At 44.7% G+C, this 71312-nt stretch overlaps 1 protein-coding gene across 3 annotated transcripts; it reads left to right on the top strand.

Moving 5' to 3' along the window:
• The first annotated feature begins 26424 nt into the window (after positions 1–26424).
• On the top strand, positions 26425–66264 carry ZNF217 (zinc finger protein 217). 3 transcript variants are annotated; one of them, XM_045574248.1, is made up of 8 exons: positions 26425–26580; positions 27959–28113; positions 38842–38930; positions 52491–54226; positions 58624–58740; positions 59775–61322; positions 62709–62840; positions 64180–66264. In XM_045574248.1, exons 4-7 carry the CDS (start codon positions 52813–52815, stop codon positions 62816–62818), a joined length of 3189 nt encoding a protein of 1062 aa, XP_045430204.1. In that variant the 5' UTR covers positions 26425–26580; positions 27959–28113; positions 38842–38930; positions 52491–52812; the 3' UTR covers positions 62819–62840; positions 64180–66264. The 3 variants fall into 3 exon arrangements, with proteins under 3 accessions (XP_045430204.1, XP_036274375.1, XP_036274374.1); XM_036418482.2 differs by lacking the exons at positions 26425–26580; positions 27959–28113; positions 38842–38930 and adding an exon at positions 42147–42339; XM_036418481.2 differs by lacking the exons at positions 26425–26580; positions 27959–28113; positions 38842–38930 and adding an exon at positions 42406–42703.
• Positions 66265–71312: the final 5048 nt, after the last annotated feature.

The following is a 71312-nucleotide window of genomic DNA, read 5'->3' as shown; positions in this document are numbered from 1 at the left end:
TTTGTAAGGTGTGATAATGATATTGTCGTTGTGTGCGTGTGTGTGTCTGTGTGTGTGTGTGTTAACTATTTGAGAGACAGAGAGAGAGAGAGAGAGAGACCGATTTGCGGCTCCACTGGTTGATTCTTGTGTGAGCCCTGACCTTGGTGTTCAAACTACGGCCCGCGGGCCACATGCGGCCCGCAGAGGAGTCTGATCCGGCCCGCCAGGTTTTTTGGGCAGTGAGCGCAGCCGAGGTGTTACAGTAGGAATTAGTAGTTCATATAGTCCGGCCCTCCAGCTCTCTGAGGGACCGTGATCTGGCCCCCACTTTAAAAAGTTTGAGGACGCCTGGAAGAGGACGGTGCTCTAACAACCAAGCTACGCAGCCAGGGCTGCACTTCTGCTTCTGAAGGAAGTCCTTACTTTTTATTTATTTTTCATTCTTCATTGTTTTTTAAAAAAATATTCTTTTACTGAATTTGTTGGGAGTCCTTATCTTTTAAAATAGCAATTCATTAGCCTGAGGCCTCCCTTCCCACAGTGTCAGTTACCCATGCTCGGCAGCAGTCTGACAACATTAACCGGGAAATTCCAGGAAGAAACGGTTTGTAAGTTTTAAATGGGGAGCTGCTCTGGGCGGTGAGAGGAAATCTCCCACCGGCCCCCTCTGTCCGCCTCCGTACGCCCGGGACACGAATCACCCCTTTGCCCAGCGTCTCCCCGCTGTGTGCTCTCTGTCCCTTGGTCACCTGGTAGCTGTCTCTGCTCTCAGTGACTGTCAGGTTCCACAGCACCGGTGTTCCATCACCCTCCTAGCCTAACCCTACGTCACGGCGCCTCACCTCACCTCATTTCCTCTCATCACCGGGGCAGGGTGTCACCGCACGGTATCCCAGGAGGAAGGGTGAGCACCAGACAATAAAATGGAGAGAGAGAGAGAGAGGAGAGAGAGAGAGAGAGAGAGAGAGAGCACATTCACATAGCTTTTATTATAGTAGATTGTTCTGCTTATGCTATTTTATTATGTTACTAATCTCTTATTGTGCCTAATTTAGAAAGTCAACTTGTTCATAAATATGTTTCCTGTGTGGTGTTACATACAGGAAACACCACATGTATGTAAGGCTTGGTACTACCCACGGCTTCAGGCGTCTACTGGGGGCCGTGGAACGTACCCCCCCAATGATAAAGGGGGCTGCTCTGATAAAATTACATGACAGCTAGGGTTTGCCTTAGGATACCATAGTGCTCCCATAGTTGGGGTGGTGAACACAATCCAATATACAGAGAATGAATGATGGAGTTGAAAACCTGAGCCCTGGCTAGTGTGCTCAGTGGTTAGAGTGTTGGCCAGGACACCAAAGGGTCCAGGGCTCTATGCCTGGCCAAGGACACTCACCTGGGTTTCAGGTTCGCTCCCTGCCACTGTCAGAGTGTGAGCGGAAGGCAACCAGATCTCACATCGATGCCTCTCTCTCTCTCTCTCTCTCTCTCTCCCTCTCTCTCTCTCTCTCTCTCTCGCCTCCTACCCTCTCCCTTCTACTCTCTAAAAAGAAATGGGGGAAATATCCTGAGGTTAGGACTAAAAGAAAGAATTGGAAACCTGAAACCTATGTAATTTTATTAACCAATGTCACCCCAATAAATTCAATTAAAAATAATAACGTATTTGAGTGTGTGGATATTTAGCATCTGTATTAATTAGGCCGAAGCCAGTTTGGCTCAGTGGATAGAGCTTCTGCCTGCGGACTGAATGGTCCCAGGTTCGATTCTGGTCAGGGACATGTACCTTGGTTTCGGGCACATCCCTGGTGGGGGTTGTGCAGGAGGCGGCTGGTCGATGATTCTCTCTCATCGATGTTTCTAACTCTCTATCTCTCTCCCTTCCTCTCTGTAAAAAATCAGTAAAATATATTTTAAAAAAATTAATAATAAAAAAATATTAGGATAAGAGGTTGCTGGGCTGTAGTTGTTGAAGCTGTCTAATGGGTCGGTGGAGATTCATTGCGCTCTCCTTTCTGTTGTGGCATTTGTTTGAAATTGACCCTAATATGAAAACTTTTGTAAAAATTCCTTAATCAGCCAGTTTTATGTATATGCCTTTCTTCCTTAGGGAGTTCCCTTATAAGTGAACACTGATTTTTTTTTTTTAATATATTTTTATTGATTTCAGAAAGGAAGAGAGAGAGATAGAAACATCAATGATGAGAGAGAATCATTGACAAGCTGCCTCCTGCACGTCCCCTACTGGGGATCGAGCCTGCAACCCGAGCATGTGCCCTTGACTGAAATCGAACCCAGGACCTTCCAGTCCGCAATCCCATGAGCCAAAGCAGCTAGGGCGAACACTGACTTTTATAAATGAAAAGCTTTCATTCTTGAGTGTTATGAGACTTTTAAACTGGAAGGTGACGCAGAGCTTTTAGAAAAACCACAGCCAGGCCGGGCTACCAGCTTCCTTCGAGAGGCCTGGGCCATTCCCATTCTCCGTGGCCGTCACGCATCACCTCCACTGCCAGGGCAGAGACCACTGGTGGCCCAGGATGTGTCTCTCCTCCCTCAGCGCTTAGCTGGCACTTGGCCACCAGATGGAAGAGGATGTGTGCCAGCCTCCTTTGGACCTGGGGGCAGCTCCATTCCAACCTCTGGTTGATAAGTTGATAAGGGGAAGTGGGGCGTGGACTTCCTGGCAGGGTCTTCCCAGAGGCGTCTCCCCTCCCGGCTCCCCCGCTCTTGCTCGTGGAGTGTGGCCTGATGGCTGGAGCTTGAGCCGCTCTGTTGGGCTCAGGTGTCAGAGCAACAGGACAGGACGGAGAACGATCAGATTGAAAGAGCCCGTTCCTGACATTACGGAGTGCGAGGAAGGAGAAATAAACTCTGATCTTGTTTCTCTGATATGTACAACTGATTCTCCTCCTAATGGATGTAGATGCTAAAAGTTATCTTTACTCCCTCATATTTACTGAGTACTTACTCTGTAGGTAGTTGATCATGCTAATTTCTGTGTGAGAAACAAGATAAAAATCATAAAATCAGACATAAGGATTTTTCAATGGATTAAGAGAAACACAAAGTATATGTACTGAATTGTTCTAGGTACTTTACACACATTAATTAATTCTCACAACAAGATTAAGTTACCATTCCTATTATATTTACAGGTGAGAAAACAAGCACAGCGAGGTTAAGGAACTTGCCCAAGGTCACACAGCTTATATTATAAAGTGTGGAGATAAGGCAGATAAGTAGATGCAATAATTAGGAAGATTTCAGTAGGAGAGAAAGAGCTAGGATCAGTTGGCACATCTTTGTGAAGAGCCGTGACCGGCTTAGCTCAGTGGATGGAGCATTGGCCTGCGGACCCAAGGGTCCTGGGTTCAGTTATGGTCAAGGGCATTTGCCTGGGTTGCGGGTGCATTCCCTGTGGAGAGTGTGCAGGAGGCAGCTGATGGATGTTTTTCTCTCATTGATGTTTCTAACTCTCTATCCCTCTCCCTTCCTCTCTGTAAAAAAAAAAAATCAATAAAATATATATTTTTAAAATCTTTGTGAAGTACACCAGATCTTGATTCATCCCTCAAATAATTAGTGAGTACTCGCTGAGGGTCAGGCACCATTCAGGCCGAGAATGGAACAAGCATGGCCTAAAGTCTGGTGGGGATTAAGGAGGAGTGGGAGAGAAAAAGGGAAAAGAAGCAAGGAGTAAGCTGTGGGTGTCTGAGATCTTGTTTCCTTGTTTGGCTCAAATAAACATAAAAATTCAAACCAGAGCCAAGATCGGTTTGGTTCAATGGATAGAGCGTCGGCTTGGGGACTGAAGGGTCCCGGGTTCGATTCCGGTCAAGGGCATGTGCCTTGGTTGCGGGCATATCCCCAGTAGGGGGTGTGCAAGAGGCAGCTGGTCGATGACTCTCTCTCATCGATGTTTCTAACTCTGTATCTCTCTCCCTTCCTCTCTGTACAAAAATCAATAAAATATATTTAAAAAAAAAAATTCAAACAAGAAAAGGGTAAGAAGAATGAGTAGGTTGTAATTCAGGGACTCGGCTGCCATGCTGCATTGCTCTGAGAAGGGTGCCCCCTGGAGTTGTACAAAACCACAGCAGTGACCCTGCATTTGAGGCTCACAGACTGACTGTGGCCACAAATGCATTTTAAAAATATGTATGTTTTTATTGATTTTTAGAGAGAGAGAAACATTGATCGGCTGCCTCCTGCACACTCCCCACTGGGGATTGAGCCCAAATCCAGGCATGTGCCCTAACCAGGAATTAAACCAGAACCTCCTGGTGCGTCGGGTCGATGTTCAACCACTGAGCCACACCGGCCAGGCACCACAGATGCATTTTGGCTGGTTTGTGACATTGAGAAAGTTGAGAGATTTCATATAAAAGCCCAGATTTTTGGTTTCTTTCAGAGAAGTGCAAGATGCATCCATAGTGCACCGGTGTTTCCACATCTGGCTGAAGCTGAATATGGTTGCCCCTTTGGGCTGTGTTTCCTCCACAGTCACAATTTCCAGCCCTCCCCAGTGTCATAAGTGGGGACAGTAACAGGAGCTCCTGTGGTCAGTCAGTTTCATCTTGTGTTGCAGATACCAGGTGTGATGACGCATGAAAATCACAGTATTTTATCTCCCCTCTCACCTCCCAGAGGAAAGGATAGTGAAACTAAAATCTTCTCAGATTCAGAGGAGCAAGAACACTTTTGGAAGACAAAGAAGTTGGTTCATTCTATATGCAGAAACATGGAATGAATGTTTTCTTCTTTTTTCAGAAGAACACCCCAAATAAAAATAAATTTTAAAAAAAGCAAAAAGAACCCGAAAACCTCGATGGTGATTAGCCTGAAAAAGATCACTAAAAATAGATAGTCATGCACACTTTGCAAATCAATAAGACAAAATCAATCCTTCTGAAAGGTTTATCTCCTCTTGAAAGCAAACCGGGAATCAGGCAAAGGAGAGAACAAAAAAAAAACAAAAACACACCCATATTTTTCTCGTCTGGAAGCTCAGCATTGACTGGCCCTGCCTGCATTCACACTATTCGTCCCCATGCTAGTTCCTCTGACCTTACTGTTATCTTTTAGTTCCTCATATTTTCATGCTGCTTCCTACCCCGGGGCCTTTGCACATGCAATTCCCTCTGCTTAGAAATCTCTTCCTTTTTCTAACTTCTCCCTCCCTGCTTATTTCTTACAATCCTGCCTTTAGCATAGCTGATTTCTGTGTTGTTTTTAAAAATTAAATGTATTGGGGTGACCTTGATTAATAAAGCGTGGTTGATTTCTATTCTCCCTACAGATCTCAATTCAACTGCGCCTTCTGCCTGGAAGCCTTACCCAACTAGCACCAACCCGAGGGCCAGGTGCCTGGCAGATATACGGTCATAGCTCCAGGGCTGATGTGCTCTCAAGGTATTTTTGCCTTCAGGAGCCCCTTCCTCCATAAAAGGATATTGAAAACTGTATTTTGCAACTGCATTGGCATAAAGGTAAATGTAATCCAGCCTGGATTTATTATTCTATGTTCATTATTATTATGTTTATTTTCTTCTTCTGGCTTTAAAACACACTAACATGGAAACATAGCATCGTGGGCCCCAGATGCTGTACCTCATCCCTGCTGGAGGCGCTGGTCCTCACAGCCGCTGCACACTTTCTCCCCAGCACTGATTCCAATGGCGGCTAAATACTTCCTGCCAATAACACCTGTGAATAAATCCCCTGGGGTGACACTCAGAGGGTGAGAGACCACTAGATTCCAAGAAGACCTGCCAACCTGCATTTTTAACCAAGCCTTGTTAATTCTGATGCTCACAAATGGTTGAGAGCCACTACACAGAGCTATTAATGCCTGTTCGCCTCGCTGGAACTTTGCCTACAGTTAAGGCCATGCTTCCTTATGCAGTTCTGCATTTCTGCACCGATGCAGATTCTCAGTAAAAAAGCAAAGAAAAGGAGCTGCTTGGCCATGTTTTACTGGGCTCCCATTTGGTCCTGGCTGCAAGGAGTGAGTACATTATATGTTATTCTATGGACATTATATATTACTAATATAATGTAGATATTCTATGGACCTTATATATTATTAATATAATGTAGATATATTATACTGACATTACATATCAATGTACCCTGTCTACTAATACATTGCCTGGTAGAGTAGGTCTGCCATCAGTGTATGTTGTTGAATGGCTGTCCATGGGTATAAGATTTTCATATATATCACTCTGCCATGACCTTATCAGATTACAGATTAACCATTTCATAAATATCATCCCATATCTGTTTTTTAAAAATCTTATTTATTGATTTATTTTAGAGAGATAGAGACTGATTTTTTTTCAGATATGCCTCAAATTTAATAAGATGCCTTATACACATTTGCTATGAAAATTTTATTTTTATTTTATTTTATTGATTTTTTACAGAGAGGAAGAGAGAGGGATAGAGAGTTAGAAAGTTAGAAACATCGATGAGAGAATCATCGATCAGCTGCCTCTTGCACACCCCCTACTGGGGATGTGCCCGCAACCAAGGTACATGCCCTTGCCCGGAATCGAACCTGGGACCTTTCAGTCTGCAGGCCAATGCTCTATCCACTGAGCCAAACCGGTCCCAGCTGCTATGAAAATTTTAAATAGCACATTAAAAAAATTTACTATAATTCAAGTAAGTATAAGAATAAAGTTTATAGCTAAACCAACTCCATGTGCTAATTTTCCATGATAATTTAAAACAAAATTTTATTGAATGTATTGGGGTGACACTGGTTAACAAATTTATACAGGTTTCAGATGCACAATTCTACAACTTATCACCTGTACTTGCTATTATATATTCACCACCCCAACTCAAGCCTCTGCCATCACCATTTATCTTCCCATTATCCTCCTCTTCTTCCCCCAAAATCACCACACTGTTGTCTATGTCAATGAGTTCTCTTGCTTTTTGCTCAATCCCTTCACCCCCAGCCCTGCTCCATGATAATATTATCAGAAGGATATCTAGCCCGGCTGGCATGGCTCAGTGGTTGAGTTTCAACCTTTGAACCAAGAGTTCATGGTTTGATTCCCAGTCAGGGCACATGCCCAGATTGCAGGCTCGATCCCCAGTGTGGGGTGTGCCGAAGGCAGTCGATCAATGATTCTCATCATTAATGTTTCTTTCTTGCTCCCTCTCCTTTCCTGTTTCTGAAATCAACAAAAATATATTAGAAGAAGAAGGAGGAGAAGAGGAAGGAAAAAGGGAAGGGGAAGGGGAAGGGGAAGGGGAAGGGGAAGAAGGAGGACGAGGAGGAGGAGGAGGAGGAGGAGGAGGAGGAGGAGGAGGAGGAGGAGAAGGAGGAGAAGGAGAAGGAGAAGGAGAAGGAGAAGGAGAAGGAGAAGGAGAAGGAGAAGGAAGAAGAAGAAGAAGAAGAAGAAGAAGAAGAAGAAGAAGAAGAAGAAGAAGAAGAAGAAGAAGAAAAAGAAGGAGGAGAAGAAGGAGGAGAAGAAGAAAAGGAAGAGGAGGAAGGAGAGGAATAATCTCTATATGGGCAATGAGGACAACTACATCTAAATCTTCTGAATCTTGATTCAATCTCAAGTTTCCTCTCCCGTGGATCTTTTCTAAGCAGAAATCTAATAACTTGCAACATCCTTTGTATCCTTTCTTTCCGAACAGTCCTCACTCCATGTCTCCTCCTATGGAGCACACCTTGCCTCAGCCCCGGTCCAGATGTCTGTAAGTGTTTTTCTCCATCCTGATGTTGGAGTGAACATTTTGGAGGAAGGGAAGGGAATTTGGTCCTAAGGTTGAGAACTAAGGTTCTTTGCTAGTGCTTGAGTGCCAGCTGAATCTCCTTCGCGGGCACCTGAGAGGACTCCAGGGTCGAGGCTGGGTTAAGCTTCGTTGGTGAGTCCATTGGAGGTCTAGTCACAGTCTGAAGTTCCTCCTGGATTCCATCCCCAAAGATTCCATTCCCAAGCAGAAGGTGGTGCTCAGAACTCTCAAACTGGAACAAAGTAGCCCAGAAAGAATCCTGTAGCCCAGAAACAGCGAGAAAATCCCAAATTCAGACTGAGACATTGATTTTAGTTGTTCCACTCATTGCTTCATTCTCATAGGTGCCCTGACTAGGGATCAAACCCACAACCTCTCAAACTCAGTGTACAGGGATTGAAGCATCCATCTTATATAAAAATTGCGTTTGAAATTTTAACCCTGCTATTTTGGCTTCTGTAAATGCTTGCTTGCTTAAATAATAAGGAAAATAAGACTACTCCCATTCCAGAGAAGCCGGCATAAACCTTCCTCAGTTATCAGTGCTGGCACTAGGCCAGGCCTTTGGTTGAGGTCTCAAAGCCCCAGCACATAGGGCTCTTTAAGAACTTGCAAAGGTGGCCAGAAACACCCTTATTTGGGAGACAAAGAGCTGGAAAAGTATTAATAGAGAAGCTTCCTCCATGTTTTTTGCCCAGAATTCGAAAGACATTTTTCTCTGGGTCCATGCGTCGTCGTCGTCGTCGTCGTCGTCGTCGTCGTAATAATAATAATAATAATAATAATAATAAGGGAGATCCAACATGGCTGCGCCCAGGTGAACACCTAGCCGCAGCCGCACACAACAATTTCAATAAAAAACAACTAAAATATAAAACGGACATTGCCCAGAACTACAGGAAGGTTGACTGACTGGAAATTCTACAGCAAGAAGCAAGGAGAAAACCAGAAGGAGGCGTGGAGGAGCTGGAAAAGCCCAAGGTACGGAGACGCGGCCCGCGGAGAGGACGGAGCCAGAGAGGAGGGGGAGGCGGAGTGCCTGGCAGTTGTTCCCTAGCGGAAAGGAGATAAAACTTTGACTGTGCTGGGCCCCCGACTGCTCTGAACCCCAGTTCTAGGCCAGACCCCGGGGACCCAGGCTCAGCCATAGGGAGCCGGGCTGTAAGGCGGAACCCCGGGGAGAGGCGAAAGGAGGTCCTGGAGGCGCGCACATTGCGCGCAGAGAAGGGACGGTCGGCTGTGCCGCGGGATTGCCCTGACGGGAAGGAGACTGGGGCTCCAGACTGCTCTGAACGCCACCTCCAACTCCACTTCCAACTGAACTGAACCCCAATACCGGACTCATTGTGGGAGAGCATAGACTGTTCGGCAGCAGGCGAAAATCAAGGGCACCTTTCTCTCAGAGGAGCCAGCAGCGAGCACTGAAGGACCCGCATAGGGCGGGGCTGACAGAAGCCAAAGCTGCAGGCTCCACCCTGAAACCCCGTCCCATCTGTAACTGTGAAATGCGACAATGAAATAGATTACAAACGAAAGAAATGGAGGACAAAAAGCGTCTGGATATAGAGTTCAAATCTACACTTATAAGGTTTTTCAAGAATTTCCTAGAAAAGATGGATAAGACCTATGAGGATATGAAAAGAGATCAACTAAAATTAATAAGGAGTCAACAAGAAATGATAAGGGATCAACAAGAAATAAAGAAGACATTGTCTGAAATAAAAAATATTTTACAGAGTCCTAAAAACAGAAGGGAAGATCACAAGAATCAAGTCAAAGATTTGGAACATAAAGAGCCAGAAGACACTCCTCCACAGAAGCTAGAAGGCAAGAGAATCCAGAAAATTGAAGATAATGTAAGAAACCTCTGGGACAACTTCAAGCGAACCAACATCAGAATTATGGGGGTCCCAGAAGATGAGAGAGAGCAAGATATCGAAAACATACTGAAAGAAATAGTGACAGAAAACTTCCCCCACCTGGTGAAAGAATTAGACTTACAAGTCCAGGAAGCTCACAGAACTCCAAACAAAAGGAATCCAAAAAAGGCCACACCAAAACACATCATACTTAAAATTCCAAGAGCAAAAGACAAAGAGAGATTATTAAAAGAAGCAAGAGCAAAGCAGGTAGTTACCTATAAAGGAGCAACTATACTTCTCAACAGAAACCATGCAGGCCAGAAGGGAATGGCAAGAAATATTCAAGGTGATGAATAGTAAGAACCTACAGCCAAAGATAATCTACCCAGCAAAGCTATCACTCAGAATCGAAGGTCAGATAAAGAGCTTCACTAATAAAAAAAAGCTAAAGGAGTTCATCAACACCAAACCAGAATTATATGAATTGCTGAAGGGGGTTCTTTCAGAAGAGAAAGTAAACAAAGATAAAAATTATGAACAACAAATACGTAACTATCAACAAGTGAATCTAAAAACCAAGGAAATTAAAAACAAAAATCTGATGAACAATATTAACTGTTGAATATAATAGAATCAGAGGTATGGAAGGGGAGTGAACTGACGATTCTTGGGGAAAAGGGGAGAGGGGGGCGTGCGAAGAGACTGAACATAAACTGTGCACCTATGGATGAGGACAATGGGGAGTGGAGAAAGGGCAAAGGGTGGGGTGGAAACCTGGTGGAGGAGAGCAATGGTGGGGGGAAAAAAAGGAACATTTATAATAATATGAACAATAAAAACATTAAAAAATAATAATAATAATAATAAAATGTAACTCCATTTTTCTAAGCGTTGCTTGGTTTCCTCCAGTCTTCTGCAACAAGATGACGCTCTAACCAACTGACCTACCCAGCCAGGGCTTCCTATATCTATTTGAATCTGAGATTCCTAAGGCCAAAGATATAAGAAATCCATGGGTTTTATGGAGATGATGCATCTGCTGCCTTTCCTTTCACTAAGGTTTGGGTGAGTGTTGGGCCCTTGTTGTGCATGCTATCCGTTTCCGCGCCTCTTTGCTTTGGTGTGGGCAGATTTCCTTCTGCAGGTTTTCTTACAAATGAAAACATTGTGGGAATCCCAAAGGAGGCAAAGCCTGCATTAGTGACTTATAAATAGCAGCAGGGTATCAACACCGTTCCTAAAAGCCAGCTAATGAGAACTAAGACTCCTGAAGTATACCTAGTAATGTAGGTCTCACTTTGGAGTCACTGGGAAGTTGCAGAAAGCGTGGGTTTTCTTGTTTCTGGTCAGGTTCCCACTTCTTCCGGCTGTGAGTCAGGCGCCATTCAGACTGCAGATGGAACAAGCGTGGGCCCAAGTCTAGTGGGGATGAAGAAGGAGTAAATTGTGGGACTGATGTTTCCCGCTTTGGGCTCCATTACACCTGAAAGAAATTGAACAAAACTACTGAAATATTTGCTGCTTCTTATACTCATATTTGTAAATATTTATCTTGCTACGTTCCTGAGTTTCTTTGTCTTCTGATCTTAAAATGTGGTGCACTTCTTAGGGTGGCATTGCATATTGTGGAAATCCTTCATTGAATTAAAATAAATTTAATTTACTGATTAGAGAGAGAGAGAGACAGATTGTGAGAGAGAAACGTCAATTTGTTGTTCCGCTTATTTATGCACTCATTGGTGGATTCTTGTATGTGCCCTGACTGGGGATTGATCCCGAAACCTTAACATATCGGGAGAATGTTCTAACCACTGAGCAACCTGGCCAGGGCCTCTATTGCTCTCAACACTTATTATGGTATGTAACCCTGTAACTGAATCTGTTAAAGGTGTACAAGGACCCTGGCTGGTTTGGCTCAGTGGATAGAGCATTGGCCTGGGGACTGAAAGGTCCCGGGTTCGATTCCGGTCAAGGGCATGTACCTTGATTATGGGCACATCCCCAGTAGGAGGGTGTGCAGGAGGCAGCTGATTGATGATTCTTTCTCATCAATGTTTCTAACTGTCTATCCCTCTCCCTTCCTCTCTGTAAAAAAATCAATTATATATATATATATATATATATATATATATATATATTTAAAAAGGTGTAGAAGGGCTGGATAATGGAGTCACTATAATTTGTTAAACAGCTTTTCAAAAAAAATATTACCTTTACTAAAAAATATTTTTTTAAAAGGTATAGGTGAATGGAAAACACCCCAATTGTGAGCCCTGACTGGTGTGCTCAGTGGATAGAGTGTCAGCTCTCACACCGAAGGGTGGCGGGTTCGACTCCCATTCAAGGGCACTTTCCAAGGTCTCAGGTTTGTTTTCTTTTTAATATATTTTTATCGATTTCAGAGAGGAAGGGAGAGGGCCAGAGAGATAGAAACATCAACGATGAGAGAGATTCATTGATCTGCTGCCTCCAGCACACCCCACACTGGGGTCGAGCCAGCAACCTGGGCATGTGCCCTATCCAGGAATCAAACCGTGGCCTCTCAGTTCATAGGTTGACGCTTAACTACTGAGCCACGCTGGCCAGGCTCAGGGTTTCAGGTTTGATCCTCAGTTCCAGTCCGGGCCTGTTGGGGAGGCAACCAATTGATGTCTCTCAATATCCTCAGTTTAGTATTAATAAAACAAAACAAAAAACACACACACACACACACAAAACTCCCCAGTTGTGCTAGGGAAGAGGCTACTTCATGGAGAAAGTTCTGGCAGGTAGCCTGAGCTGGTGGTGTGCGGCTTTGTCACTATAAATCTATTTTGCTCAACAAGCATTAAAAAGTTCACCAAAACCCTTTAATACAATGAAATCATTTTGACTTTCTCTTGTGGGATTTCCATGGCGTTCACTTTAAGACGAGAGCCTTCACACACAGAACTAGAAGCTGGATTACATGATGCTCGCCATGGCCTCTGCATGCGCTCGCGGTGTCCGGCACAGCCTGGTGTTAACACACACCAGTGTTAGTGGCCGTCCACGTTCCGCACACACCTGTGGTGTCTGAGCGATACCTTTCCTTACTTAAAACTGCGCTGTGACATCCACTTGGCATGTGCCGCATTTAAAAATATGTGTTTGTATGAAAACTTATTTTTTTTCACTTCCCCTTTCAGAGAAGGAAGAGATAAATCATGAGCACAGAACTGATATGAGGAATTTGGCTCCAAAACACAGAAGCTTCCAGGGAATGTGATGAAGTCCACGTAGGTACAACTGAAAAGGGTTCTTTTATTCCATCACGAATGATTATTCGGTTCAGAATGAGGACACGGAAAATTGTGCATTATCCAAGAAAAATATTATTTTTTTTCTTTCCGTGGTTCAGTTTATTGATACCCAACCTTGTTTTATAAAAGATGATGACGTTTTTGCCGGCTGGTGTCGCTCTGTGGTTGGAGGCTGACCTGTGGGCTGGGGGGAGGGCGGGTCGAGGTTCAGTTTGCGGGCGCATCCCAGGTTTTGGCTCCGACACCAGTGAGAGGCATGGGGGTGGGGGGAGCGGATCAGGGGTTCTCTCTCATCATTGATGTTTCTCTCTCTTGTCTTTCCTCTCTGAAATCAATTAAAAATATATACATTAAAAAAAGAAGAAAAAGATGACCCTTTCACCCTGGCCAGTGGCTCAGTTGGTTGGAACATAGTTGGAAACACCAAAAAGGTTGCAGGTTCAATTCCCATTAGGGAACCCATAAGAAGCAACCAGTGAATGAATAAGTAAGAGGCACAACAAATCGATGCTTCTCTCTCTCTCTCTCTCTCTCTCTCTCTCTCTCTCTCTCTCTCTCTCTCTCTCTCTCTCTCTCTCTTTCTCTCTCTCTAAAGTCAATAAACAGCCGAAACCAGTTTGGCTCAATGGATAGAGCGTCGGCTTGGGGACTGTAGGGTCCTGAGTTCGATTCCGGTAAATGGCATGTACCTTGGTTGCGGGCATATCCCCAGTAGGGGGTGTGCAAGAGGCAGCTGATCGATGATTCTCTCTCATCGATGTTTCTAACTCTGTATCTCTCTACCTTCCTCTCTGTACAAAATCAATTAAAAAATAAATAAATAAATAAAGTCAATAAACATATCCTCAGGTGAGGATAAAGGAGGGGAAAAAGATGATGTTTCCCATCTTGCACATGTTTAATGATTGAATAAACGTTCTTGTATATTTCAAAATGTACAAGAGTCTAGTCAGTTTGCTCAGTGGTTAGAGTGTTGGCCTGCAGTCTGAAGGGCCCTGGTCAGGGACACGTCCTTTGGTTGCAGGCTTGATCCCCAGCCCCGGTCTGGGCATGTGCGGAGGCAACCAATCAATGTGTTGCTCTCACATCAATATTTTTCTTTGTCTCTACCCCTCCTTTCCACTCTTTCTAAAAATCAATGAAAAAGATATCCTAAGATGAGGACTAACAACAACAACAAAATACAAGAAAAACTTATATAGACATATACGTAAACTTTAAAAGATGTGTTTAAAATATATTAAAGATTAAACTAAACTTTTGTTTGTGGACACTAGTAACTATAAAATAAAATATAATTAAGTCAAATATATGTTTTTCTCAAGCATTATAGCTAGATCTAATTTGTTGCTTGCTTGGTTGTATTTCTTTTCTCTTTTTTTATGTTTTGCTTTAAAAAATATGTGTGTGTGTATATATATATATATATATATATATATATATATATATATATATATATTATTGATTTCAGAGGGAAAGAGAGAAAGAGATAGAAACATCAATGATGGGGCATTAAGCCTGCAACCTGGGCATGTGCTTTTGACCGGAATCAAACCCGGAACCCTTCAGTCAGCAAGCTGATGCTGTATCCACTGAGCCAAACTGGCTAGGGTTGTGCTTTCCTTTGTAAAACTTTTATTTATTTATTTTAGAGAGAGGAAGGGAGAGAGAAGCATCAATTTGTTGTCACACTTATTTAGGCAATCACTGATTGCTTCTTGTATGGGCCCTGACCAGGGATTGAACCCACAACCTTGGCATATTGGGAGGATGCTCTAACCAACTGAGCTACTTGGCGAGGTTCTTTTTGTCTTTTTGATTTTTGTTTGTTTCTAGTTTGCTTGTTGGTTATTTTTTCTATCGCCGTTTTTTTTTTTTTGTTTTTTTAAGATAGTAACAATGCATACTTTAGCTAGTGAATAAAATCCTTCAAGTTTTAACATTTTATGGCTTAAATTTATAAGCATTTAAGATGAACTGAAATGAATGTGTTCCAAGCTATTGCGCATAGACCTGACTCTTAAGCAGACATAATATTCTCTCTCTGAGCTGACCTACCTAGGGATCCCCAATGTGTTTGCATTGCAGCAACTGAGTTGGCTCAGAGATTCAAAGGAAGCTTCAAATGAGTAGAAAGAAAGTGTTGACCCCAATCAATGTCACACACCTTTCTCAGTGGCTTCCTGGCAGCCTGTCTCTGCACTGAGACTCCCCACTCTCCCCTGCACTCCTGGCGCAGGTGAAAAACCCTGCCCCTGGGACAGAGGTCAGGAGCCCCTCCATGGGGAGGGCTGCAGGCTGGCTGGACGCCTGGAGGCAGCAGCGAAGGATGAGTCAGCAGCCACTGAGCGGTGTGGTCCCGGGCAGGTGGTTAACATGGCCGGGCCTCCGTTTACCCCTCTGTACAATGGGCTCTGTCCCTTAGGGCGGCGGTGAGGACCCACGGGAAAATGCCTGTCAAACACCCGGAGTAGCGGGATATGAACCTGGTACCAGGAGACAAGTTCCCCTCCCCCGGAGGCTCCTGCTCTGAAATAAGAGTCCTGCAGGAGGGAGGGCTCTGGGGCCGGGGAGGAGGTGGGGAGGGGAGAGGCGGTTTCTAAAAGAACAATGCTTTCTTTTACTCGTGTCGAAAGTGGAATCGTGCGCGGAAGACAGCTCTTCTGCAGGGAGGAGTGCCAGCGAGGGGCAGAAAGGCTGACTTCTCCGGCCGCAGGGAGGAGGGACCAGGTGCCCCAGGGCCTGTTAGCTGAGCAATAAAGCCATATTCCTCCTGCAGCTGTAAACGCCGCCGAAACAGAGTGTTCCAGGTCTCCGAGGTGTTCTGCAAAAATCCCTGGAGAAAGACGGCACCAGAGCCATCCACTGGCAACCAGTGCTTAGGGGGCACAGATAGGAGAGCCCTCGGCACCTGTCGGGCTGCTCATGAAGCTGCAGTATTTTTTTTCTGTTGGTGCCAGTGTTACCCATTGTGTGACTTACTCGGTGTGAGTTACCAAAGAAAAATAAATAAAATAATAAGATATTAATAATATAATGTAAATAAAATAATATAATAATAAAATAAAAATATAATGATAAAATAAAACAATAACAACAATAGTAAAAATAGTGTTTTGTCCTAAATGGCAAAAGAAAAGATCATTGTATGAAAAATTGTGAAAAATGTACACCCAGAGAGGAAATTAAAAATCATTGGGAATTGTTAGTAACATCTCAGCGGAAGAGAAAGGGTTTGAAAAAGTCCCTCCTCCGTGGTGCAGAATCTGGGATTTCTTTGGTTTTTTAAAAGATGTTGGGATAAAATGATACCAAAATATTATTGTAATAAACGCCAGGAGAAAAAGAGGAAGTCATTCTGCACAGATACTAGCATTGAGACCACTTCCTTCTCAAATGGGTACGTTCTCCATTGTGACACAGGACGGGATCTTTAAGGTAGGAAGCAGAAGCAAGAGGAATAGTCCTTGGGAATTCTGGGCTGGCTTCCACAGCAGCAGGCCCAGGAGCTGCCAGGGCCGGATCCTCAGCAGAGAGCACCCACGCCCAGGGGACAGGGGACAGGACTGGGGGCGGGGGCCCAGCTCTGCCCGGACCCTGGACTGAGTCTGGGCTCTGCCATTGATTAACTCTGTGACCTTGGGAAGGTGACGGTCTCTCTGAGGTCCCCTCCCTAAAACTCTCAGGGTGATAGTAAGACAACGTGTCTGTGAAATCCTTTTAACAGAACCAGGCAGGAGGCGCAATTCCAAGCTTTTCTGCATTGTCTGGATCAAAACATTATTTATCTCCATGGCTTTCCAGCTGTTTGTGAAGGAGATATTAGCTGCTGCCAACTGGGCCTATTCAGAAATGTGGATGGATTCACCTCGTGCATTTCTCCAAAGCCGTGTTTTGAAAAATAGGGTCCCCAGAAATACGCTCCCTCAGCCAGATCGCTATCCTGAGGCGAAAGCTGCCTCTCTTGCAGGAATGTGTGGGGTTTTTTTTAATCTTATTTTTCTTTCTTTTTTTTATTTTTTATATCCTTTTTTAATTTTTTCAATTTCAGTTGATATTTTTATCTTATTTACAGTTTACTTACCATACTCACTTCGCTCACAGTTTATTCCTGACCCAAGCATGTGTGGACTGCCTTTGGACACAGATACATGTGTCCTCATCGCAAATACTTAAGTGCTCCTGATAAACGGATCAAGAAGGTGGTACTTCCTCGCCAAATACATCCTCATCCGTGCCCCATCTCTGGCCAAATTCTGCCTGGCTCCGGCCCTGAATGTGCAACATCTCCCAAAAACACGCCTGCCTATCTGGGAGCCCACACCCTTCTGCTGTCCCACATGAAACCTGGCGGCGGGCCAGGGGTAAGGCCAGAGAGTGGCTGTGCCAGAGCTGGTTAATCACTGCCCCCTCCCCCAGGCAGGCACAGAGCCCCCCTCCCCAGGCCCCCCACCCCCACCCCGCTGGACACCCCTCCGGGCATCGGGAGCCTGTTAAATTCCTCCGGCTACTGGTTGGCTCCAAGGAGCCTGCTTTTGGCACAGGTAGGAGAGGAGGAGGAAAAAAAAATGGTGTAAGCAAGTTTCGAAATCTTAGATCATTTCATGAATGACTCAGTGTTTCCTTCTGGAAAAGTGCAATAATGGGCTTTCATTAACAACTGAGCTCTGAACGGGGTTCCAAACATGGAGGAGCCGTGGTGCCCTCAGAACCCGGCGCCCTCCCTCCGGCCTTCGTTTTTATGGCTTCCCCAGGAATTTTATTCACTCGGTAGCGGGGGCTTGCTGAAAAATAACCTGTCATGGACTTCCTCCTTCAGGCTTCCTGTTCTTTCTGAGAAAAGCACCGAGGTTGTCTCTTTCTCTTTTCTTTCTTTTTTTTTTTTTTTTCTATTTAAAAATATCCAAAATATAATGTATCAAATTGACACAACCTTAAACTCACACAATGTGGACCAGTTACGTTTTGGGAAGAGATTAGAAGAGAATAGCCTGGTATTTATTTATTTCTAAAATGAGGATAGCATAGTGTATTGCTTTAGTGTGTGAAACACCTAACTATGTTTCAAATATCATCTTTAATTTGGGTACACTTCCACATTAGAATTAAAAGGAAAAACAACAACAACAAGGAAAACAAATGAAAGCTCTGTGCCTTCCTGGCTTGGCCCATGGGCAGCCCCAAGTTTTGATACAGAAGGAGACATCCAGGCTTCCGGCCGGGGCTCCAGCTCCGAGCCATAACCCAGAGGACGTCTCCACTGACTCATTACGGAATAAATGTTGCTAATGTGAAAGGTATGCAAATAGAGCTTAAACGGCGAAGGAAGACGCTGCAATCCGATAAGTAACGTGGAGAAGGTTACTGTGGTTACGGGCGGACTCTATTTGCATACAGGCTTATCTTGCTTTTAAAGCAGGAGGGGGGTGTGGAAGGAGGAGGAAGAGAAAAATCCCAACTTTCACCGCTTGTGAAAAAGTACAATCTCTGGAGAAGGCCTGGCTTTCCGAGCCACGCTAGCTGGCAAAAAGTGCTTTGTGCGGCAGAATCCAAAACACAGCCGACACGTTTGCTAGGATGCAGAATGCAAACACCGGGCTCGCCTCAGGTCATCTTACTGGAGGATTGCACAATCAAACTTTTTGTCATCCAGGGTGGCGTGCTGGGTCAGGACTGACCTGTCACTGCTCGGGTTTCAGGAGTGGCCCTGCCTGGGCGGCTGGACTCATGGCGAGTGGGTCCCTGGCTCCTCTTGCAAGTCAGACCCACAGTCAGACAGAGAGAGAGAGAGAGAGAGAGAGAGAGAGAGAGAGAGAGAGAGAGAGAGAGAGAGAGAGAGAGAGAGGCGCCCCACAGTAGATCCTGAGCGCTATCTCAAATTACAGATCTTGCAGCCTGAGTCCGGTGAATGAAGCCAGAATGACTCGCCATTTGGGAAGGAGGGCTCTGTGTCTCCTTCATGCCTGTGCAGGCGTGTTTGCCCATGCTGTGCTCTGGCTAAAGCTGTGCCTCGTTACCATCGCTCAGCTATGTAAAAGTGGACATAGTTCTAGGAAACAGGTGAGCAAAGTCCATACCGACTCAGAAAGAGAGTGGATTTGAATAAATGCTTCAGAAAATGTCTAAATTAGTCACACACACACATAAGTCAGCAGGCTCATGGAGGCAGGGGCCCTGCAGAGCGCCCTGTGGCATCCAATTAAAATCAATTTTAAAAAACAGATCCATGTGGGAAGTGTCCAGAGGATTTGTGAAGTACACTCAAAACCGTTCAGATGCTATAAAAGACTCATTTCATAAGTATCTCCAGTGTTTTCTTTTATATGGGCATTTAATCTAGTTTGGGGACCATTTGTCAAGATGAAGCAGGTTTCCTGTTTAGAGCTCTCTGCACCCCCTGCCCCCCACGCTGGCTCCCCAAATAAAGTTGGATTTTGAAATGGAAAATGAAACAAGGGAGGAGTGATAAGGACTGGATGTACTGACAGAGACGTGGCTTATTTTAATGAGCTGGTTCCGTAAGATGATCATACATACACATGCATGACTACTTAAAAAACACAGCTTCATATGTGTTTTTTAAAAGAAGTTTATATCTGCTTCAGGTATCCAATTCAAGAGACACAAAGGGGACACAGAAAAAGCTAGTCCTCCCCCCTTCCCCTGGTCCCCAGCCTCTCAGGCCCCTTTCCTAGAGGTCACCACTAAGGCAGAGTGAAGATGTTTTTAAAGGAGATAATTACCCTGTCGATTTGTTTTCCTTTATAACGTGAATATATTTTTGTAGTCTTTATTCCTGGCTAATTCCCTCTGAAATACCCTAAGATACAGAAGGATGAAAGCAAAACAAAACAGAGGTATGACAGTCGTTACCTGTGAGGGTTTTAAATCCACTGTCAGTGAAATCTTTTTAGTTCTTTCTGCCCCATCCTACTTGACCAGAGGCGTTTTGAGAGAAGGGCAATTTGTTTAAGAGAAAGAAAACAAGACATGATCTAAGAAGTAAATATTTTGAACCCCTGAGGAAAATCATCATTGGAAAAGATCAGGTGAAAAAGCAGGAAGCAACCGACTACTAAACCATCTTTCAAGAGGCACAAGCAGCACTGGCTGGGTAGCTCAGTTGTTTGGAGCATTGATCGGCTACCTCAATTGTGGGTTCAATCCCTGTCAGGGCACATGTGGGGATCAATCAACGGAAACATAAATAAATGGAACAACAAATTGATGTTTCTCTCCCCTTGCCTTTCTTTCTAAAAACGAATAAATAAAAATAAAGATGCAAGCAAACACCATCATGGCAATGGCAGTTGTTTGGAGTGTTGTATGTTGGCCCTATGGGTAATTTCTGTGGGTTTCAAACTTTGCATAGTAAACAATAAGGATTTCTAGTAATAAAAGCAAGGAAGTACTTTTAAAGTTCATACATTGCACACTAGACTTCATTCTCTGGCCTTTTCTAAGGATATTGCCAACTTTAAGAATTCTTATACTTAATACCCTGTTTCTCTGAAAATAAGACAGTGTCTTGTATTAATTTTTGCTTCCAAAGATGCATTAGATCTTATTTTCAGACGATGTCTTATTTTCGGGGAAACACGGTATATGGCAGGTACATAGGCCTAATAACAACACTCTTCTGCTTTTTGCTCAGTTATCCCAAGTAACTGTGGCATCTACTACATTCTACCTAAATTTGTTCAACACACATTTAAGTAGAGTTAAACCAGTAACACCTATATAATTTCCACACCTATCCCCACAGTTTGGGAAATGGTACTTTTATTTTTATGCAGGAAATTCTGTACCAGTTCAATACATTCAAATTAAACTTGAATATTAAGGATCTGATTGGCTTATATTTACTTACTTATTTTAAATATATTTTTATTGATTTCAGAGAGGAAGGGAGGGAGAGAGAGAGAGAGTATGATGCGGGAGAATCATTGATCACCCGTCTCCTGTACGTCCCACACTAGGGATTAAGCCCAGGCTTGTGCCCTCAACCTTCAGTCCGCAGGCCAATGTTCTAACCACTGAGCTAAACCAGCCAGGACTGGTTGGCTTTTTTAGTGGGTGCATTTTGACACCTACAAAAAGCCTGAGAATGGACCGCAGACACTATCAATATGTATTCTACAAACTCCCCTGGCAGCAGCCACTGGCTTGATCAGCTTAATAATTCATTAACACTCGTAATGTTACTTTTCAGTTGTATGCTATGTGTACTTGAAAGTAAAGAGGACAAAAATAAGTTTGAGGGGGGAAAAACATTTTAATTGCTTTCAAATGTTCCAATAAAACTGAAATGCATACACTCTTGCTCAAGAATGTCCTTGCCAGATTATTACATACTTGCTTGCCAAATCTCTCTAGCTTTCTCCTATTTTCTTAATCTTAGGAACTGCAGACAATATTGAGGGTTGCTGGCTGTTCAGAACACATAAATGCTTGCAAAAGGCTTTTAAATGTTCAAATGTTGTAGGAAGGAATGAAAAAAAAAAATCAGGTCTCCACTCTTAAAAACAATTAAAAGTTTATGAGTCAGAAAATAGCAAAATAATCTTAAACTCCCAAGAACAAAGTTTTTTTTTTTTTTTTTTTTTTTTGCAATCATGTTTAAATAACCATTTTGTTATCTTCAACTGTAGTTCCTGCTGAGAACATCCCAATAAACGGCCAGGCCAGTCTCTGTGACTAAGGAAATACTCTAACTTCTGATCCGCTGATAGGAGAAGAAATATCACTGGGGCCAGGAGGTCTCCAGGTCACTATCTAACAGACGTGGCTGTGGCGCAGGCCCAGCTCTGTGATGAGGGAGCGGTGGTGGTGCCTCAGCCATGACACATCTGCTGAGATGATTTCAGGCCATTGAATGACACCAGGTGGGCATCCTGCATGCGGGGTTCTGTGTAAAAACGCACCGTGGACGGCGGGTGTCCCCTGATTACGGGGTAAAAATGCCAGCTTTCTCTGATGAATTTGCAATATTTCGCCACATACTTGGAAACTAATATAGACACAACATCTTTAATAAGTTGGAAAAGTAAATCGAAGAGCAGACATTGGTTTCCAATATATAGAAATTGAAGGAAATCAAATGTTAGAGTAAATTTAAATATCATTTTTGTCTCAAGCGAAACTCTGTTTGATATGCAAGCCATCCCCCAGGTAGTCATAAGTACAATTTTATTTCAATCTTGATTTCTTTGAAGGTAAAAGAAAACTTAGCGTCTTGGGTTCAGGATCAGACCTTACAATGTACTGTTTTTATTTTTAATTTTGAAACAGCATAGATTTTATTATTAACTAATTAATGAATTTTCCCCATCACCATTTATCTAGATCTCTATGTCCTCTTCCATTTCCACCGCCCTCCTCCTCCTGTACCGTGTTTATAAACAATATTTTAAAGAAAAACAACTATGACATCCATAAAGACAACATCCTAGCCCTAGCTATTTGGCTCCGTGGATAGAGTGCCCGTCCAGGCCCAGGGACTGAAGGATCTTGGGTACGATTCTGGTCAAAAGGTCAAAAGGTTAGCTGTAGGCTCCATCCCCACCCCAATCAGGGAGCATGTGGGAGGCAACCAGTTCCTGTGCTGCTTTCACATTGATGTCTCCTCCATTCCTCTCTCTCTAAAAAATAGCCTTGGGTGAGGATTAGCAACAACAAAAAGAATAAATCTCATTTTTTTAAAAAGACAATATCATAGTCATAGAGCACCTTTCATGCACCCTCATAGTATCTTATGATATAAGGTGGGAGTGGGAAAACTGAGTCAGGGTTAGAATTAAATTGTTGCTTTTACATGATCCATGAACATCAAAAGCCCAAGATCTATTTAAGATGTACCCTTTGCTCTGGACTCAACTTGATATAATTGTTATTTTAAGTTAATGTACTTTCTTTTTCTCCTCCTCCTCCTCCTCCTCCTCCTCCTCCTCCTCCTTTCTTCTTTCTTCTTCTCCTTTTCCCACAGTAAATGTATTTTAAAATATATTTTTCATCATAATTCTCTCTTAGTGGTAGAAGTAATTCATTTATCTCAGGGATCAGAAAGAAAAGCTTTCATTCCCAAGAGATCCAATGCAGGGGTGGTCTATCCCACTAAACAGCTTTAGATATTCACAAATGCCAGGAGATGTCATCAGAAGAAATAAAATTCCTAAGTAGACCTTCTTTGCTCCTTCTGAGACATCTGAGAAAGCAGGTTTGCCACTAAGGCGAACACACGTGCTTTCTGTTCGGGCTTAAGATTGTGGGCTTTTTTTATCTTCTAATTTACAGCTGAAGTAATTAATTAAAAACAAAACATCAGGCTATCAACCTGGTGGTCAAAGAAGAGAAGAATTCTTTGAGGAGATATAGCTTAAGAAAGAAATAACTGTCCTGGTTGGTTGACTCGGTTGTTAAGAGTGTCGTCAAATATGCCAATTTTCAGATTTGATCCCAGGTCAAGGTACATACAAAAACCAACCAATGAATGCATAACTAAGTGGAACAACAATTTTTTCTCTCTTCTTCGCCTCTTTCAAATCAATAAATAAACATTAAAAAAAAAGGAGGAGGCACCCTCCGGGCATGGCTCAGTGGTTGAGCGTTGACCTATGAACCAGGAGGTTATGGTTTGACTCCCTATCAGGGCATCTTCCCAGGTTTCCAGCTGGATCCCCAGTAGGAGGCATGCAGAAGGTGATTAATGATTCTTTCTCATTGATGTTTCTCTCTCCCTCTCCCTTGCTCTGAAATCAATTAAAATACATATATATTTTTAAAATTATTGTTTTTTATATTTCAAAAAAATTTAGATCCTAGGAAGAAATAAAGGGAAAAATGGAATAATGCATTGTAGCACCGACTGAGTGAGGAACCCTCAAAGTGCAAAAATAATATTTCCCAAAGAATTTTTTTTGTTTGTCAAATCAACTGCTTGGAGTTATTTTACATTCCTTTAAAACCTCCAAGTTCAAAGTAAATAATTGTTAATAAGCGTTAAATACAATCTCTTTAAAATCTAATCTTTTAAAAATCCAATCTTTACTCGGAGAACGTTTCCTGAGAATCTGACATTTCAGTTAAGGTTGCAATCTTGACAGAGATGCTCAAAGACATCACATTGGAATATTGTGATCCTGTTTAGAAGCCTTGCATCCTGCATAAATTCTGCTAGAGAATTTGAGTACAAATTAATTAACTTAATTTAAGTTAATTCATACTAAAAAAGAACTTCTGGCCTGGTATGTTACTTGACTCTCTGGTCTATTAATAATGAAGAGAACTATTTTACTGTGTTTGTTTTTTAATTTTTAAAAAATATTTTTATTGCTTTTTAGAGAGGAAGGAAAAGGGATAGAAATATCAGTGAGAGAAACATTGATTGGCTGCCTCCTGAACGCCCCTTACTGGGGATTAGGCCCGAAAACTGGGCATGGACCAGGAATTGAACCAGGGACCCTTGGTTGATGGGTCGATGCCCAACCACTGAGCCACACTGGCTGGGAGAGAACTGTATTTTTAAGTTGGGGAAGTGTTCATTTTTGCTACTCCCAACTGTGACCCCAGTATACCCTGTGCCCACGAAGTCCTGAAACAAGGAATATGCATCAGGTCACCCCGGCATCTTCAATCTGCAAAAATGAGGTTACCGTGGAACAGAGTCTCATAGAATAAAAGAGGGTGAAATAAAAACAAACTAAAGGCGTTTAATAAAACAAATTAAGTAACACTATGCAGATTTCCAGACGTTATGGAAATCCTCTACCGTGGGGTGTGCGGGGCCAGCTGAGTAGCTGGATGAAATGGGAAACTCCACGCAGGAAGTGCTGCTGCTGCTAATTAAGGAATGTGGAACCCTTCCTTCTGAGTCAGCTGGGCGGTATGTGGGACTCTGTGCTGCTCACATGAGGCTTGCATGAGACTTCAGAAAGAAAACCAGAATATCTTGCCACTTAACATGTAAGAGGCAAGATGTGATGTGTGTGTGTGTGTGTTTAAATGTTTCCTAATCTTTAAAATGGCTCCTTGCCGCTGGCCTTTTATCAGCTGATCGTACTCCAGCATCATCTCCTCCTCTGATGGCACAGTGTTATCCCCTAGCCTAGATGTGGGCCGTTTCCTAGCTCACGTTTTCAGGTACACAACCTTATCATAGCATTCTGACGATTCACTGCTATTACTCAGCAATAAAAACCTCTCTGTCAACCTTGTTTTTAATTTCTGTTTGGAAAGAGAAGTCAAGTGGATCTCATTCATTTCAAGTGTAATTCAGGCATCGTGTAAAGACATAATTCAAGAAAAAGAGGAGGTAGGAAAAGGTGGTGCAGATTTCATAATCAAAAGACAGCCATTTACAATTTTGTATGTTTGGCCATTAGCCATATATGGCTATTAAAAAAAAAAACTACATACAATTAAAAATATTAAATCTTTATTGTTAAAAGTATTAGATATGTCCCCCCACAGTGACCTCTTCTAGTCCACCCCTGCCCACCTAAAATTTTTGAAAAGTACACAAAATTAGAAAAATAATAAAATGAGCCCTCATCCCAACACCCAGCTCTGTAGTTTCAACTTGTTAAGCACATTTGCTTCAATTCCTGTTTTTTAAAGTTCGTTGAAGTATTACAAATTCCAAATATTATGTCATTCTCCTAAATGCTTCAGTACATGTCTCTAAAAATATGTATACTTTTTATAATAACCCACAGTGCCACTATCACAGCTAATGATTGTTCTCAGCATGTCCATGCCAAAATTTCCCTGATAAGAAAACAAGTTAAAATTTTAATGTATAACTACATGCTCCCTTTTTGCTTACTACTATATATATATATATATATATATATATATATCCCTCGTGTGAGCAGCAGTCCCACAAACTAATATATATCTATATCTATATCTATCTATCTATCTATCTATCTATACACACACACACACACACACACACACACACATATATATGTTAAAAATGATTTTGAAAAAAATACGATTTTGCATCTTGATTTGTTTTGTTTGATATAACTATTTCCCAATAGCAAATTTTTCAAAACTCTCTAATTGCGAAATAGCTGTGTGCAAGTGTGTGAGTGTGTGTGTGGGTAAGCTGGGTGATTAGTGATTCCTCTGTCGGTCTGTTTCCACGTATATACGGAGCGAGTTTGTGTGTGTTTTCCTTCCTCTCGCAGTCAGTTTGTTGCCATGCATATCTTTGTTCACAACACCTCTCCCTGGCCGGTGCTATTTCCCTAGGACTCGGTCCAGGAGTGTTATGAACAAATGTATGAGCACGGCAGGGCCCTGGACTCGCTCCGCAGTTGTTTACAGAAGGACCGTTCCAGTTTACACTTCCACTCACAGAGGCAGGGGCCTCTGTCTCAATGTCTCAGGGCAGCGCTTTGCAGGGAGGGCGCCTCTACCATCCTTGGCTGGGGCTGGCTGATGTTTGTAACCATCTCAGAATACATAAAGACACATTTCTCTTCTCCCCCTCCCCCCAGGCCTGCACACCCGGCATGCGCAGACTGCCAAACAACCGCAAAGTAACTTTGATTAGAAGAAAAGCCGGCCCATCTGAAAACGTGGTAATGAGATAGTTTCCACCCCCCGGGAAGCCGGCCTGCGGGGGCGGGGCGCCGGGTCCTGCTGGCCTCTTCCATCCTCAAGGAGGTAGAAATGCACAGGTCAGCGTTCTCTTCCTTTGCTTTGCGGGGTTTTCTCTCTCCTTTTTCTACTTAAAGCTGGGTCTTCTTATTTGTTGCCCTCTGGCTGGGTGGAGGATGCAGAAATACGGCTGGGAAGTAGAAAAGTTTGGTGGCAGGCGCTTCCTGTGAGCGCAGCCCCACGGCAGGCAGGCACCGGGGAGCAGAGGATTAAGGCAGAGCCATTTTAGCTTCGAGTCCAAATTCGACTTTGTTTCCTTGGGGACACGTTGTGCTCGTTTGTTGACTTCCAATACAATTGCCTCGGTGGCTGCCGATTGCGGCGCAGGAAATGCTTACGTTCTTTTTAAGGAACATAGCATTATCAGTTACAAATCCTGATAGTCAGGAAAGTCAGTGGTGTGGGGCTTGAGAAGTTTATGTGACAGATTTGTGAGTGTGTTTGGAGTCAGGGAGAAAGAAACACTCTCAGGACTGCCGTGTTTATGGGGGAGGAAAAATAAAAATAAAAAGGAGGAACTTGATAAGGACATATGCAGCAGGATGGTCTTTAAAAGCCCAACATCTGAATCTTTATTTTCTTTTTGTTTATCTCTTTTTTTGTGTGTGTGTGGGGGAGGGGAGAGTGGGGTGGGAGAGAAGCTCAGGAAAGATGGTCCTGTTATTCTCACTCGCTTTGCACTGTTTTCACCCCATTCAGAGGCTCAGGTCCTTCTTCAAAGCAAAGTGGGGACAAAACATAATCTCTTAAAATATTTTTAAAGAGGGCATGCAGGCGTGGTAGGGTAAATGCATATATACTATATATCACATATATATATCAATATACATCAATATATATCTATCTATATATAAATGATTCTGTATAATATGTTTGTATATATGTCAACAAAATGTGCTAACCACATTTTAAAGAGTCCAGGATTCCAGAGGGATTTAGTTAAGCTGAGGCTGTTTTGGAATGGGGACAGACACTGCAGGAAGAGAAATGGCTAATGCCATTTTGACCGACGTTTCCTGAGTGATCACCACGCAGTTACCAGGCAGTTTTAAGATTTCATGGAAATGGGTTTATTTAATGCTTCTAAGTGCCCGATGTGCTGGGCGGCACTGTTATTCCCACTTTGCAGGCGAGACCCAGAAGCTGGGTCAGTGGCCTGAGGCCCCCCAGGAGCAGAGAGCGCATGGACTCAGCCAGTTCTGGGGCTGCTGTATCCAGTTCTGGTTTCTGGGGAAACCTGCTGCGCCCCAAAACCCCTCAGCTCGTGGCGGGTGGTGAGGCGGGGTAGCTTTGGGCCAACTGTTGACATCAGGGCAGCTGAGCTTGGGCCTAGACTCAGGATTTTGGGATCACTTTATCCTATCCAGGTTGTGACTCAGACTTTAATCTCTTCCCCAGCGTTTCCCCCCAATCCCAGCATCCTCTCTGAGGGCGTGGCTGCGGAGACTTGGAGCTCATCCAGCTTGCTCACCCCTGCCTCCTGCCTGGAGAAGGTGCCCATCGGACTCCGGAAGCCGGCGGCCTCCCAGCGCCTGCGGGTCCCCCAGAGCCTGGTAAGTGCCGTGCATTGCCTACGTGGGTTGGTCGTGTTATTCAAGTTCTGGAGCAGACGAGTCCGGGTCCAAATACGACTGTCTCTCTCGCCCGCTATGAACACACTCGCTTCCCTTTCCCGCCGGGAGTAAGGGCCGCGCTGGGGGCTGCGGTGGGAAAAGCAGAGCTGGCTGTACTGGCCTGCGAGCTGTGCCTGCGGGCAGTGCCTGCGGGCAGGGTGTCTTCCTTGCGGGCTTGCTAAGTGCCTAATCCCCCTGGAGAGTTTTACGAGTGAGGACTTGTTTATTCCACCCAAAGGGGAATGCATTACCTCCATCTGTAAAATGGGGGCACAGAGGCAAAGGGAGCTCAAGGGAGGTGCCAGAGGCTGCGAGCCCAGCGTCTTGGTTTGAACCCAGAAAGCTCACTCCCTGTACCACCGCTCAGGCACAGCTTTCCCACCTGGGGGATTAATATACATAACTAATTCATATATCTCAATATATAAAAGGCTCTGCCTAGGTATCCAGAAATGGTGCCTCTGGTAAGTAGGTAATCAATGTTAGCTGTTACTATTCCCTCCTCTCCCAAAGCCAAGGTCAACCACTTAGTGTAGATAAGAATGGCATGAGTCAGCATGGGCTATTGGATCAGGCTAGAATTCCACTTTATTCTTGTTAGAGAACCTCAAGGAAGTTGGAGAAGTTGGAAAGTCAGAAAGCGGGTTAACCTCTGATGGCTCCAGTTTCCTCACCTGCCCAATGCATGAATATACAGGTTATTAGGAGAAGTAAATTAACGCTATCCCTGGATCAATCACCTGTGGAGTTAAGACTGGCGTCCGGCAAAGGCTCAACAAATTGTATCACTTCCGCCTCTCCTTATCCTTATCTCTTCTTACTTTTACTATTATTGTTGCTGTAAAAGTAAACCAAAAATATGAACACACTTAAATATCCGAATGAGTTCAGCAGAGGGGATTATCAGCATTACTATTTTAGGCGTGTTCTTGGTTTTATCAGTCTGTTTAATAAGCCTCTTAATATTTGAGCCATTCCTCTGCTCAGACCATTCCTATCTCTGACTTTTAGGCTCATTCATAGTAAAATGATGTGGTCGGTTTTTTTTTTCTTTTTTCTTTTCTGTCCTTTTATTTTTATATTATTATTATTTTAAATGGGCATAATTATAATTTTTTTCCTTTTATTAAGGTATTATATATGTACATATCTTACCATTGCTATTATTTTTTTTAAATTGAATTTATCAGGGTGACATTGGTTAATCAGACTCTACAGGCTTCAGGTGTACAGTTCTGTAGCGCATCCTCTGTACATTGTATGGTGTTTACCGCCCCAAGTCAAGTCTCCTTCCGTCACCATTTATCCCCCCTCTGTCCTCTTCTACCTCCCCCAACCGCTCTTAAAACCTGGTCTTTGCAATGACCCAACAACCCCATCGCAATTTTCGGACTTGTCTCATCTTCTTCCTCCACACAAGCCACCATCACGTGCTGGCTTCCTTCTGTTCCGGAGCCGCTGGGCACCTTGCCTCCAGGTCTTTGCGTGTCAGTGCCTCAGCCTGGAATGCCCTTTGCCGGGAACTCGGCATGGCTCTCTGTTCCCCTTCAGATCTTCACTGTCTTCACCTGTGCAGTCTTCCTGGCCTAGCCTATTTAACATCACCTCCTGCTCCTTCTACTCCCCTCACTCAGGCGAGTAACAGCACTTCCCCTCAGCCTATAGCCCCAGGCACCTAAGGCAATAATAGGTCCTTAGTTTTCTCCACAGCATTAGCATTTGATACACCAGAATCTTATTTAATGCACCATGTTAGCTCCACCAGGATGGGGTTGCTTTCCTGCTGCATCCCAGGATCCTAGAACAGTGGCTGGTACGTGCAAGGTGCTTAGGAAATATGGGATGAGTGAGAAAGTAAGGGAATGAGTGGATGACAGAATCCAGGGGGCAGGTTTATTTAATTAAACAGAACAGCTGTGTATTGGGACACTTCCTGTGTGTGGCCATATTCCACAATGTGGAGGAAATGGGCCCTCCCTGTGAGGGGCCTGCGATCTAGTCTCAGCTGGTAGGTCCAGCACACATCCAGGTCGAGGCATAACCCAGCAAATGTCATAAAGGAGACACTGGACTAAGGGTGACTCACCAAAGAGACGGTGCGGGCCCTGGGGATGGGCCTTGGGGGCTGGCAGGATGGGTGCAGACTGGTTTTGGCACATACATGGCACGGGTTTGGGGAGAGTCAGTGTAGGGTGGGGTGGGAGGGTGGTTAGGCATCAGGCACAGAGCAAGGAGGTGGGTAAGCAGAAAGGTTTCTCGAGTGTTTATCTGAAGCTAGTATATGGAAATCCTAAACATTTAAAAAAATATATATATTTTATTGGTTTTTTTTTTTTTTTTTTTTTTTTTTTTTTTACAGAGAGGAAGGGAGAGAGATAGAGAGCTAGAAAAGTTGATGAGAGAGAAACATCGACCAGCTGCCTCTTGCACAACCCCTACCGGGGATATGCCCGCAACCAACGTACATGCCCTTGACTGGAATCGAACCTGGGACCTTTCAGTCCGCAGGCGGACGCTCTATCCACTGAACCAAACCGGCTTTGGCAATCCTAAACATTTTAGTCACCATTTTTTATTCCCCAGGGCATTGAACAGTTTGGGATTCTGTTAATTTAGGAAAAAACTTATTTCTTGATTTTAATGAGAGGAAGGGAAAGAGAATCATCAATTTGTTGCTCCATTCATTCATGCATTCATTGGTTGGTTTTTGTATGTGCTCTGACCCAATGGCACCAGCAATCTTGTATTGGGACAGGCTTCAACCACCTCTATCCCACAGGGCCTCTTTTAAACCCCACCCCCTCCTGCCACACGGCCCAGGCCCCGCCTCTTCCTGTCCTGGAGGCCCGCCCTCAGTGGAATTCTTTGTTAATAGAAAATCTGTGTAACAGTTTTAATTATACAGGTAAAAAGATAAAAATATTTAGCCACCACCAAACGGTCCTGGGCCTTGCCCACAACTGATAATCACTTTTGGTAAGGATCTTCCCAATTTTCATATATTTCCATATTTCTTTCCTTTTTTCCTTTTTAAAAAGTGTGTTTTCATTAATTTTAAACAGGAGGGAAGAGGGAGAGAGAAAATTGATGAAAGCCCTAGTTGGTTTGGCTTAGTGGATAGAGAGTCTGCCTGCGGACTGAAGGGTCCTGGGTTCGATTCCAAGTCAAGGACATATGCTTGGATTGCCAACTTGATCCCCAATAAGGGCCCCACAGGAGACAGCTGATCAATGATTCTCATCATTGATGCATTTATCTCTCCCTCTCCATTCCTCTCTGAAATCAATAAAAATACATTAAAAAAAGAAAATGGGTGAGAGACACTGATTGGCTGCCTCCTATATGCCCCCTACGGGGGATCGAGCCCACAACATTGGCATGTGCCCTGCCTGGGAATTGAACCAGTGACCTCTTGGTGCAGGGGACGATGCCTTTCTATTTATTTGCTTATTTAGGTACAGTTGTCATACATTATATTAATGTCGGGTATATAACAATTATTTGATATTTATATATTATGAAATGATCATATATATTTGTGTGCATGTAAACATAGGTATGTATTTGTGCATAGTATATGTATATATACATATGTACATATATATTATGTATACATATACATATTTTTCTATTAGAAACTATATTATGGTATTATGCTATGTGTCTTTAAACAAAAAATGACATACTTTTTTGCAGCTTGATTCCTTTAAAAAAATTTTTTATTTAACAATGTCTTGGTGATTTAGGTTCATGTGGCTCTACTTGATTCTTCCCAGGGCTGTCTATTAAGTTTGGGGAGAGAGTGGTTTATGTGGCCATTTTCTTGGGATGGGTGTGTAGGTGGCTTCTAATTTTTCACTATTACAAACAAAGTGCCGAAGTGAGCATTCTTGCGTACCTGAGGGGTTATTTATTACCATAGAGTAGGCATTATAATTATATGTTTCCCCATTTATTTATGCTTTAATTTGTTTAGTGCCTATTTCTCCTATTAAAACGTAAGTTCCACAAGGACAGAAATAGAATTTGTTTTGTACTTCACTCTTCAATTACACCGCAGTCCAGTGCTTGGGACAGAGGGGTCTTCGGTGAATATTTATGGAGGGAATGGGTGAACACGTTGGCTGGGGGCACAGGGTGGTCTTGCATCCTGAGAGGAGGGAGCGGTGACTTCAGTTGGCACAGGGGAGATCTGAGCCCAGGGCAGCGGCAGGTGGCTGTCACGGGGGCTAGAAGTGCTGCGGGCTGGGAGGAAGACAGGTTCAGCGGCCTGACGGTGAGATTCCCGTACTGATCAGGAAACCGGAAACAAGGAACAGGAAGGAAAGGGTGCAGTTGAGAACTATGGGGATGGCGGGACCTGTAAGGTGTGCTAATTGATTAGCGGAAAGGCAGGCGTGGAGGGAGGGTTAAAACCTAGTTTAGGACACTTACTTTTTAAACATTTATTGCCTTCCACTTTTTTGCAAAAAAACACTGCTAATGGCTTTCGGGACATGAGTGTGCACAACCTTTCTCCCCTCCCCTCCAGGAGGAGTGGCACCCATTGGGGAAGGTGGGTAACCCACAGGGACAGCAAGAATGCGAGGGAGTGGCTGGTGGGAGGGGACCAGACCCGGGCCACACCAGGTGGACTTGTGCTGTTCCAGAACAGGGCCGAGGGGAGGATGGTCTCCCTGGCCCCAGACCACACACGCCGGCTGGTTCAGGAAATGGGTGTCCAGAACTGTGTGTCTGTGTGCATGTTTAGAAATGAAGGACGTTCCGGGTTGGTGACAGCGGAGGGCTGGCCTCAGTGTGGTCTGGAAGATGGACACACACTGAGGCCTGGGACCCCAGGCAGGCTCCTCCACCGGTGGGGCAGCAGTGTCACCTTTTAAAGAAAGGCAGGAACATCGAAAAGGGCGGAGACTGGTAAGACTGCAGGAGCCCAGAGGCAGGTGTCCTTATTGGCGGTGTCAGGAAGACCTCCTTGGAGGTGAAGGACTGTGGGTCTCAGTCTCACGCCTCTTTGTGTGGCCAGGAGGATCACTGAGGAAGTAATCTGCCGAGGAAGAAACACCTGAGGTTGAATAGTTCTCTTGGCTTTACTTCCATTTCCTTCCAGTGGCTTCCCCGTGCCCTTGGAGTAAAATCCAGTCTTCCCAGGCCCAGGGCTCAGGGACATTGGAGTTTCAGGCAGCCCCTTCTGTACTCAGGGTTGCCTTCCGAAAAGGTCAGTGTGACAGGTCTGTGATTTCTGCTGGAAAGGTAGTTCTTTGAATGTGGAGTTCACGTCCTTCCAGCTGAATCCCTGGTATTGGGGAAAATGCCAGGCACATCACGGAGTCGGTGTGTGTCCCATTGATTGAATGCATGCTTCACCTCTCTGCCTTTAAAGCAAGATTAAAACTAGCCACTTGGGCCTGGCCAGGGTGGCTCAGTGGTTGAGCATTGACCTATGAACCAGGAGGTCACGGTTCGATTCCTGGGCAGGGCACATGGCCGGGTTTTGGGCCCAGTAAGGGTGTGTGCAGGAGGCAGCCAGTCAATTATTCTTTCTCATCATTGATGCTTCTCTCTCTTTCTCCATCTCTGAAATCAATAAAAATATTTAAAAAAACAAAACCAAAAAAAAATAACTGGCCATTGGGTTGATTAGTAGGAGGATGTAATGAGATAATGGAGATTATCTCATGCCTGGCACATGGTAACCATTTACTCATTTTTCATCCAGTATTTAATGAACATCTATTATGTGCCCCTCATGGTTCAAGGTCCTGGGGCCACAGGATGGGGTGTGGGGTGAGGCCTGGTTAGTGTCTGCACAGGAAAGGAAACGCTGTGGTGAAGGGTGGTGAGGGGGAGGAAGGAGATAGGCGCTGAGGTTGGAGACCCCAGTGATGGGGGAGGAATGGGCCGTGAGAGAGGCCCCATATCTGTGGATAAGGACAAGGCCCTGGGGGCAGGTACTGGGTCTAACTCTTAGCTCTGCTGCCTCTGACCAGTGGGCTTTGAGAGAGCCACTTCGTCCCTCTGCCCAGGTTCATCTATAAAGACAGGGCTCTTCCTCCGAGGGCCCCCAGGAGTTAGAGCGAATGAGTTACAGAGTAGAGAGCCATACCCTGAGGACATAATGAACGGGAATGAACGGTTAGCGCTGATCAGCCAGCCTCTGGGCACTGCACCTGCTTTTGGCAGAGCACTTTTGGAAGCATCAGTGCTCCATCCCAAGGCAGAGAAATGCAGAAGGCACTCCTGGGTGTGGGTTTGCACAAGACCCTGCTCTCAATGGCGTTAAACAGGCTGACTCAGACCTGAAAGTAAGAGAATAAAAATCCTAACCGGTCAACTGTACAGACAACTTACTGGGCCATTTATGTCACCTAATTGAGAGAGCTGGGGGAAAAAGAGGAAAGGGAGGTCAAAGACTCAGTGTTCTTCCCTGGGCTCCAGGTCCAATGTCAACAGCATCAGGAGAGCTCACCCTTGGGTGCCAGGTATATTCAAAGGCGAGTGAGTCCTACACAGCCCTTTGTGGAGTTGATGCTCTGTGTAATTGGACCGTTGATCAACACAGGAGTTGGGGGTGCTTACCCGGGTGCAGTTGAAAATCCAAGTATAACTGCTGATGGCCCCCCTCCCCCAAACCTAACTACTGATAGCTTACAGTTGTCTCAAAGCTTTTCTAATAATGTATACAGTCAGTTAACACATTTTGTGTATTATATGTATTACGGACTGTATTCTTACAATAAAGAAAGCTTGAGAAAAACATACTATTAAGGAAATCATAAGGAAGAGAAAATAGATTTCCAGTATTGTTCCAATAGGGGAAAAAAATCCGTGATGTGGATCTGTGCCTGTGGCTGGTGTGCGGCACGGAGCTTCCTGTGGTATGACTTGGGGCAACACAGCTATCCCGTGAGGCAGCTGATTAGAGACTATCGTTCCATTTTACAGATGAGGACACCGAGGTCTAACCAGACCCCAGTGACCCACATTTTAATTCCCTTCCCATTGGGATGCGTTTTGAACACATTGATTGATCACTGCTACAGGCAGGCACCATGGAGATACAGCAGAGAACAAAACACAGTGGCTTCTATTTTCATGGAGTTTAGTAGGAGGACCAGCAGGAACGAATAGATTACTGAGGTATAATGTGTAGTGAGTACGAATGCATGGGTTTGAGATCTGGGGGTACCTGGCAGGGGTGCGTGATCTAACGTGAGTGGCTAGCCCATCTCTCTACACTCTTGCCCATTCTTTCTTCGTCAGCATCCATGATATTAAATGTCTATTAATGTGGGGAGTTGTGGGTGAAGGTCTGAGAGTGAGATCTAGAATTCATTACTGGACATCTAAGTGGACATAGATAGAGTAGGGAGTTAGAAATATGTTTTGGGGGTTAAGGTAAAGGCCTGGGTGAGAAAGATATACACTTAGGAGCCTTGTTAGGTCTGCTGAGCCACGGAATTGGATGAAATAGTCTTGGGTTCAAATGAGAAACAGAGAAGGCACCAGCTTTGGGCCCTGGACGCCTTAAAGTCTGGAGGTCAGGGAGAGGAGCAAGGACCAGCCCAGGGGACTTAGAAGGGGCAGCAAGGGGAGCTGGGGAATGAGCAGGCTCCAAATCCAGGGGAGAAGAGTTTCAAAGACGAAGAAGGGATAGACTGTCAAATACAGAGGTGGCAAATAAAATGAGGATGGAAAATTGTCTGACATCCTGTCGCATCCAGAGATAAAAACCAGTTCAAGCCACTGTCTTTGAAAGGTCCTGTCTTATACCCATGCGTTCCTGTCCTCCCTCGCTGGGCCCCCCACTCTGGCTTCCTTCTAGTTCTTTCTGTAAGCGCCTTCCCTTCTGTCCTGAGCCTGCCCACCTTCTGCTCCCCACCTGGCTTCCTGATGGAGGGCCACTGTCCCTCAGGGAGCCTCACCCCAAAACAGCAGGCACCTTCCCCTCTCTAGTGACCCTGACTTTGTGAATCTAACTGTATCTACCTCCAGAACAGCGATTTTCTGTCACTGGCAGAATTTTTAAAACCTGCAAAACCTGAGTATTTAGTCAGGGTCACTGACTTCTCTTCCCTTAGATTAGGGGTGTCGAACTCAATCAGAGAAGGGGCCAAAATCTAAAATCCAGCCTAAATCGCGGGCTGAATGGTTTACTGAACAGTCATAAACTGTCATTGTGATGGAAACGCAGCAGAGTGCAGTGATGACAGCGCGGTGCGGGCCACATTGCAAGGCCTGGCGGGACGGATTTGGCCCTCGGGCCTTGTGTTTGACACATGTGCCTTAGATTATTAAAAAAAACAACAAACAACAAAAAACAACACAATAGCTGTCTGGTGTGAATGAATCAAAATAACACCTGTTTTTTGTGTGCCACAGATCTAATTACAGTGGTAATTAGCTTGTGTGTGCCACGGTATGGAAAGGTTGGAAATGGCTGCTCTAGAAGATAGCATGAAGTCCAGAGGGACAAGGACTTCATTTGTTTGGCTTCCTCTAAGCTCTGTCTCCTGTGCCTACAACAGTGCCAGGCCCTACCAAGCTCTGGGCTTACAACGTGGCACCGGGTGTCTCATTCAATCCTCCCGTCTCATTTATGCCGGGAATATAAATATATGTTTTCTCCAATTTTATTGAGATGCAGTTTACATGTGATGCTATAAATTTAAATTGTACAGTATGATGTACACATGTTGCAAAATCATGATCATAGTTAACATCAGTCATCTCATAGCTTTTTCCCCTTGTGATGAGAATTTAAAAAAAAGAAATATATTTTTATTGATTTCAGAGAGGAAGGGAAAGGGAGAGATAGAAACATCAGTGATGAGAGAGAATCATTAATTGGCTGCCTCCTGCACGCCCCACACTGGGGATCAAGCCCACAACCCCAGCAGATGCGCTGACTGGGAATCGAACCATGACCTCCTGGTTCATAGGTCCACACTCAGCCAGTGAGCCATGCTGGCTGGGCAGTGAGAACTGTCTTCCTCCATGTTCTTTCTTTCTTTCTTTTTTTTTTTTTTTTTTTTTTTTTTTTTAACTTCTTTATTATCTCATTTTCTGGATGAGGAAACGGAAACCCAGAGGGATTAAATAATACTCTAGAATTAATGCAGCTTTCAAGTATTGGAGTATTTGAGAATATTTGGGAGTCCAGAGTGACTGGAGAGAAGACATGTCCACCCCCCTTCTCCCAGAACACGATGTTCAAAACTCTCTTAGGAGAAACAGCAGCTGATTTTCCAAATGAATGGGAAAGGAGCGCTAGGCGGAGGGAACCGTGGCTCTATAGGCTCTGGGTCAGTCCCGTTGAAGCTTACCTTTTTCCCCGAAAATAAGACAGTGTCTTATATTAATTTTTGCTCCCAAAGATGCGCTAGGTCTTATTTTCAGGGGATGTCTTATTTTTCCATGAAGAAGAATACGGTACACATTTATTGTTAAATGAAAATAAAGGAAATTTATTACCTGTATACGGTACGGTAGTACGGTAGTTGTCAACACAAACCAGACAAACTGTGAATCCTACAGTACAGTATCAAGAATTTACTCATTTATTCAATGACAATCATGTCATCATCTGGAACATCATCATAACAATCCAATTCCTGAATTTCCTGGCGAATTTTTTGTGACTCCATTTCTTTCAGAATCAGTGGACCAAATCTCTCATGTTTAGCCTGGGGGGGGGGGGCTTATTTTTGGGGAGGGTGCCTTATATTTCACTCAGAAGGAAACCTGTAAGTAGGTCTTATTTTCGGAGGATGTCTTATTTTCAGGGAAACACAGTAGAACCCTTAATGAGGGTTGGCCAAGACTTGAGACTGGAGAGTTAGGCCGGGGCCAGATTACAGGCCTGGCGAGGCAGTTCTGGAGTTTGTTCTTTTCTCCTGAGGCAAAAGGAAGCCATTAAGCAGGGTGGGGACATGATCTGCTTTATGCTATGAAAGCTCTTGGGTTGTGGGGTGGAAAATGCGCAGGCAAACCTAGAAAGAAAGAAAAGCCAGGAGGAGAAACCTCACTTATTCAAATATTTGGAGGAGGGAGTGGGTTTGTGGAGGAAGGCTTGTGTTAAGAGATGAAATGGACAGAGTTGAAATATATTTAGAAATTACAGGGTTTGCTGATGGGTTCAAGGTGTGTGGGGAAGGAGGGTGAAGGCTAGTTTAAGCCACATTATACTAGGTTTTGACTTGAGTAAGTGGGTGGATGAAAGAGAGTTCCATTTATTGAGATGAGGCTGGGCATCGGATTTCAAGAAATGTTATTGACCTCCCTCTTCCCAGACTTCCTCTCGTCCCAGAGTCCCCCTTTTGGGATATCGGATGAGTGCGGAGAGCTTTAAAGAGGTGCTCCCAAAGTGAAGTGACACACGTGATTTTTAAAAGAAAGTTTACATTTCCACGTCGAGTGACGTCAGCCCTGGAAAATCTTCCAGAATATTAGAAGAAGACAGAGTGCTTGTGGAGGGGACTCGCGCTGATCTAGCTTGTCAATGGGACAATTGAAGTTAAAAGATTAACAGTGTTTCCCTCCCCACCCCCCACCCAAGTTAATCTAATGAATTTGTGATTGGATCTAGACTTCTGTTTAAAATTGAGCCTTATTCTTGGCCCCTCCCCTCCTTGGTTTGTGAATAAAATCCAGCAATCACTTCTCTTCCAGGGTTGTTCCGAGCCAGGTGGACTACTGGCTGGCAGGCTCAGAGAGCCAAGAAGTCTCCAGGTTCCATACGCCGCCCCCACTTCCGAAAGGTAAATGCTGCTGTTTATTTTCTGTCATCTATGCCGATGTTTTATAGAGGGCTTACGGTTTTGAGGCGACCTGAGTGAGATCAAGAGGCTGACTGGGAGAGAGAGAAGTGTGGTGTCTCCTGCAGTTGCTGGCGATCCCCACTTAATTGAGTGCACTCAGTCGTGTGAAAACGGCTGCCCCGGGTTCTTCTCAGATGTCCTTTGTAGTTTGCAGGAGACTGGCAGGTTGGGCTCACTTTTTCATTCTGTTTTCCTGCTCATGCCTCGCCGCAGTTTTTCAGGTTTTCCTGCTCTGAACCACTAAGTTTCTTTTTTTGTTTTGTTTTTGTTTTTAAGCCAAGTATCTTTGTTGGCTTTCTTTCAGCTCCCAGGTTTTACACAGTCCCCAAATTGTTTTTCTGTAATAGTCCCACAGCAAAATAAATAAGATCATGCCCCATTCTGATCTTCTAATTATGGCTTAGTCCCCAAACATGATTCCAATAGACGGTAAATATAGCAAATGGGAAGGGCTTTTTTTTTGTCTGTCAGATCTGGAGAGAAAACCAGAAGTTGGCTAAAAGAGGTCTCATGTCACCAGGATTAAACCCGGGATAATGGGGCTATATTTTAAAGCGTGCCCTGGGAAACATCTGAAGGCGGGCTGGCCTGTTTAGATAATTGTGAAAAATGAAGTGTAGCTGACATTTGTCGCATTAAGATCGGGTGAAGTGGGGCGTTCTCTGTCTCTTCCCGAGAGCGTGTCGGCTCCTGGGCGGAAGGGACGGTCCTGGTCCCATTCTTTGCGCCGCCTGCCTCCCCGAAGCACCTGACTCCTGAAGAATGAGTCTAGCTGGGGAGTAATGGGAAAGCAGGATTACTGGGGGGTGGGTGGAGCTAAGCAGATGCAGATCAGCGTTTGATTTTCAATTTTCATCTCCTACGATGATAACAATGTGAATTCCTCGAGCTCACTGAGGAACCACATGTTCCCAGTGTTCTGTTACTTTTGGAGTTCCCATTTTTAATTGTTTTAAGTATACCAGCTTTCCAAACACATCTTAAGTGTGAGTCTCTCTCCTCGAAAGGGAGATTGTGTCTCAACAGATGCCCTTACAGCAAATCCAGATCCCTGTATGTCCTTTGGAAACACAGTGTGTGTTTGCACTCAGTCCCTGGCAGAATTTTGCAACCCTTTCCCCGTTTTTTGTTGGCACGCCTCCAAGAATAAGGTCTTTGTAATTCCTTGCTCAAACATACGGATCACATATAAAACTCTTAGCAGATAGATCAGTTAATATAATCATCTTTCAATTTTAAAAGCTACAACATAATAAGGTGTTTTTTTTTTTGGGGGGGGAGGAGGAATAGGGAGAGAGAAACAGTGGTTAACAGACCATATGATGTTATTATGCTAACAAAGTGGTAGCTTTGTGAGGGCGTAGAGAGAAAAAAAAAAGCACAACCCCTTTCTGCTCTGAGAATAATTCAGTAGCAACACGGTCTGAGAGCCAGGAGTCCTATTGTTCTTAGTGAAACGATTATTTGTCAAAACATTTGATTGTTTCCCCATTCCCACTGAAAAAGTTTGGACTTTTCTTTTTTTGCTCAGTTTTGATAGCAGGATTTTAAACTATCAGTAGTGCCATTGTGTTTACAGCATTCAGGGTTTCAGAGTTCAAAGGTTATCCATTAGCATGTAGAGTGAGGCTGCACTTATGTTCAGGCTCAACCTGGTTCCACTAGTTCATAGCTTCTTTGTTGGGGAGCGAGGGTGGAAGTCATTTGTTTTGGTAAGTTCAATGAGGCTTCTTGTTTATGAAGAGGATGCCTCTGGACTGTGTTTCAGGATGTGACTATGTCGGAGGCTCTGAAAAGTAGCTTAAAGAGCGGTATTCATCTTTCCTGAGAAAGGGAACTGCTAGAAGTAACCGGTGTCAGTGTACTTTATTTAAAAAAAAAAAAAAAAAAAAAGGGAGTTCTGGCCCAAGAATCTACTTCTGGCACTAATTAATTTGTAAGAAATTGGCTCATTTCTTTAAAAAAGACTAACCGGACCGTCTGTGGGGCTAGTAGTTGTGTATAAAAGGACAGCAAAAAACAGCACACTCTGTAAATGCTTCCCCTCTGCTAAGAAGCTGCCTCTCGAATTCCATTTCCTATTTATTAAGGATTGCATGGCTCACCAGCCCAAGCACTTACGGAGTGGCTTTTTTTTGTCTTGATTTATTAACTGTGTACTTGAAGTGCCTTTCTTGTTATGTTTTAAGTTTTTCCATTTTGGATACACCGAAGGTAAAACTACACACACACAACAGAAAACACGGGGCTGTTTTGTTTGTGGTGACTTGCAAAGCTGCGTTTCCATTTGCATTCGTTTGCATCTCGGGGCGGAAAACTTAATGGGTGTGATTGTGCTTCCGTGATTCCTCCTGGATCTCAGAGTGGGGGAATCAGTGTCCTTGGAACTTTTCTTTCTTTTCCTTTTTTTTGTGAGCAGAGAAAGAACAGTAGGAAAACACTTTGAGTTAGGCGCGGGGGGCTGGGGGAGAGCTTTTTTTTTGGATTCCATCTTAATCAGCCCCGTTTCATCCACGTGGATGTCTATCAAAGCCAAGTGGATTCTTGGGACCTAGGCCAAGTGTATAAATCCCAAGTTACAACAGCAGCGCAGACCCAGGCCTTTTAGAAAAGTAGCAACAAAGGACAGCTTTCTGAGACACTAATTAAAAAGCATTTTTAATCATCTTATCGACCCTCCTCCCACTTGAGGAGAACCTGAAGGAAGCGCCTTTTAATCCGCCCAAAGGGGTGAAGATTTTTTGTTTGTGGGTTTTTTGTTTGCGGGTGACCCCGGGTGACCCAGGAGTTCGGGCCCCGGCTCCGCCCCGGGCCTGGGCACACCTTGCGAGGGAGGGGGCGGCGGCGCGGCGGCGGCCTGGGTCTGCGCCTGCGCGCTGCCCTCGCGCCCCCTCCCCGCGTACCTGTCACTGGAACCGCCGGATGGCGGGAGGGGGGCTGTGTGTGGGCGGTGAGAGGCGAGCGCGTGCGCGGGAATCTCCCAGGCGAGAACTGGGAGTGCGCGTGCTCGCCCGCTCGCGCCCGGGGGGCGGGGCCCGTGGCGGGGGGCGGGGCAGGGGCGCGCCCGCGCAGGTCACGTGCCCGCGGGGGCGGGGCCTCGGGGGGCGGCCGCGGCCGGTGTAGGCCGGGGGCGGGGCGTGTTCGAACGGCGGGGCCGAGGGCGGGCGCAACAGCTGCTCCCTGAGCACTTTCTGACCCAACAGTCCCGGGGCGCCGGCCGCGCCTCGTCCCGGCCGCCCTAGGGACCCCCCCGCGCCTGCACCGTCCCCTCGCGGACGAGTAGGGGGCGCCCGAGCCTCTGCCCCCCCGTGCGCACCCCCACCCCGCTCACCTTAGCCCCGCGCCCGAGGTGAGCCCGGCCCCCAAATCCCCCGGGCGGGGCGGGGGTGGGCTGGGGGTCGGGGACGCGGGGCGCTCCCTTTGGGGTGGGGGTCTCCAAGGCGCGAGGTCCCGTGAGGGATGGTTTCGCCCTCGGACCCGTGGCCCCCCGCCCGTCCGTCCGTGTCGGGGGGCCGGGGCCGGTGAGGCGTCCGGGAGGTGTCGGCACAAAAGGCCGGAGAAACTCCCCGTCGTCGCCTCCCCTCCTCCTGCCTCCCCGCCCCCTCCCCTCGCCCGCTCCCTCCTCATTCAAACCCCGGCTCGCCCGTGCGGTGTCAGTTCAGTCCCGGCCGCCGCCGCCGAGCGAGGAAATGGCCGAGGAGCCGGAGCCGCAGGTAAAGGGGGCGCGCCCCGCCCGCCCGGGCCCCAGGGGGCGCCCCGAGTCTCCGCGCTTGTTTCCTCGCCCCCTCCCCAATGGCCGCCCGCCGTGCCCGCTTCCCCCCCGATCCCGTCCTCCAGGGCGCCCTCCCCACCCGCGCGGATGTGTGGGAGCCGGTGTGTAAGACAGAGCTTTACCTCACACTCACTGAGGGGGGGCCCTCGCGGGCCGGGGGCTGAGTGCGTGGGGTCCCCCGGAAAAGTTGGGCGGCCCGCGGACTCGGCCGCGGGGGGCAGCGGCCGGCGGGGGTCCCCGGCGGCCCGGGAGGGGCGGCCAGTGGGGAGCGGCCCAAACAATGCCCCTCACGGCGGCCCCCGCGAACAATGGCCGGACCGGCCGTACGGCCCTCCGGACGCGTCTATGGGGGCCGGGGAGGGGCCGGGCCTGGCCCCGGACCCCAGCGAACCCCTGCGAGCCCCCCTGCCCCCCGGGCGCCCCAAATCCGTGCCCGGGAGTGCCGGTCTCCTGCCCTCCATCTCTGAGGAGGCGGCGCTTCCTGGGTGTGGAATTGGGGTTTTTATGTGCCCCCTTTCATTTTAAAGATTAAAAAACAAAACAAAAAAACAACCCTAAGAAGAACCCATACACGCTTAAAGAATGCCTTTACAACTCCATTCTGGTGGCAGACCCAGAGCCAGCCGGGAGCAGAAGCAGGAACTCCAAAAGGCAGGAGGGACTGAGATGTTAGCCGAAAAGTGTTTTTTTTTTTTTTTTTTTTTTTTAAAGGGAAGTTTCTGCCAGCGGCGCCGAGTGGCGAAACCGCGCAGTTTCAGATGCAGAGACCTCTTCCCTGTTGCTTTGGCCCCCAAATGCTAGCGGCACGGGCTTGGGGGGCGGGGGGGGGTGAGGATTGGGGAGGCTGGGTTCGGGGTGCCGGGCCAGAGGGTCCGCGGGGGGCCGAGGCCGGTACCTGCGCGCCGGGATCAGCCCCTCAGGTCCTGGGTGGGACCCCGCACGTTAGGATTCGGGGGAGGGAAGCCGCATTCCTGGGCGGGCAGGGAGTTAGGAAAGAGCCACCGGTGGCCTCGTCGGGGACCCCGGTAGCCTGCTCCCATTTGGAGCAGCAGAAACTTTCCCCCCACCTCCAAGGATAGTCACTTCCGAGTTTAAGGCTTTGGTGCACTGCTCTCCTTTGGAATTTTTTTTTTTTTTTTTTTTTTTTGCCTCAATTTATCTCTTGAGTCAGCTTCTATAGGGCGTGAAGCGTTGAACATTCCTAAACCCGTGTTGACTAAATGGCGGTTGTAGGGTCCTCTGGGCAGTTCGGGGGGGCCCTGGGTTACGGACCGCTGTGCACACCCCAGCCCCGCCGGTTTCCTGGCTTTCTAGATCGTTTGCAGCCATTAAACTGCATGTTTTAAGAAGCCTCGGTCCGATTCAGTTCAGGTTGATTCAATTATGTCTTCATTGCTTCGGAGTTGGTTGAATGAGTTGACATGAGATTAAGCTCAACAAAAGAAAGGCAGGGCCACAACAGCTGCCGGCAGGCCTGCTCCTAGGTAGGGGTCTTAGGAGGCCTTGTACCTCCTCTTCTGTGTGCCCAGGAGTTCACAAACACTTTTCTTACTGTACTTTTCCCGTGGACATAGATGGGCAGCCTTCATACCAATAGACTAATTTAAATTACCAAACTTTATAATATACTGAGAATGAGGAATAGATCTGGGGTTTCTAAAAGATTTTAGTGTCTGTAGTGACAAGTGCAGAGCAATAACCTAATTGCTTTTTGTCTGAAAAAAATACATCAAACCACTAGTTTGTGCTTGCTTAGTTAATATGTGCTGAGAACTTTTAAGGTGTGTCCTTAATGGTAGATGGCTTTTTCTGAGAAGTCGTGTTTATTTTAGATACTGTTTTGTTCGGTATTCCAAAGACTGTGGAGTAGTGTGTTTGTGCTTTTTCAATCCTGGTGTTTCAGTTGAAGTCACCCCTTCCCCCATTGCTGCCATGTTTAATGTTATGTAAGTATTAAGTTCCAGAGACAGTGCCTTATTGAAAAGCTCAGAAGTCAAATTTACTATTTGTTTGGCTCATTTGTGAGAATTGGGTTAATAATCTGATCGTTTGGAATTTTAGTTATTTGGTGTGAGGAGGAAGCCTGCGCCTTCAGCTCTGCACATTGATTTGCATGCCGGAGGAGGAAGTAGGGTGAAGATTACGACTTTTCTAGGTGGATACCTATTTTAGTGTCCCACTTCTTTCAATCCTTTTAACACTTTCTACCACTTCACTGTTTGCCTTTTTTTTTTTTTTTTTTTTTAAGAAATAACTTGTGAGAAGTTTAGCAGTTGTCTTGGGTTCATATTATTCCCTTTCAATTCTTAATTTAAAAAAAAGGGAACTAATGCACCACTGAAATGAAGCTTGTAAAATATTTCCTCCCTTCAGCCTGAAGAATCTACTTAGATAACAGCGTAACTCCCCTCCCTTCTCTAGGTAATAGGCGAGGAAGGAGGAGGAGGGAAGATTTTGGCTTTGCCTTTACTTGAAGGTTTAAGGTGGAGGTGGATTTGCATTCTCTTTGTAAGGAAGCCTCCATTTTTGGCAGTGGAACTGCTGGGAGGAATAGCAGCCCCCGGCGTCTTTTTAAAGAGGAAATCTGAAAATAAGACTTAATCAAGTCACTTACAAACTGATGAAATACTCAGGAATATAATGGCCTGGCAAGTACCGTCCCTTTATCTCATTTCAGATAAATGCTCATCACTCTTCTCCATGTAACAGTATTTATGATGAAATGGCATGTTCTTGTCACAGCAGGGCTGCCTTTTCCCAACTCCAGAGCACTCTTAATTCTGAGCCGCTTGATGAGAGCCTCGGGGGTCCCGAAAGATGTGTTTTCCCACTATTATAGAATTACATTCTTTTCTCTCCATTGTCCCAAACTGATATAGGGTGATAAGGACTTTGAAGTAGTTTTAATGACTCTTGACTGCCTGCAATCTACTACTTATAAAAAATAGATATGCTTTTATCCAACTCTGAGGACTGTGATGGGCCTTCTCTTATGTTTTACAAGAAGCTTTGTTTCCACTTGCTAAAAAAAATTCAGATCAAGGTGTTCAGTATGGCTTGTATGTTATGGGTCTTGAGGTTGCTGTGTATGACTTGTCTTAAATGGTTTAATCCTAATACTTCAGTCAAATTCTGTAGCAGAATTTAATGGGTGAACAGTGGCTAGGTTTTTTTTTTTTTTTTTTTTTTTTTTTTTTTTTTTTTTAGTGGCTAGGTATTTTTAAGTCTTATGTATGAATAAAAACACGAGACAGTTCTATATACTGATGAGCATGCCAATAGAATAAAACAAATGTAATAAGACTTTAAATGACTAAATTGGGATAGCTAGAATAGTTTTCACATTACTGAGGTGTTACAAAATTAAAAACCTGGAAGGTATTTACAGTCTAGGCATTAAAGGAATCTCAATCATATCAAATGCTCTAAATAGTGAAGATTTTGGTCCCAGCATATGAATTAAAGCCAGGACAGTAGGAAGAGTGGATTTGTCCACTCATCTCCAGATGTGGGGGAGGGGTGTTGACTAGCTTAAATGCACGTGGAAGACCGGATTACACAAAGACAGCAGGAAATTTCTTAAATTTGGGTGAGGGAAGCTTGATCATTATAACTTAATGGCCTCATTTTGGTTGCACTAGAACCAACTTCACTCAAGTGCTGGCTTAAGAATAAGGTGATTTGGCTTGTTTTTCTACAACCAGTACTATAGTTAGGCACATGTGCAGTGGTATGTGGGGCAAAGGATTTTGAAGTGAGACCATGAGGGCAGATAGGAATCTGACTTTGAGGAAGTGGGAGGACAGGGACCATCCTTTCTTAAAATCTGTAGCTCTGATAAGCAAGCTCAATTCTTGTTATAAATCTATCTTCCAGATAAATAGAAGGGCAGCCCCTGCCAGCGTCTGCTGCCTCTAATTGTTTGTCCCTTTATGCCTAACATGGGGACCCTCCCGAAAAAGGGCATTAGAACACTTGCTGGCTGCCTGTTCTTCACATCCCCATTACTTCCTGCCCTGGGTAACAGCAAAGCTGAGTTACTGGAAATTTGGGGCCAGTTTGGTAATTTTATGATCAAGTTGAGAAATAAAATTACTAAACCTGAAAAGACAGCTGAGCAAGTTGTCTGAAAGAATGAGTTGAATTCCTTAGGCTGTATTCTTAAGCTTTTCCAAAGTTGTTTCTGACTTACACATGTCCCCATTTCCAGGGAAGAGCTTCTAGGAGCCAAAATGCTGGCTTTTTGTGGGCTCCTGTGTTTTGTGTATAGGTGCCCCTTATTTTCTAGTGTCAGAAAGCCTTTTGAATTTAAAATCGTTCAAAATTTATAGTGATATGGCCTGGAGATGGAGAGCCCAGATATGTTTTGTTCTTGATTCAGCATTAGGATAAATACTTGTGTGTCTTTTTTCCTACCTATATCAAATCTGGATAACTTCAAAAACAGTTCACTTATACCAGAAGTGTTTTTAGTGGATAGTGTTTTCATATGAATCTTCCACTGAACACTGACTGTATGTATTAATTGATAAGAGCCTTTCCCCCCCTCAATTTTGAAAGCAAACAGGTGATTTAAAAGGGCCAATTTACAACTTTAGTATTTGCTCTCTACTAAGACGGGGAGGGCAGGATTTATATGTTTGTAAAGAACCACCTCATGCCTTAAAAGGCATTGACTGCCATGTTTATGTTTAATCTGAATTTAGTTAAGTTTGGTACGATTAAAAACACTGGCCTTGTGGGAAAAGAGTGGTATGGTATAATGTTGAAAGTTATTTGTATATCTGTTTATATACAAAGATATACATATGTGTGTGTACCTGAATGCATACACTGTTCTCTTTGTAGAGAGTTAAAGAATACAGGTAAAGATAGAACAATTTGCTTTTTTAGTTTTCCCTCTCTTTGGTGAAGTATTCTAAAATCTTTTCAAAATGTTAAGATAGTACTGGTTAAGCCATAATAAGAACTCACTGATAATAATGCTTAATCTTGCTTAGTTAGTTAAAATTCTTCTTTTATCCTTTTCCCTTATAGTTCTCTTTCCGGACTAGATGAAAAATTTTAAAGCCAGTTTACAGGCCATAGTATCTGTAGTACTGATAATACTGAAACTAAAACTAATACACGTTGCTCTAAGTTCACAATAATATCCTTTAACTGACTTAATTGATTTGGAATGAAGCAGGCAGAGTTTTTTTTTTTTTAATATTTTTCCTGAGGCAGAGTTTTTAATCACATTCAAATATGCTAATGTGATTACATTTTATAGTACTAACTGTGGTTTCTAATCGTATGTAGAACTAACTGGGCACTTACATACAATTTCAAGAAAATGAGACTATATCCTGTAGAATCTTACCAAACTCTGTCTTTGAACAATCATCTGGTTTTGAATAGTTTAGGTTGGGATGTTGAATATCAACTTTGAGTATTTTAATCTTTTTCTGTCGCTTAACTTTTAAACATTTTTCCACAACTATTTTAGGGAAGTTGGGCTGGCCATTTCACCTCCTGGGTGTGACCTTGGTGATTTCCTTGAAATAGTGCTAAAGGATGTCAAGTTATAGGTTTTGATTACTACTGTAGATTACTATGTAGAGTTATCTTCACTAACCAGATTAAGAAAAAATAGTATGTGTAAAATATGGAAGGGAAACTTCTGTAAGAATTGTAAGTTTCCTAACCAGATCTTAGAGATAATTTTACAGTTTAAAGATACAAATGAATTGGTCAGTGACTAGCAGTTTAGGTGGTATGTTTTAATGATCATTTAATTGGGCTCTTAACTGGGAGGGGGGATAGTAGATTTGCTGGTTACTTCGCATTGAGTGGCTCTAAGTAGAATTTTTATGTGTTTTGGACAGTTTTTGAGGACCTTGAATACCTATTGCTCTGTACTATGGTAATGAGTAGTCCCCATCAAAAAATATAAGATACTTCTTATGAAGGACAGTCTGGTTGCTTCCACACATAAAGAACAATATCTAAAGTTACAGTAATTGTCAGTGTGGTGGCATTTACTTCTGATTTGTTGTGTTTAAGCTCAAATTATTGTGCTTTTCATTAAGCACTGTATAATGTGTAATTTTTGCTGATTTCTACATCTACAGGGAGTGGCAGAATTCACAGTAGCTTTACTCACATTGAATATCTTAAAAAACAAAACAAAACAGAAGAGATGACCTAAAAAAATCAGACTTCTATTCCAGGCAATTACAGCAATAGGGTTCCTACTTTTTTTTTTTAGAAAGATGGTGTTGTGGTAAATTTAAAGAAAATCTATCAAGGTAATCACAATATAAATAAAACCCTAGTGCTCTCTCAGAATGTAAGGTTAAACTGAAGAACTTCCTGCCTTTGGTGCCTTGGGTATATATGGCTGAGGGTTAAGTGCTATTTATGTGAGTAAAAGTTCTAGGAAAAGTTTTTAAACATTGAAAACCGTTTCTGCAAAGTGCCTTTTAGTAGCTTAGTGTGTTTGGAATGCTTCCTTTCCTGCCACTAGAAGCATTGAGACTAAGTGTTGGGTTAGAATGTGTACCCCTCTCCACTCCCCAGTGCTTTGTTGAGAGACAATTGACATTATCAATAGTCATGGTTCTGTGGCTTCTGTGTGCTTCACACGAGAGCGCTGAAGGTCTGGGAAGGCTGTGCACTCACCCCATTCAGCTGGAAATGGTGGTTGGTTATTAACAGTAATTAGGTTAGAATGTCTATTTCTCCAAGTTCTGTATTTATTAGAAGGTCTTCATTACAATCACTCTAAACATTTTTGTTTAGTAGATTGGTTTTAAGTAGCTACTGATTTATAACTTAAGGAAGTGTTTTGTCTATATAGAATTTCTAGACAGGAATTAGCCATTTGCTATTAGGTTTCCAAGCATGGCCCGTGTTTTTGTTTCAGTGGGTCTGTGAGTTGAGTGGTTGTAAACCAAAGTGATTGTTGCTTGAGCTGAACAACTTTGTGATATGGTTACCTGATTTTTTCTTTTTATTACCCTCTTGAAATTGCAGAGAATGGTAATTAGATGGCAGTGTGGAAGTTGTAATGAAATTCAAGTTAAATTCAGTATCAGCTATAGCTGGTGACCGAGGCCAGAGATGCGTGTACTGACTGTGTTGGCTATGTAGTGCTGTTCATTTATTCACCAGGAGTTTATTGAGAGCCTAACTCTGCCTGGGACCCCTTCCAGGCCGGCACTGGAGGCAGCGGTGGGAGGGAGGGAGGAAGAGAGAGAGGGGCAAGGTGACAGGGTCTCTGCTCCTAGCTAGGCCCAGGGTTTTCATTTCTTGTGGGTGAGCAGCAAGGATTTCAGTGACCCAGGGTCATCTAGTGCCTGGGACAGTAGGCAAGTTACTGCTCCAGAGTACCTCAGAAGCTTCCCCGGGAGAGCTCCAGTTTTCCCTGGAAGGGGGAAGGGGGTCTTCTCTCAGCTCCCCTAGAGGGCTCCCTGGCCTGTGCCATCTTCCCGTCACCTCAGGCAGAAGGGAGAGTGCTTTTTCCTAAGATTTCCACTGCCTCTTTACCAATCCTTTCAGTCTTCTGTTAGGCTGATGATCACTTAACCCAGATATTTAACATCTCAGAGACAAAAATGGAACCTAAAACTTCTTTCCAAGCTGCTTTCCCAGCCTTTGCCTGGTGGGAAGTCACAGGGATACCCCACCTCATGTTTCTAATCCAGAAACTGGGTGTAGGTTGTGTCTTTTGGGGAAAGGCTATTTTTAGAAAAGTGGAATTCCCCAAAACTTAACAAATGTCACAGACTAGTGAATTTTCTTAAAAAAAGAAAAGTTAATAAAGTTGAGGTTTGATGTGAGGGCTAACTTTGATTTCTGCCAAATTAGGACATTAAAAAACACACACACCTCTACGATGTGCCAATGTATCCTTTTTTTTTTTTTTTTAAAGGTTATTTTGGCACCAAAAACTAGAAAAGAGCTCTAATAGAGGGCAGTCTTTATTCAAATTGAAATGAAAATGAACTCCTCGAGTTGTTTTTCTTTTTCTCAATTAGCTCTTGGCCAGTGAAAACAGTGTTTTCAGGGTTTGGGAACTGCCTTTCTAGAATACTTGCTGTTAAATTCGTCAGTTAAAATATTACCTGGGATGCTGGCAGTCAGCAAATATTTGTTGAATAATAAATGCCTGCAAAGAAACCTAAATGATCAGTCATGTATTCAAATATCATTTAATATTTTGATTAGTATAGTCATTAAGTATTCTTTTGACTATATCTGTCTGTAAATATAGGTCTGTCCCCCAGAACCATAGAATTTTGGAACTATGAGGTGATCTGTAATTTATCCATCTGCATTAAGTAGATATTTTTGAGATAATGTGGTGACCACTTTAAGGTTGTGACTCAGGCAGGACTAGAATTCAGGTTTCCGGAATCTTCTATTATATCCCTCCACTGGTAGTCAGCCCATGGGTTGAGCCTCTATTGTGATGGCAACAAAAGACTAAGAAATTAACACAGAATACTTCAGTGCATTCTTTCTTTACTCTGATCTTTGATCTACAGTCTTATTAGGAAAAGTTTAAAGTTTAGTTTTTTTCAAAATGAAGATAAGGAATATGAGCAGTTTCTCTTTGAGTGTGAAGAAATGTTTCCTCGTCTTTGAGCTTGCTCTTTGAGGAAGTGGAGAGAAGGAAAGTAAACTTTTTTTCTTCTTTCTTTTTCTTTAACGTTGCCTGTGGTGGGAGTAGTTTGCATGCCTTTTTGTTTTCTTGGGTAGAATTAACTGACTTCAGTTAAAGTAGTTGGGATTATTTAAAAATGGACCTATGCTTGCTGTAAAGGTGGAGGGTTTTGGCTTTAGAGGTTAATTCTTCTCCAAAATTAACTTCTAAATCAGCCTGCAGAGCTAAATGCAGCCCCCCGCCCCCCCCCCCCCCAAAAAAAAAAAAAGGCCAGGGCACATGTGAAAAGTGGATAAAAATGAAAGGACCCTTTTTTGACTTCAAGGCTAAGGCATGCTGAACCAGCTAGGTTGAGGATCTTACTTTAAACATGTACATTCACAAAGTAGCGTTGTATGTATTTCCTTATTTATTGCCTAGACAGGAAGCCTTCCCTGATGCTTGTTGAAGGTAGAGAGTTGTTAAAAGCAAACTAGGATTGGGCAGCGGATTGGGGTGTACAGTTTCCAGTGAACCAGAATTTCTCATTTTTCCCTTGGCCAAGATGAACCACCATCTTGAGGTGTTCTGTATTTCTGGAGGGGAATTTTAGGAAAGGTCCCTATTTTGTGTGTTTGACCTGTGTAATCCCCTACTGTGCTTTCACGCATGTGTATTTCTTGTCTTTTCTTTTGTATATGAGACAGTTTAAAGCTCTGGCTTTTAAAATGTTACCCTTCTTTGTCATCTTATTCTTATAGCCTCTATATTTGTAGAGGCTGTTTATAAACGTACAGATGTATAGTTCAGTGACATTTTAGATGTATTTATCTGAATTGGACAGTTTCTATCCTGAAACTGCACAGTGTGGATTTAAACCATTAAAGCACCATGTTTTAAGTTTCCTAACTGGATGGAATTCTAGTGATGTGATAGGTGTGCTGATTGGACAAATGAAATCGTTATTTAAATCAACAAGCTTGTTGAACAGGCTGGCTCTGTGTTAAGTTGTGCCTTCTCTGCTACATGGAAAAGGTTCCTGTGACCACGCACTCAGGCCTCTGGGCCGTAGCTAACCCTTTCTGTTTTTCCCCTCTAGGTTTTGGGAATCTTGTCTCCAGATTGCTGGAATTGACTTGTTCAACTGACTCACTCACTCTCAGTGGAGACAAAGAGAAGTAATGCTTTGTGCTGACTCATATTTGAATCAAAGCATCGCGGAAAGAACCAGTGATACTCTGTCACTGAGCTTCCTAAGACTTCTGAAGATAAAAAGTTAGAGGAATATACATTTTCTTTTGAACTTTTATAACAAATATTTGCTCTAGTTTTGAAGCCCAGGACTGCTGGGGGTGTGAGTGACGAGAATTACAAGTGGCCTTATTCCAAGTCCAGAAATTCCTCAGCCAGATTCTTATTTTATGCACAGTCCTGAAGTGACAGGAAACATGCCAACTCAATCCCTCTTAGTGTATATGGATGGACCGGAAGTTATTGGCAATTCTCTTGGCAGCCAGATGGAGCTAGATGAAGCCATGTCAGTAAAAGGGACCACCACTGTTCCTTTCAGAGCCACGCAGGAGAAGAGTGTCATCCAAATCGAAGGCTACACACCCTTGGACTGCATGTTCTGCAGTCAGACCTTCACCCACTCTGAAGACCTCAATAAGCACGTGCTGCTGCAGCACCGGCCCACCCTCTGTGAGCCCGAAGTTCTGCGTGTGGAAGCAGAGTATCTCAGTCCTCTAGATAAAGGTCAGGCGCGAACAGAGCCCCCCAAGGACAAGAGTGGCAAAGAAAATGAAGACTTGAGCTGTGAAGTTTGTGGGCAGACATTCAGAGCCCCATTTGAGGTTGAGATCCACACGAAGACACACAAGGACTCTTTCACCTACGGGTGTCACGTGTGCGGACGGAGGTTCAAGGAGCCCTGGTTTCTGAAGAACCACATGCGAACACACAATGGCAAGTCAGGGGCCAAGAGCAAGTTGCAGCAGGGCTTGGAAAGCCCGGCCACCATCAATGAGGTTGTCCAGCACCAGGCTGCGGAGAGCATCTCCTCTCCTTACAAGATCTGCATGGTTTGTGGCTTCCTATTTCCAAATATAGAAAGTCTAATTGATCACAGGAAGATGCACACCAAAGACACGGCTTCCGGTGGCAGCAGTCCCCAGGCAGACTCTCAGCAGACGGGAATGCCAGCCCCTAGAGACGAGTTCCTGCAGTTCTTAAACCTCAGACCAAAAGCTCACGCTGAAACTACGAAGCAGCCCACCAGATGGATACCTCAGCTCGACCCCTTCACCACCTACCAGGCCTGGCAGCTGGCCACCAAGGGCAAAGTTGCTGTCTGCCGAGAGGTGAAGGAGCAGCCCGGGCAGGAAGGGAGCACCGACAACGATGATTCAGACAAAGAAGAGCTTGGAGAAATCTGGAACGGGAGTAAAAGCCATGCTGAAGGTTCTGGAAAATCCAGGTCCAATAAGAGCGGGTATGCAGGCCTAGCACAAGATAAGGAGAAGCCTAGACACACCAGTGGTGAAGTGCCTTCTGGGGACATGGACTCCAAGTTGTCCAGTAAGAGTGAGAAGCCCACGCATTGCTCTGAGTGTGGCAAGGTGTTCAGAACCTACCACCAGCTGGTCCTGCACTCTAGAGTCCACAAGAAGGACCGGAGGACAGATGCCGAGTCGCCCACCATGTCTGTGGATGGCCGGCAGCCAAGGACGTGTTCTCCAGACCTAACTGGCACCCTTGATGAAAACGGAGCCACAGATCGAGAAGGAGGCTCTGAAGATGGATCCGAGGATGGACTTCCTGACGGCCTCCACTTGGGTAAGTTCTGTGCTGGGAGCGGCCCTCTGCAGGGCACGGGCAGCTCAGGGTCTGGGGCCTTGGAATCCAGGCTGTTGTGATACCATCCTGTTGAAAGTCACTTAACTTCCTCTGGGTTGAGTTAAAAGGCCCCTCTATCAAGGTTTCTTCCTGTTCTGGAAGTTCTGGGATTTTATATTTTGCTAATAAAGGACACATGTTATTTTCTCTTGCGCATCAGCCTAGCAGGCGTCTTCAAACTACGGCCCGCGGGCCACATGCGGCCCGCAGAGGAGTCTGATCCGGCCCGCCAGGTTTTTTGGGCAGTGAGCGCAGCCGAGGTGTTACAATAGGAATTCATATAGTCCGGCCCTCCAGCTCTCTGAGGGACCGTGATCTGGCCCCCACTTTAAAAAGTTTTGAGGACCCCTGGCCTAAAGTGATGCTTCCTAAGTGGGGTGGTTTTGCCCCAGAGCAGCGGTCGCCAACCTTTCAGACCTCATGACCTCATGGGCCACCAGTTGGCGACTGCTGCCCCATAGGGCATCCGGCAGTGTCTGGAGACATTTTTGGTTGGCACACTTTGTGGGGGTGGGGTGTGCTGCTGGCACCCAGTGGGTGGAGGCCAGATATGCTGCTAAACATCCCCCAATCCACAGACAGCTCCACAACCGAGAAAGATCCTCCCAAACTCAGTAGCACCGGGTTGAGATCCTGGCTTTTGCTTAAATATTTTTTTTGCATTCCTGATCTTATCTATAAAAATAAGAATGTAAAGTTTACTTTATGTAGTAAACTTCCCTATCTGCCAAGGCCCAGCTCTCATGTTTGTTACAAATGGATTTCCAGTGGTGAGAAGGCACTAGGAATGATGGGTAACCAGAGTGAGAATACTGCTGTTACAGACATCACTTGGTGTACCGGTATCCCATCCTTTGTGTCTGGGGGTAGTGTTTGTTAAGTTAGCTCAGAAATAAATGTGTCTAAAGTACAGGGCATGTGAACAACCAAAGGTGTTTTCAAGCAATCTCATTTGCTCTGCCAAGTTTCTACTGTGCTAATGACATTTATTATGGGAACCGGAAGCTGCTATTGAGGCTGGTTAACATGTTGCTGGAGTCCCAGGGGACGCTAGCCAGGCCAGAGGACTCCCCTGTGCGGAGCCTTGCCCACCCTCTCCTCACCCAGAGCTTCTCATCCATTTGATCATATTTTGCTTCAATAAAGGATTCTGCTGCTTGAAAACAGTTTTAAAACCCAGCAAGTGGATGATGAGAAAATGAGTTAGTTTTAGAGAAACTTTATCATTTAGAAAAGTGTTTTCAGTTAAAACAAATGCTGCCTTTTCTTGTAACTTGATTGGATGTCGGTAAGAGGTCTGTGCATGAGACCCAAGATGAGTTTGACCAGATAACACATTGGACTCGCCATCCTCTGTTAAGCCTGGTTCTTTTTTTGATCACGTGATGGATGTAAGAGCTGTGGTTTTCATGTTAGACATTTAGACTGCTTTGAGTTTCCTGGGATGCAGGAAACCTGGCACTTAGAGAGCTACCATCTTCAGTGTTCAGAAGTCCAGAAAATACATTATGGTGTCTTAGTGACATAAAAAATTTTAAGCCCAGCCCTCTAGTCTTCCATGTGGTGTCTTTCAGAGTCAGTTCTGTTCAGGGCCGTGTTCCATGTTGAGAAATAATGAGGCTCTAGAGATGCCCCAGTGCTCCGAGAGAAATGAAATGGCCAGTCCACGTTCTGCCTGCAGGGGGTGTGGGCAGAAGAACCTGGTGGAGTGGCAGTCAGTGTGGCTAAGTGGTTGAGCATCGATCCACGAACCAGGGGGGGTCACAGTTCAATTCCTGATCAGGGCACGGGTTGCGGGCTCGATCTTCAGAGGAGGGTGTTTAGGAGGCAGCCAATCAAGGATTCTCTCTCAATTGATGTTTCTGTGTCTCTCCTTCCTTTCTCTGAAATCAATAAAAACGTATTTAAAATTTTTAATTAAAAAAATTAAGCACCTGGTGGAAAACTTGGGCTTGGTCATTGGGCAACTAGAATACCCATTATACCTGGGAGCGCCAAGACCCGGGTTTAGTCTGGTTCTGCCACTGCATTGTTTTGTGACTGATTATGTGTTGCTTAACCTTTCTTTGCCCTGATTTCCCTGTTTGCGAAATTGGTTCATTGAAATTTTCCTTGTCTTTCACCTCTCAAGGATGATTTCAATAGCTTGCCTATAAAAAGTTCAGTCCTTAAAGGACAGCACTGTAAAATCAAAGGTGATGCTAAAGAGAGCAGGAACCAGGTAGATGTGGACATTTCATGTCCTTTCTGTTAGAACAGAGGCATTGCTTAACTTTTTGGATCTGATGCAACATACCATAAATCCTGACACATAGTTGGAAGAAGGAAATTGTGATTAAGGTACCAACCCAGTGACAAATTCAGCTAGTTGAGTGTGATTATAAGAACTGGATGTTCTGTGTGCAGGGAATTGTTTCACCTAGATTTATGAGGCTGAGGCAAAAGTAGGCTTGCAGTTGTATGTGACAGACTTTAATCTTGTATTTATTAATTACTGTATTTTCCATTTGAACAACTGTAAACCTACTTTTGCCCTGCCCTGTATTGTGATGATGTCTTCTGGTCTAGATTGAGTTTACTGTAATTTATCATCAACCTGGCATTCTTTAGATTTATTTTTTTTATTTTAATAGAGTGGAGAGGAGCGAGAGCAACATCAATGATGAGAGAGAATCATTGATCAGCAGCCTCCTGCACACCCTGCATTGTGGATTGAGCCCATAACCTGGGTTTGTGCCCTGACTGGGAATCAAACTATGACCTCCTGGTTCATAGGTGGATATTTAATTACTAAGCCACTATGGCTGGGCATAGATTTACTTTTAAGAAGATCCAAAAGGGAAGTAAATAATTCATTACAAATTTTGTTCTAGCTTTTATAAGTGGGTTTAATAATAGTTCCTGTGATTACTTTTTAAAGTCCTTGTGGCACCCTTTTTTTAGATCCAGGCTGTCTCTGCAATGTTAGCACATGTAGAGGTGTTCAGATGTTAAGTGGTGGACACATTTTCCTCAGGGGAACTTAGGGTGACAGAGGGTACGATCCTGTCTGTATTGTACCTGGAGGCTGATAGAGGGCTGGCTTGTAAGCTGCTTTTTAAAATCAGTGAGTTATACATAATCAGAATGTGAAATGTGGAAGGAGCAGGGAAGAGATAAGCCTTTTATTTGAAAATAAGTTTTTCAAGACAAAACGATCAGTTTAGTTATGCTAAATTTTAATAACTGCCTCACTCATCATATTGTAATGTTCACGAGATGAGCTCTACAATAAGATGTTGAGCTAAAACTTAACCACTCATTTTTTGGGGTGGGGTATTTTTATTGCAGTATATAACTATTTGTCTTTTGGAGGGCTGGCGTGATGTTTAACGATCCTTTAATTGTGTGTCCCCAGTTGACCTTTGCTCTTTTGCCTGTGAGATACAGTGTCCCGATCACCCTGTCCAGATTGAAGTGTAAAGTTTAACGCATTGTAATTGAGGACAGGTTTGATTTGTCAGCTAGATTGGGGCAGGTGAATGCTGTGGACAATGCAATCTGCTTTCCAGAACGTTGCTCAGTGTTGACAAACTTTCCTAGGTGGTTGCTGGTGCCAAACCTTTTATTTTCTGTGAAGATTAAGTTGTGCTTGCTACCCTCTAGTGGTAACTTGCCCAATCTTAAGGATAAAAGTCTTATTTTTCCCGGTAGTTGGGAAAATTGGTGCTCTATATTGGCTTACTTTTCTAAATTAGACTTGTTCTGAAGAAGCTGGTTGTTCCAGCCGTTTGTGTAGGTCCTGCTCCAGCTGGCCAGATCCTGCTCGTTCCGCCATGTGGAGAGTGCTGCCTGTGCATCTGGCTGTCCGTGAACTTTCCCTGATTAGCAAATCGAAAACTCAGTCTTTAAAAAAAAGATTTTTATTGATTTCAGAGAGGAAGGGAGAGGGAAAGATAGAAACATCAATGATGAGAGAAAATCATTGATCAGCAGCCTCCTACACACTCCACACTGGGGATGGATCTTGCAACCCAGGCGTGTGCCCTGACCAGGATTTGAACTGTGACTTCTTGGTTCATAGGCTGGTGCTCAATCACCGAGTCACCCCAGCTGGGCAGAAAACTCAGTCTTTAACAGCAAACTGCTGCAGCCCAAAAACCCACCCCAAACAAACAAAAAAACTAAACACGGGCATGATATAAAACTGCAGACAACCTCAAAACATTTGGTGTGTTTTCAGCCTTTATGGTTTACCCAACACTAATATAAAAGTTATTGTATGCTTTTGAAAAATGTTTACATCAAGAAAATTTCAGTTGAGCTGTCTTTTTACACATTTTTGTTTCTGCTTTCAGATAAAAATGACGATGGAGGTAAAATAAAGCATCTGACATCCTCAAGAGAATGTAGTTATTGTGGAAAGTTTTTCCGTTCAAATTATTACCTCAATATTCATCTCAGAACGCATACAGGTAAGGAACTTTTTAGATTTTTTAAAAGGATGTATTAGTCAAAAGAATTATGAGGTGCTTTTTATCTGATTGTTGTTGCACAGATAATCTGGTAGGTCCCTGGACTAGTTTAAGAATAAATGTGTATCATTTTAATACTTTCAGAATCATTGTAACTTGAACTATTGTTCCTATTTTCAAATTATTTTCCTGTTTAGTTTCTGATTACCATATTCTCTCATTTTCAAACCTCTTTCATGTGTTTTTAAAAAAATTTTATTGATTGATTGCTTTTAGAGAGAAAAACATTGATTTGTTATTTCACTTATTTATGCATTATTTTACTTTCAAAATGGAATCTGTTCGGGTGACATTGGTTTGAGGTATACAATTCTACCACACATCACCTGTATGTTGTATCTTTAACATCCCAAGTCAAGTCTCCTTCTATCACCACTTAACCCCCTTTTCCTTCTACCTCCCCCTTCCCTCTAGCCATCACCTTACTATTGACATTGGTTGATTCTTCTATGTGGCCTGACTGGGGGATGGAAACTTGAAACCTTGGCAAAGTTATCAGGACAATGCTCTAACCAGTTGAACTACCCAGCCAGGGCCTTTAATGTATTTTAAGGCCACAGCTTCTTTGTATTTTTATAGTTCAGAATGAAATGGCAATATGTTTTACAGATTGTGGAAGTGGCTGTAACAATGGGTAGAAAGCTTCATGCACTTGAATTTCATCTCTTCCTCTCACTAGCTATGCAACTTTGGTCAAGTGATTGAACCTTTATGTGCCCCCGTTTTCTGAGCTGTAGAGGATAATAATATTCACTTTCATAGGGCTATTGTGAAGGTTAAAGAAGAATAAAGTGTTGCTATTTTATTTTTAAAATTAAGACATATTCACTTGTTCATATACTCAGTATAGTGAGCGTGGTAAAGCGAACACCTGGCGAGGACTCCTGGATATGGAGATTAGTAGATGGAGAGGGAAAAGTTAAGAGCCCTGTATCTCATAAACTTCTGTATTACGGTAGTGTTTCTTGTTGTAGGTGAAAAACCATACAAATGTGAATTTTGTGACTATGCTGCAGCCCAGAAGACCTCTCTACGGTATCACCTGGAGAGACACCACAAAGACAAGCAGGTCGATGTGGCCGCTGAGGCCAAGAGCGATGGGAAACACCAGGAGCCCGAAGATGCACTACTCATCGCCGACAGTGCCCAAACCAAAAATTTGAAAAGATTTCTCGATGGTGCCAAAGATGTGAAAGCCAGCCCACCTGCCAAGCAACCTAAGGGGATGGGCCCTGCCTTTCAGAATGTTCTGGGCAGCGCTGTCCTCTCGCCAGTCCACAAAGATACTCAGGATTTCAGTAAAAATGCAACTGAAGCTAGTGCCGGTCAGATGGGCAGACGCCCTGCCCCTGCTTACCTGGACGTGTTCAAGAAGAGACCAGTGCCCGAAGCGCAGGCCGTCAGCCTCGCTCGCAGAGCAGAGGTGGCTGCTCCGCCTCATGCTCATCCAGACGCCACTGCCACCCGCCAGGCCGAGGGGGGCCTCAGAGAGAGGGCAGAGGTGGCAGCGGACAGCAGAGTGAAGCCCAGCATGGACTGTCAAGAGAAACCTTTGAATTTATCCCTCGGGGTGCTTCAAAGTTGCCCGGCAATTTCTTTGAGCAAGAGTGTAATCCCAAGTATCAGCTGTCCGTTTTGTACCTTCAAGACCTTTTATCCAGAAGTTTTAATGATGCATCAGAGACTGCAGCATAAATACAATCCCGACGGCCACAAAAACTGTAGAAACAAGTCTTGGCTTAGAAGCAGACGCACTGGCTGCCCACCAATTCTGCAGGGAAAAGACGTGCCTCCCTTGTCCGGTTTCCCCAAGCCCAAGCCCAAGCCCAAGCCTGCCTTCCCGGCCCAGACCAAGACCCTGCCGTCAGAGAAGGGGAAGCTGGGCCCCACGGGGCCAGGCAAGGCCCCTCTGGCCTCAGGGATCGACTCTAGCACTTTAGCCCCCAATAACCTGAAGTCGCACAGGCCACAGCCCAGTGTTGGGGCGCAGGGGGCTCCGGCCGCCAGGCAGCAGCCCTCGGAGATGTTTTCTAAAAGCGGAGTTTCTCCTGCCCCCGAGAAGACGAAGAGGCCGGAGACGAAGTTCAAAGCCCCGGTGGTTTCTGTGGCCCAGCCCTCCACGAGCAGCAGCACCAGCAATGGCTTGGCCGACTTCTCGGCCAAGCACGATGGCCGGTGGGCTCCCCAAGGAAAGGACTACTTCTGTGGCCGCAGCTCCAGCGTTGCCAGCCCGGAGCTTGGAGAGCCGCTTCCCAAGCAGCCGAAAGCCAAGCCCGTGGTCTTAGATGCGGAGCAGCCCCGGCCCCACCACAGAAGGATCCTCGACCTGCCGCTGATCCGCGGAATCTCATCGCTACTGCCCCAGGAGTATGCGTGTCCGCCGCCAAAAGTGCTGCCTGTCAAGCCACGATTCCTGGCGTCAGGCGAGATCGACTCCTCCAACGTGCTGACCATACACAAGTCCTACAGCGGGCCCGGGTCCCATTACAATTGTGCCCCCGCGGCTGGCGCAGCCCTGGAAGGTACGGCCGGTCTGGTTCAGCTGTGCATTCTGGTGGGGGTTTCTCATGGGGACAGAGCGTGGGGGAGGTATCTGACAGGGAGACGTTCCTAGTAGGTTTGGCACTGGTTTTTGGTCTCAGCCCTCCAGGGTGCAGTCTTATTCCTGAGTTTTGACTTTCTCTTACTAATTAATCTTTCTACCTTGTGGGGGTGATAATAAAAAAAGGCTGTTTAGGATCCCCGACCTGACCCTCTCCTGCTCTGAAATTCAGGTGCCATTTAGCCCCGGTCACCTCCCCCCATCAGGTCTCTTCCTCCTACAGATGTGGTGTGCCCAGCACTCATGCCCAACCTGCCCCGGGATTTGAGATTTGGGGAACTTCTGCCCTCATCTTACACCCCTCCTAGGCTGTCGGCTCCTTTAGAGCAGAACACCCGTTGGGAGAATTTGGATTGGCTCACGTGCCCCCACAAGGGAGTTCAGGGATAGGGGGTAAGCACTACCTGAGGACCTTGACCTGTCAGGAGCAGACCCTGTGCGAACTGCTGGTTAAACAATCTTTTGAGCAGTTTTGATGTCAGGACTAAGAATTATGGGCTGCCTACTTAGTCCTTGAGAAATACTAAGAGAATTTCCAAAGTGCCATTACTTCCCCAAAATGTGCCAGTTGTTAGCGTGGAGAAAACTCGCACTCTCCCCCTGGGAGTGTGTTCTAAGCCTCTGCTTCCTCAAGACAGCGCTTCGCAGGGGTGTCTGCCTGTGAACGGGCAGATGGCATGCCCTGGGCCTTTCCCATTCGGCAGCCTGGGTTAAACCCTCTCACCTCCTGCAGAATGTGAGCTCTGCTAGGCAGCGCTGCCTGAAGGCCAAACCCCCAGTGCTTATGGAAGTGTATGGTGACAGTACTCCATCAGGGTAGCTTGATGTGAATTAATCACTAATTAAAAAACAATTGCTTTCAACACTGCAGTGATTAAAAAAGTTGCGATGAAATACTAATTTTTGTTGCCTTTGGATTAAAAGCAACCCTCTCCCCCCAATCTTAGAACAGACACGAGTCAAAACTTGAGAAAATACCATGTTACAAGTAAAGTTCTTTTTTAAATGAGGGTTTTTTCTGTTCCACAGTTTTGGCTCATGATGCTTTTAGGTTTCAAGTATGTTATGCTGCCTTTTTTTCTTTTGGCTTTTTAGGTCTTTCTATAACAGCCAGGACTTTGAGAATTTTAGCTTTAGTGACCTAAAATCCTGTGGTAACACATGTCTTCCTGACACTTAGGACTGGTGGCTCCGACCACATTATCAGAGTTAGGAATTTTGAAACTAGCCTCTGACAGCCCACCCATAGCTTACCTCATCGCTTAAACAAAATTCTAAGTGCCCTTTTCACTTCTTTTCCAATCAGGAAAAAGACCTGTGTCATATCAACACTTATCTAGCAGCATGCTTCAGAAGAGAAACTATGAGAATTTTACTGGGAATGCACATTACCGGCCAAATGACAAAAAAACTTGATTTCCTATTTTGGGGAAGAAAGGTAAGCATTTATTGATTTTGTTTAATTGAAAATAAGCCATCTAGCTTAGCCAATATAATAGAAAGTAAAATTGCTTTTCATTTTCATTTTTAGGTGTTTTATTAAAACTTAAGAGTGCTCAGGAAAAAAAATAGTATAAGATAGCAACTGAAAGTTAGTAAGCAGTTACTTTGTGTGGTAGGCATGGACTGTTTTATAAACACGGTTTTACTCCATCCTTCTTCCAGCAGGTGGCGGTAGGTCATACATCAGCAGATTGTGTTCTCTGCTTGTTTTTGTCAGTACAGTTTTATTGGCACCTGGCCATGATATTGTCTGTGGCTGCAGAGTTGGGTAGTTGTGAGAGGAACAGATTATTACTGACAGATTCCCTGCGCTGTGCACTACAGCCGATCAGTAACAGTATAGGCTGACTGTCCTGTCTGTCTAGCACTGGCCTTTCCCTGCAACCTCCAGACTTTTAGAGAAGAGGGGGAGAGGGAGAAGGAGAGGGAGGGAGGGAAGGAAGGGAAGAGAGATAGAGGAGGAGAAACACTGATACGAGAAAGAAACATTGGTTGCCTCCAGTACGGACCCCAACCAACTAGGCCTGATCCTGCAGTCTGGGCACGTGCCCTGATAGGGAATCAAACAGTACCTGGGAGGATGTTTAGCCAACTGAGCCGCAGTGGCCAGGGCCCTGGCACCCCCTTGTCAAACAGCCTCTCTGATACTTCAGGACCAGCTCACAGACCATTTCTGCAGATGTTTGTAGAGAGCCAGGGCTGCTTCCCCATGTGTGTGGCCTCTGCCTGTGTGGCTCATGCCCATTTCCGCCCGTCTTACCTAGCTAGATGTCTGACCCCACCACTAGCTGAGCTCCAGAGGAGAGTCCTCCACTTAGTGCCTAGCCCATCGTCGGGAATGTCATGGAAAACTAGATAGATATTGAACAAATAATGTTCCAGATATTTTATGCACTTTGTTGTGGACGGAGGTTATTCTGAGTCACTTGTTTTGTTTAATGACTCCTGGTCTGTCCATTCATTTCCCTCTCAAAACGAAAGAAACTTGCAGAGTTTATTGGAGTGGTAACTGGCTTTGCAGACTGAATTCACAGAGGTGAATTCTGTGTCTTAGTTCAATCCTGTTCGTTGAGTCAATTAAATAAATACCAATGACCATGGAAGTTGTGTGGCTTTATCTGTTATTTGTCTGTCTCTCGCTACTTGCACTGCAGGGTTCAAGCTGCAGCGAACATGCAGGGCTCGAGCCCTGAGGTTCTGTTCCTTTGGTGCACTTAGGGCTGTTTTTTAAAATGGCCTCCGTTAACCACTCTCTCCTCCTGTGTTTCCCTTAGGTCTTGATGGGTGTGTGCTCCATGAAGTGGAGTCTGTTCATCCTTCAAGAAGTGAGCGGTGAAAGCTACTGAAATAAGCTGTGACTGGACTGTACATACGCGCAAGGAACACTACATGCTGCAAAGGGGTTCTGTTAACTTTTGTACCAAATAGCAATAAAAACTTTAGTTTGAACAGCTGAGTTGTATACAAATGGAGACGGGAAATCTCTATTTTGTCCCTGAATAATATATATATATATATATATTTTTTTTTTAAAGAATTGACCAAATAAGCAGAGTTTTTGCATACTTGAGCGCTGCTGAAAAGAATCATTTGGGCTGGGGAGGGTGGGGAGAAAGTATATAATGCTTGCACCTCAGGTAAAATCTGTACATACATAAGTTGTACCTGCTTGTTTCAATACCCTGTGTATCCTTCTCATGTAGCTCCTCACTCTAAGAAGTTCTGCTATTTGCGCTCTTTCATTTAAGATGTATGTTTTAAAATTTTTTCTTGATGATTTGTATTATGTTAAATTGTCTGCAGTCTGTTGTCTTAAAATTTGTTAATGGAAGTGTTGACCCTCTGTGAATATTGCTGCCTGTGGCGAGGTCAGCTACTCTGATTCGGTGCCCTTTTATCTCCATGTCCTGGTGTCGCTGAGGCGGAGCCCCTCCACGTCCCCTCTGGGAGCCGTGTCTGCAGGGCAGCTGCTTCCTCTTGGAGCAGCCAGCTGCCGGCACGCGCACCGAAGCGTGTGTGTAGCTACTCAGATTAGTCTCCTCTCAAACAAATCATTTCTGTTGGAAAATTCAGGGTTTTTTTTTTCATGTGTTTGCTTAAATTAGTAGATAAAAAAATTAAATGCTAAATTATACATGATACAGATATTGGAAGCAATTTTCAAGGAAATTAAAGTTTTTGGGGAAATTTGTAGGTTTGTATTGGAAGTCAGTGCGTCTGCATTGGGGTCAGCAGTGGGCATATTCAGACACGTTGGTTCCGAATAAGAGCTTCTGGCCCGAGCCTTCTGGTAAACCTGTTTGTAGACCTCGGTTGTCTTCCCATTTTTGGTTTTAAAGCAACAGTGTTTTCTCAGGACACATGCAATTTGGGTTTTAAAGAGAATAGAGCCATCGGTTGGCCGACTGGATGTTTTAAACTTCCGTCCCCTTAGTTTGCAGTTTGTAGCTGAGTTCTCCAGCTGTCCTTGGGTTTATACCATGAAACATTTTACTAAGAAAACTGTTTGAAAAATAATTTTGCACTGTTAATGTTTCTTAAGGGTAAAGTCCTAAAAGAATCTTGATTTTTTTTTTTTTTTTTTTTGGTTTGTTTTGTTTTCATTATGCAACATGAATGAGAAGTCTTAACTCCCATATGACAGGGAGACGGGCCTGAGATCAGTCTGCTGGCCTGCGGCAAAGTGCTTCGTATCAGGAAAGCGTACACTATTAGCCCCTTTTCCTGTTCACAAGCTGAGCCATATGTACATAATCTAGATTTTTTGTTTCCATAGTTTTGCACTTTTATAGCCTATTTTTGAAGATTAACACATTTGCGAAGATGATTGACTTGATCATTGCTAATCTGATGAGTGTTACAGAAAGCTTGCTCTGACTATAAGTGTAAATCTTAAAGGGGGATACATCATAGTAGAGGGCTGAAACTTAAACCTGTATTTAAAAAAAAATCACCAAATCTATGTGAAAACAAGTCAGTTCGTGTTATGCTGAAATTATGGGAGTTTTCATATTTCTCCTTCCTAACCACATTTCTAAAAGTATAAAAGTACCAGTTTTTTTTTCTTTTTCACAGCCCTTGTATTCCAAAACATGTTATATTTTATGTCCATCAGTATTAACTATTGGGATACTACTGGTTTTGTATGTTATTTTTCCTTTGGGACAACAGTACATATATAATAGAGGTACAATCTGTTGGATTTTTGTTTATGTATTTATTTCATTCCAGTTTGATTTATTTTAATTGTTGATACTTAAGTTGTCAAACAGTAGATGTTACTTGTTTTATTTATGATATATTTCAGCTTAAAGTTATGTTATTATATGTGGATGTAAATATAGATTTGGTGTTTTGCAGTCTTGGTTTCTGGTCTTCATTGTGTTCTGGTTTCGACTTTGTTTCATCGAACTACTTATAAACACAATTTTACACGATAGTAGTGAGATTAGTGTAATGACTACCCTTGTCCTGAGCAGCATTTTGTGTCTTTCTGCGCCTCCCCGCCCGTCTCCCCCCAGCTTTCTGAAGCAAATCTCAGACCTGATGTAACTTATGTTTAAAGCACAGCACTTCTTATGATCACGTAGCTGAATGGCCAGGTTCCTTGAGCCAGCTGCCATCTCACAGCTGGTAGGTTCACTCAGGGTCCAAACAAGTACCCTCTCCAGTTTAGCTGGTCTGACGCCCCGGGCGACATTTTCGCTGGAGAAAGGTCCTGGGTCCTATGCATTCATTCCTGTTTGGGTTTCTTGCATACTTGTGTGTGGATTCCTCTAACCTGTTTGTCCAGCCTCTGTATCCTGTCATCGGGTAACTACAGCTAGAAGTTTGAGATTGGAGCTCAGATTTGGGGGGAGGGACTATGGATTTACATGGCGTCATCACTGGACACACACACAACACCGGGGCTTTTCAGCCTGGGGATAAGTTGGACTAGTGGGTTCAGAAGTCCCAGTGAGCAACCTGTGAGTTTTCCCATCAACCTTCCTCTTTTGGGTTTCACAAGGTGCCTTTGTAATAAAGGCCTATCATTCCTTAGCGTCTGTGAGCCGGACTTCTGTGAAGACTCACAGTGATTTTCCCTCACGGCTTAAATGCAAAGGAGTCACCGGATTGGGGACCACCGGTTGGTGCCCAGCATTTTCCAGACACGGCAGCCAAACCGGCTTTTGATGTTCCGCCTGCTGTCCTGGCCACAGTCTGTGGGACAGGGGTCTGAAGGCGGCTTCGCTTCTGGCCATGTTGAGACCTTGAGGGTTCATCATGAACACCTGAGATCCAGACCTGTGGACATTTTCCAAGGACCCTGGGAGATGGTGACTGCACAGTCATCTGGGGAGGAGTGCATCATGGGTGGGTACCTTCAGCTCCGGGGCTGAAATACGTATTTTCTTTCATAAAAATACCAGAACATCATCCCATACACCAGGAGGTCGCTGGATTGCAGGCTTGATCCCCCCCCCCCCCCCCCCCCCCCCCCGAGGGTGTGCAGGAGGCAGCCAATCTGTCTCTCATGGCTGTTTTTCTCTCTCAACATTTATTATTAAAGGAAAATGCCTCTTTTAAGATGATGCTTTTTTGTTGTCAATCCTCAGAATATTTTTACATTGATTTTTAGAGAGGGCGGGGAGAGACAAATGTCAATGTGAGACATATCTTCACATTTTGTTTTTCTGAAACCCTGGGTTTCTGATGAGATTAACATGATAACCTACTTTACCTTACTATAAGTAACAAGTCCTGATGTGATTATTGCCATGATTATGTAAATGAAGTTTTAAAAAACATTTTTATGTAGTTTTACCTGTTTGTAGCAGTGGTTCTCAGCTGTGGCTCCAGCTAGCAAATCCTCACCAGGAATTGGCAGGAGAGCAAGTTACCAGGCTTGGCCCAGGCCTGCTGCACCCGGAGCCCGGGGTGGGGTCCGTTATCGGGTCTCCATGCTCTCCTGTCCTGCGGGGGGCTGGGGGGGGGGGTCCCACTCGGGACAGTCGTGGTAGAGTGAAATGACCTGGGAGCTACGGCAAGGACAGATTCATGGCTTCCCATCTTTAGACACTGCTTTACTGCCCCTCCAATAAAGTTTTGTTACGGAAAACATACTTTCACAGTCAAAGCTGTAAAACTGGGACTATTCAGGGATGTTGAGCTCTCCATCCATCCCCTCACCCTGTTTCCTTCCATAAAATAAGCAGTTTTAAAAGTTAGTTTTCAAAAAGACATGTTTTTATTGATTTTAGAGAGGAAAGGAGAGAGAAACCTGGATGAAAGAATTGGTGGATCCGCTGCCTCTTGCATATCCCCTACTGGGGATGGAGCCCGCAGCCCCGGCATGCGCCCTGACTGGGAATCAAACCTCTACTTTTTGGTTCCTGGGTAGACGCTCAACCACTGAGCCACACCGGCTGGGCCAAAAAGCTAGTTTTTGATTTATCCTAACATTGCTTCATTTTGCAAGGGTGGGTGTATGTGCACCTCACGTTAACACAGCTGATGGTGGCTGCTTCATTTCTCTCCCCCTCCCCCCTCTCCGAGGAGGGAAAGTCACATGACTCTCAGAGAATTTCATTGGGAGGTGAAGGTGGGGTGGGGGTGGGGCGCTCCGCCTGGTTTTGTTCACTCAGCAATAGCCAAGGAACTTGTCCTGGGTGCTCAGCGCCTGCTGCTGGGGAGGTGCCTCCCAGGCCAAGTTCCCATCCCTCCCCTCATGCAGCTGCCCTCCTCCCCGTGGGCGCTGGGAGGCTGAGCACTGGTCCCCCCGCGGGGACACCTTGGGACAGTCGAGGCGGGGTGGCCAGGCCAGGCCGGGTTCTAAGCAGAGACCTAAAGGCTTCCTGCCCCCTCTCCTTTTGCTTGTGATGGCAGCCGCAGGAGACTTGCTTTTCCTTCTGGAAACTTCTGAGGTGCCTTCCTCGGTCAGCAGTGGTGCTCCTGCTGTTCTGAACCTGGTGACGCTTGTATTATACTTTGGATAGTCCACACCCGAGGGCCCGCGTGCCACTTTCCCCCAAGTCTTTCCACCCCTTCTTCTGGGTTTGGCCTCAGTTTCCTCCGGGCACCAGCACCGCCTCAGGCCAAGGTGTGCTCCCCGAGGCAGAGATTTATGTTATCGAGTATCTCCTGGGCTTAGTTTAGGGCTCGGAGCTCCTGAGATTTGCTGCTGGGAGGGGTGGAAGTCTAGCTTTATACCGCAGAACCTCCCGCCCGTGAGAGTGCTGGCTAGGTCACTCCGCGGCAGCATTCCACCTATCCCGAGCCATAAGGGACGCTCCGGCACGTGGCACTTTGTTGTTCTCTACCCACCCCGAGTGGAAGGAGTTGTACCCACAGGATGGTGTGTGTGTGTGTGTGTGTGTGTGGGTGGGTGGGTGGGTGGGTGGATGGGGGGGGGACGGTGTTTTTGAAGAGACGAAGGTGTGTAGGAACTGGAGAGGTTTTGGTCTAGTTGGCTTTTTCCTGGTGTGTGGGAGGAGGCTGCAGGATAATCAGATTATTGGAGATAGAGGCACACCTCATTTTATTTTAATTTAATTTATAAAAATTAAATTATTATCTTTGTACATATACCATTGTCCTCCCCCCCCCCCCCCATGGCACACCTCATTTTATTCACTTCCTCAATACTGCCTGTTTTTTGTTTCTGTTTTAATGAGTTGAAGGTTTATTGCAACCCTGCATTGAGCACGTCTGTCAGGGTCATTTTACCGACAGACTCCTGATGGTTAGCAGCATTTTTTAGCAATAAAATATTTTTTATTATTTATTTATTTTTTATTATGTGTCCTGACTCGGGCTGGAACCTGCAACTTTGGCATATTGGACCGACGGTCCAACCAATGAGCTACCTGACTAGGGTTAAAGTCTTTTTTTTTTTTTTTGTTAACCCTCTTCCCAGGATATTTTTCCATTAATATTTAGGGAGAGTAGAAAAGAGGGGGAAAGACAGAGAGAAATATCGATGTGAGGGAAACATATCAATTGGTTGCCTTCTGCACAAGCCCAACCAGGGCCTGGGCCAGGGAGAAACCTGCAACCTAGGTACAAGCCCTTGACTGGCATCGAACCCGGGACCCTTTGGTCTGCAGGCCGACACTATTCACTGAGCCAAACCGCCTAGGGCTAAAGTACTTTTTAAATAAGGTGTGTACTATGTGCCAGAGACTGCACAGAGGACTTACATGTAGTATCTTAAGATGGTGATCTATTCTCACCACTTTACAGATGAGAAAACGGAGGGCCACAGAGGGAAGTAACTTGCCCAGCGCCAGTCAAGGGGTTGAGCGAGATCTGTGCTTTCCACCTATTAGATAGGTAGCTGGCCACAGGTCATACGTGAGAGGTGGATATCTGTAAAAGGTGGATATTTCGGTGAATTTAGCAGAAGCAGTAAAGTGGATTTGATTACATTTGGAACTCAGCCCTTCTCTGGTCATGAGGAAGGTGATGAGCACAATACACTTCTGCCCAATTGCATGCGAGAGGGGTGTTCTGGAAGATAGTCAATAAACGACCCTTTGAATAATTCAAGACTATTTTCCCCAATAGAGCTAACGAACCGACCAGACCACAGACATTCCAATACCGGAAAGTGTTAAATAAACTTCGCCACAAGGCGGCGCTGTTCCAAACTGCGCCGTCAGGTAACTTTTGGTTGAGCTTGTATGAAAGCCTCCCTCATATTGTTGGTTAGATTTTGAAGGTGAGCAGGGCAGGGGAGCGAATCACAGTCCTTGGGTGACTCCCTTTATTGCTGTGCGCCGATCTTTAATAAAAAACAGGCCTAAGTCACAGCCAGCTCCTCAGCCTCCTTTCATCTACAACACAAACGGCACCTCGGGGTGAGGAGTTTAAAATTTGTCAGATGTAGCATCGGACCGACTAGACTCCGGCTGCCAAGGCGAGGTCTTCGTATGCAAATCTGAGTTATGCAAATCTAGAATGGTGAAATGCAAGTTTGAATTATGCAAATGTAAAATTGTGAATTAGAGACGTGTTAAATAGAGTTCCATGGTATGTATCAAATTTGCCATAGTGTGATTTCCACAAAATTAGAAATTCTCAGACAATCTTATTTCAGGCACGGAGGACTGAAGAGGGCCAAACCTCACGGCCACACGGGGGCGCCCGCCGCCAGGTAAACAGCCTCGGGCAATCCGTTGTGGAGCTCAGGCTTGGGCTCTGAGGCTTCAGATGATGTTGGGCTTTGGGTTTTCTTTCCTTGACAAAAACAAGACAAAAAACAAAACAAAACAAAACAAAACCGCAGATGCTTGTTAATTCCAAGGGAGATATGCCTTTGAAACCAGAGGCCATTTGGCCAAAGGGAAATATTCAAAAAATTCAAATGAGAGATCGTAGCTGATTCCTTTTTTGAACTATGGTCATGTTCCTTTATGTCATACCT

This window comes from Pipistrellus kuhlii, unplaced genomic scaffold, assembly GCF_014108245.1.
Source record: "Pipistrellus kuhlii isolate mPipKuh1 unplaced genomic scaffold, mPipKuh1.p scaffold_m20_p_6, whole genome shotgun sequence".
NCBI classification, from domain to species: domain Eukaryota; kingdom Metazoa; phylum Chordata; class Mammalia; order Chiroptera; family Vespertilionidae; genus Pipistrellus; species Pipistrellus kuhlii.
The sequence above is the reverse complement of the archived record's forward strand: the minus strand, read 5'-3'. Positions and strand labels throughout refer to the sequence as shown.

What these genes read in the sequence shown, in the direction of transcription:
- ZNF217 (XM_045574248.1), top strand. Translation starts at nt 52,813, where the DNA reads ATGCACAGTCCTGAAGTGACAGGAAACATGCCAACTCAATCCCTCTTA. An exon ending in TCCTGACGGCCTCCACTTGG is followed by an intron (nt 54,227 to 58,623) that starts GTAAGTTCTGTG and finishes TTCTGCTTTCAG; the next exon opens with ATAAAAATGACGATGGAGGT. An exon ending in GGCTGGCGCAGCCCTGGAAG is followed by an intron (nt 61,323 to 62,708) that starts GTACGGCCGGTC and finishes TTTTCCAATCAG; the next exon opens with GAAAAAGACCTGTGTCATAT.